The 72,089-nt window shown below is 38.8% G+C and overlaps 3 protein-coding genes across 5 annotated transcripts in view; 1 reads left to right on the top strand and 2 right to left on the bottom strand.

The window, feature by feature from the left end:
- Positions 1-14,724: 14,724 nt before the first annotated feature.
- Positions 14,725-22,811, bottom strand: CCR6 (C-C motif chemokine receptor 6). Its single transcript, XM_014255947.2, has 4 exons — positions 22,684-22,811; positions 19,929-20,037; positions 16,878-16,950; positions 14,725-16,226 (listed from the first exon to the last, which is right to left on the bottom strand). Exons 3-4 carry the CDS (start codon positions 16,884-16,886, stop codon positions 15,141-15,143), a joined length of 1,095 nt encoding a protein of 364 aa, XP_014111422.1. The 5' UTR covers positions 16,887-16,950; positions 19,929-20,037; positions 22,684-22,811; the 3' UTR covers positions 14,725-15,140.
- A 13,324-nt stretch (positions 22,812-36,135) lies between these two features.
- On the bottom strand, positions 36,136-61,290 carry CEP43 (centrosomal protein 43). Of its 3 annotated transcripts, XM_005526945.3 has the most exons (12): positions 60,917-61,284; positions 52,350-52,403; positions 50,547-50,601; positions 49,834-49,922; positions 47,714-47,848; positions 46,083-46,166; positions 44,272-44,489; positions 41,121-41,230; positions 40,471-40,539; positions 39,693-39,732; positions 38,920-39,013; positions 36,136-38,455 (listed from the first exon to the last, which is right to left on the bottom strand). In XM_005526945.3, the coding sequence occupies exons 1-12, from the start codon at positions 61,004-61,006 to the stop codon at positions 38,381-38,383; spliced, it is 1,113 nt and encodes a 370-aa protein (XP_005527002.1). In that variant the 5' UTR covers positions 61,007-61,284; the 3' UTR covers positions 36,136-38,380. The 3 variants fall into 3 exon arrangements, with proteins under 3 accessions (XP_005527002.1, XP_087909652.1, XP_087909653.1); XM_088053526.1 differs by lacking the exon at positions 46,083-46,166 and having other exon boundaries at positions 60,917-61,290; XM_088053527.1 differs by lacking the exon at positions 49,834-49,922 and having other exon boundaries at positions 50,587-50,601; positions 60,917-61,285.
- Positions 61,291-69,230: 7,940 nt separating this feature from the next.
- The window catches only part of RNASET2 (ribonuclease T2), an 18,772-nt gene continuing 15,913 nt past the window's right edge, over positions 69,231-72,089 (top strand). The window contains exon 1 of the mRNA XM_014256005.2: positions 69,231-69,335. Coding sequence (XP_014111480.1) covers positions 69,247-69,335 — 89 coding nt within the window. The 5' untranslated portion in view covers positions 69,231-69,246. The remainder of the gene's footprint in view (positions 69,336-72,089) is intronic.

The raw sequence follows: 72,089 nt of genomic DNA, 5'->3' as shown, positions 1-72,089 counted from the left end.
GTGTCTGCTTGCAGGCCCTCCTTTCCAAAATCCATTCTAGGGAAGCGTGACAAAATCCACCATGAACAAATGTGCCATACTGATTTAGCAAATCATGTGGTTCATTTTCTTTCTTTATCCAAGAGAGGTTTTATTTTAGACCAGACTGAATGCAGAGTATCTTCAGACTCCAGAAACTGTAAAACATGCATATATATTTTTATATGTTATCATATGTGTAAAAGAATATATAAATATATATATATATACATACATATAAAATACTGTTAGGATACATGCAATACAAAACCCCTGTAAAATCCTTTACATTCAGAGAAAGTGCTTCATGATCAAAGATGACTGCAGAAAGCAGATGAGCAGATGAGGATAACAGAAGGAAAAAAGGAGAAAACAGATGTTATATGGGGGAAAAAAAACCCAAACCAAAGCATCACTAGGAAACTACCTGAAATATAGGAAACTATATAACTAATAGAAAACTATGTTTAAGTAGCCCAAAAGAATGTTTATTTCAAAAATTTAGAATAACACTGCTACACTACTAGCTTGCATCCATTCTCCCTGAGACTGGTAAGTCTAAGACAGCTGGGAAAATACAATCTGCTTTCTCTCTTTAGGTACTTGGCTCCAGCCCTTCTGGGGCATGGGTCAGGCTTTTGTTACTTACCTTAAAAAATTGAGGTGAGGGTATTTATTTCAGCAGGTGAAGCTGGTGAGCACCCCCGTCTTTATTCAAAGGTAATTAATTTCCTCTTTGGGAAATGTGGAGTCTCCAAGAACTTAATTCACTTGCAGGAAAATTATTTAATCCCTTCTTCCTACCCTAATGTAACTGGTTTGTGTAAGATGTTTACACAACCTACCAGCTTTTTTACCTGCTCTGACGGGTCCAGGATGTGTAGCTAGGAAACCTCATGTTGTTTGCAAACTTAAAATCCCTTTTAGAGTCATCTACATTTCCACTGGAAACACTTTGGAAACCTACAAATCTAAACCAGCAGAAGTCAACAAGGTCTGAGCAGATGCTTTTACACTAAGATAAGAACCCTACAGATTGGAACTGAAATAAGAATGAAAAATAAAATAGAAGCAGGTGTAGTGAAGACAAAAGAATGGATAAGGACAAGAGAGAAAGAATGGGTTAAGAAAACACATTTAAAGGAGAAGTAAAGCCCATGACTATATATTGCAATTCCCTTCAAAGGTTAAGAAGGAACACCAAATTCCTGAGTCTTCTTGCTTCTCTGTTGTCAAGAGGAGTATTGGTTGTGTCCTAAGACTGCACAGGATGTGACAATTTGCTTCTACAGATTCCCACTTCAGTTCAAATTCAACTGGAGCTAAAAGTTCCAACCAGATGGTGATTTTTTTTCTGAGTGCAATTCTGTATGCAAGTTGGTTGTGATTTTGGGGGGAACTTTGGTGTTTGTTTTGTTTTGGGTATTTTTATTTTTTTTTAAAGTAGAAAACAGCACATGCCCACAAAAAAAACAAACAACCCACTGAACTGTTCACAGGCTCCAAGTTCAAATGGTGAGCAGTTGCCAGCTGCTAGCATAAAGGTGATGGTCTGTAATAAGGTACAAATGCAAAGCCTGTTGGTGGCTTGTCCCACTGACATCACATTTTGTACCAGGTGCATGGAGACTCAATGTCCTTATCATGCCTTCTCCAAAGTATAAATGAAGGAAATAAAATCTCAAGACTAGGAATGGTGGGATCTGGAAAGAGGAAACATTTACAAAGAACCTCTCTCAACAAATACTTCACTTTAGGAACCTCAAGTAAGGCATTCTGAAGAACTGGATTTTGTGAGGCAACTCTCTTGACATCATAGTCAAGGAAAAGGTATTCCAACCTTGGCATTGATAGAGAGGTGTCTGAGTGGCAAATGAGTATAACACTATCAGATTTTATTCCAGCAAAAATAAAAGAAATTCCAGTAACTGTCCATCATTGTTTACCTTCTTCATCCTTTTCACGTGTTTTAAGTTCAGGAAAGCTGGGGATGCATTCTTAACACGTGATGTTTCACACCTAAGAAATTGTTTAGGCTGGTAACTGCTTAGGCTGGTAGCTGACTTTAGCTTGTATAAGAAAGTGAACATGAAAACTGTCTCTATGATGAGCCTTTTCAGTGTTTGCATTCTCATGGTTGCTGGTTGTCAGGGAATTATTCAAGAAACAGAGGTTCTCACCTAAAGCCCTGACCCCTGCAGTTCTTCCTTGTCTGCAACTCTCAGTCAAAACCACGTGAAGCCACTCCTGCTCCTGACAACACAGTAGTTCCTCAGCAAATGTGGCCAAATAAGTCAAAACTGCTCCCTGTGAGGCAGAAGTACCTTTGCACCACTACCTTGGGGCAGCCAGCAGCAGCCAGCAAGAAATAGTGGTACAAGCTGATGGCTGTCTTCTGAAGTGTCTGTGGGGAATCTCTGCTTTAACAGATGTTCTTTTTTTAATTTAAAACTTCATTTATCAGAAAGAGCAACATGTTCTATCTCAGGCAGTGGCCTAATAGATATTAGACAAAGTAAATAAGCAAAATACTTGACACTTTCACAGGCCTTCCACCCTGGTAATTTTAAAACATTTGATGTGTTAACTGGAAGTGTTAACCAAGTCAGTATGTCTATGCATGCCTGATCTTTTAACACTGCTAAAACCTCACAAATTCCCCTGGAAAAAAAACAAAAAAACATCAATCTAATTGAAAGCCCTTACAGTTTTAATCAGGTCCCCAAAAACAGCATTAGGAAGTTAACTGCATGTACCAAGGCCTGCAGACATCAGCAGAACCTTCACAGCCAGACTTGTAGCCCTGAAAAAGAACTGCCAGTGACAGTGGCACTCAGGGGAATCCCCTTCCCATTCCTCCCTCTGAAGGACTTTTGGGAGAAGACTTTTCCTAAACCCTGAAGCAGTTGCACAAGTTTCTCCCTACTGGAGATAGCAATGAGAAGTTGTGATTTATAAATTGCTCATTTGCTTTTTAAAATCATATTATTAACAGTGAAGTAGCAGCCATAAACATAAGGCATATAGATAAACAGAACAAGGAGACATAAATCAGTGGTGACAATTTTCTTTTAAGTAGCACAAAATATAAAATATTCAACAAGCATTGAAGTGCTGGACTTATCCTGCACTCACTGCATTCTCCAAAATCTGATGAATGATTTATCATTCTTCATCTTCACTGCTCTGATACCTAACAATCCAGGCACAGAGCTGGATCCTTCTGTGTTGAAAATCATAGAAACACATAAAAAAATTACACTTTATTTTATCTGCCTGTGCAAATAAGTTTGCAGCTGCTTCATGGGTTATTTTGTCCTTCTGTAAACATGAACATACATGGAGTGTTGCAGCAAGCCCAGAGAAGGGTCACAAAGATGATTACAGGGCTGGAGCACTTCTGCTGTGAAGGCAGACTGACAGGGATGGGGCTGCTCAGCCTGGAGAAGGCTCCCAGGGGAGGGAGACCTTACAGCAGCCTTGCAATACCTTAAAGGAGCCTGTGTGAGAGCTGGAGAAGAACAAGGGCATATAGTGATAGGACAAGGGAATTTGCCTCAAGATAAAACTGTTTAAACGGTTTAGATTAGATATTAGGAAGAAATAATTTACTTTTAAGTTTGGTGAAGCACTGGGAGAGGTTGCCCAGAGAAGCTATGGATGCTTCATCCTTGGAAGTGTTCAGGGCCAGGTTGGATGAAGATTTGAAAATTCTGGTCTAGTGGGTAGCATCCCAGCCCCTGGCAGGAGGTTTAAAACTTTAAGGTCTCTTCCAGCCCAACCTATTCTATGATTCTATACAGTATAAAACCCAGCAATAACATAAAAGGGATGAAGTTTGGCATTAATTTGCATTAACTTATGTAGGCTGTGGGACATGTCTAAACTGACACATTGAAAAATACCATGCAAAAACCCAATAATCCCATTAAATATTTGCTTTTAATTCTACTGAATAATTTCCAAAAATATTTAGTTAACCAACTGTTTTTACAGAGAAAAACAGAGCTATCAGTAATATCAGAACAATATCTAACAATTCACACCTCATAGTGACTTAAGCTAAAAGCAAGACTGGTATCAACTAAACAAAATGGAGATCCTGATGGTTCCTAGAATTCAATTAATTTGGGATTTAATTATAAACATCAATTCTTTTATCATATGAGATGGACTGAAAAATACATTTAGAAAATGTACTGATTGAACATGCTTTTTAAAGTTATTAATGGGTTTGTGATATGTTTATATTTGTGTGTTTTTCATTATACTTTGAGATTCAGTCTTCTTATACAATATGCAATTTTTTTGATGACATAATAGAAAATCACATATTTATTTAAGGTGAGGAACACAGCCATTTATTTGTATAAAGCTGTTTTTTACTCCATGTGACCAGAGTGGCTGGGGCATTTGAAAGCTGATATTTGGTAACTGATAAAATTCACTACTGTGATAATGTGATCACTGACATCAAAGAGTGGCAAGTTATTTCTAATCTATGGCCAGTTCTGTACATGCTATTTTTCTGAATATTTGCTACTGGAATATCCATCATGTCATTGTAGTCAAGAGGAGCAGCACTGGGGCCTTTCCTGTGCAGTGGAGTGACACTGTTCCTCACTCCTGGCTGAGAGCAGCTTGGCTGAACTTGGCCTGCTGCAACAATTTTCTGCAGAGTATGAGCACGTTAACATTGGTGTTCCTAACATTTTTTTATTCTTTCTCCAAGTGGATGGCAGGTCCCCTCCTGGCAGGATGCTGCCAGCTGCTTAACTAGCAAGCTGGAGTCTTTAGAAGCAGCTACAAAGTAGAGCATAGACTCATTTTTCTCTTTATTTTTTTAAATCCCTCCTTTCCACTCAGCTGCTGGCAGCATGGACATCTGTCTGCCCCAAACAGCCCATCCAAGCATGTAACAGCAGTATGACCTCCAAATTCAACTTTATGGTACTGCCTTCTGGCTTTTTGGATAAGCAGTTTCAGGCTGATCTCCTGACCTCCCCTGGCTGCAGCAGCACAGCTTGAGGGCTTGCTCTTCCTGAATTGGTAACTTGTTGCTGTGATTTGTTTACTAGTTTTCAATGTACACGACTAACAACTTAGTAACAGTATCCACAATGCAGTGTAATAATTTAGTTGACATGAGATACTCTCATTTCAACATGGCTCATTTACTGTCTACCATTTAGAATACTCCAGGGTGTTTGAATGACATATAATTTATCTTGGCCTCTATAAAAACTCCCATAGAGAGATTTCTGTTGCCTTGCATGCTGCCCATTCAAGTTTCACCACAGCAGAACTATTGTGACAGTGGCAAACTTCCAAAGCAATTTGGTTTGGAACTTCTTTTTTCCTCATTTCTACACCATGCCTCCACTAATTGTAGGATGGTTTAGCTACCTGTTAAAGTCAAATATGTTCAACATTCTGAAAATATCCCAAATTACATGAAGCTAAAGATCAGTCAGCATGTCCTAGTAAAGGTTTCTCTGGAAATGAAAAAGCACTCTACATTTTTTCCTATGGTCTCCTGTTAGATATATGTGCTACCTTTCACTCGCTGCCCATTTCTTATCCAAGCTAATACCAACTTTTGTCCCAGAATGTAGCAGCGGCTGAGCTGCCATATCCTCAATATCCATGAAACTAACATGGTGAGATGTTAGCAATCCTCTGGTATCCAAATACGGTCATATTCAAGAGGAAAATATAATGAGTGTTAATATAATGGGAGAAAAACTCAGTCACAAACCACATGGAGTCTACCTGCTGTACAGTTAGTCAGGGACTGTCTAGCAGAGGAAGTGATCCTAAAGTGATCTGCAAAGCAAATAAATATGAAACAGCAGGATGCTCACCACAAGATGAGTGCAATTCTTTTCAATAGTTCTTCTTAATCTCTGGCAATAAAGTTTATGTGGAATTTTCTGGGTGGAACGAGGATCAATTTACCTATTGGCCAGTGCTGCAAAAACAATAACTCCCTAAGACAAAACAAGCAGGCATTGTTAACTGATTATAAGCAGGGAGGTTGGACCAGCTGAACCACTGTGGTCCCTTCCATCCTTACCCGTTCTGTGGCTCTGCATTATTTTAACCCCAAATAATAGTAATTAAAAAATAGTAATTAATAGTAATCAAAAGCAGCTTAAGAATTGATTTTAAACTTCCTCCCATTGTTCATTTCTATAAATTAACCCTGAACAGAAGAATTCACCAAACAGCTCCCAGCAAATGAACTGAAATGGACGTTTGATGTTCTGCCTTTTTTATTATATATTGCTGTGTCTCAGAAGAAGAGAAATTTACAGGTAAAGTGAAAAAGTGGCAGAGATTTTATTCTCTAGAGACACTACTATCTGCTATGAAGAAAAAAATTGTTTCTGCTAACTGTACAATACTCTTCCATATGATGGAGAAAGCTGAAGTAACTGGTAATGTGTGACGATATAACTGGGTACAGATCCTCTGTTACACAAAGACAACACCAGCCCACAATGAAAATAGATCTGACTTGGAAAGAAAGTAAAACATGTGACTGCATTGTGCTCTGTTATATGATTCTCTTCATTCAAGCTGTAAAGAAACTTTGATTACATCTACAAATTAATAACATCTATTTAAGTTCTGACGTGCGTGTGCATCCTTTCAATGTAAAATGGCAAAACCCTAAGATGCTACACATACCACATTACACTTTCAGACACTTTGTGTGTGTTGCAACCACTAGAGGGGAATTGTGCACCAGTCTGAATGTGCAAATAGACTAAAATCGAAGCACACAGATTATTTTTAAAAATGAAAAAATGAAAATCATTTTAGGCCTAAAAGAAATGTGTGCTCTCTGAAGAAATCTAAAGGGATTCTTAGGAAAGTAGCAGTGTCTCGCAACAAGTATTGATGTGATATTAGATGTGAAATTTCAAACATTTGTACTCAAGGAACATTGCTACTTTTTTATATCCGACTGGCTGCTAAACTCAAAATGAATACTGAGTTTGGGGCTAAAAAGCCCAAATGGTTTCCAATACAACCAAGCATCCACACTTGCATCAAGAAGACAGCAACAAAGATTTGCAGACAGTTTTTAAATTGGAGCTCTTTTTTCCTTCTGAACCAGGTGATACCACATAATTGGCTCAGTTGTGTTATACCATGGCATCCACGTTTCCATCTTAAGTGAAGCTCACCTTGAGTGAAGTTTCCAAGAAGAATGCTTTGCCTGTGCACCTACACTGGCTGTAGCAGACAACAACAGCAATAATGTGGGTACAGCTCACAGCAACAAAACTGACTCTCTGCCCCTTCCCACTAACCCCTGCTTCCCTTGCAAGATGGATTTCCATGAGCACTATTACTTTGACAGCTGGACCTTTGATTCCTAATTAGATAAAGATATTTTAAGAACTCAACAATTTTTATTATATATATTATATATTATATATTATATATTATATATTATATATTATATATTATATATTATATATCATATATCATATATCATATATCATATATTATATATTATATATTATATATATAAAATATGTATATATATATAATATATATAATAATTTTTACACAATGCTTATGCATTCATTATATATATTATTATTTTAATTATATTTCTATATATATTAAATATAAAATATAAAATATAAAATATAAAATATAAAATATTATATATTATATATTATATATTATATATTATATATTATATATTATATATTATATATATAATACGTATATATATAATACGTATATATATAATATATATAATAATTTTTACACAATGCTTATGCTTATCTGCATGAGCTTAATGAGTTTCTGCAGAGTTATGTCATTACTACAATAAAACAATATTTACCTTTATGAAAATAATAATAAAAAAAATAACAGAAAAAGTGAACAGGAATTAAATCCTCTAGTTCAAGCAATAAAGCCATCTTAAAACCATGATGTTCATGTCTTTCTTCAGTCACATGTTTTAAAGTCGAATTACAAATCAACATGTATTTATAGAAAACTTGAGAGAGATGAAAATTGTTTAGAGAGCACAACAGCAATTAGAAATAATTTTTAATGAATGCTGCCTCATGCAGCCTAAAACAAGAACAAGAGGTTAATGAAAACAAAGAAGAAAATGTTTCCTGTATTGACAAGTTTGTTAAAAACCCTGTTTTTATGAAAATCCCAGAGCACACACTATTTTCAATAACAAACATGCTCATGCCAAATTAACTCCACTGTAAAAAGTACACTGGGTTCTTAGATCTCGGTTTTCACTATTAGTATGTCTGCTGATACTGTTCTTTCTTACAAGCAGTTGTTTTTGAAATGTAAACCAAACATATATATCTACTGGTCTAAAAATACCATAGACTGCAAAAAGCTTCTGAACACTGAGTACTATTTTTACCAGTGTTGTTATGAGCTGAATCTGGTTTGAATCTGAATTAGAAAAATAAATAAAAAGTTATTATAATTTTCTATTATAATCCTGTGAGAAAGATTATTAAAATACAACATGATTCACCTAAAATACATTAATCAGACACTATTAACTTTCATAAATAAGTCTCTCTTAGAAATCAAACTATCAACCATAAATACACATCATTCATGCATTCTACTCAACAGTACATTTTCTATATCTTAGTATTATTTTTTCTCTTCTATTCTCTATTTCTGTAATTGAATATAGTACCTAGAAATTGTTTTTATAAAAACATTCTTGATACTAGCAAAAAAAAAAAAGAAAATTATATGGACTAGAAGTAAAACTTGGTCTGATACCTACAAGAAATTCATAGGTTTAAATCTGAATAGCAAAAAGCTGAGCAAAGAAAATCAAGAACAGCAATTAGAGTTCCAGTAATAACTACTTTAATGACTCCTTATTTCTGTAAAAGTTTTTCAGAAATGGGACCATAAATCACAATAAAAACAGTATCTGGATGATCTAATCCAGGAAAAGAAACAAACAAATGAAAAAATCACCAACTTTCTGGTAATTAGATAACTTTTTACTTTATCATTCCTAACCCCTAGATTGGACTAAGCACAAGTTCTTCAGAAATAATACTGTGTTTTGTCCTGAAGCATCACAGATGTCTGTGGTTGGCATAAATCCAGAACATGTATTTTCTATTTTGAAAAAAACTTTTGTTTCAGTGTTTAGCCACTGCTTCTTGTGGAAGAAGCTGTTGTTCTCTACTTCCCCTAATCCCCAGTGAATCACAAATTTATAAATTAATTCCAGTTGTTACAGAATAAATAAATGAAATACATATTATACCTATTATTACATCAATTTGTATTGTCTAAAATAAATGTCTGGGAATGATAAAGCTACACTAAAATGAAATAAGAGCTTCAAAAACTTGGTAGAAGAATATTAATTTGACTTGTTTAGCTGAGCCTAATATATATATAGGCCAAATTGATAATGCAATAATTCAATACATGTTTCTAACAAAAAGGCAGTAAGTGAAAGATGAAGATTTCATTAGAAATATGAATGGTGCATCAGTATTTCAGTACAGCTGGGTTACATTATACCATCAATTCAAAGAAAACTGGCTACGGATATCAACCAGAAATCTGTACAGGCAATGAGTTTTTCAGTTTGTGGGGAAAGCAGCCATGGTTTGGTGGATAAGAATTGTTACCTTCAAAACAGCTTTTTAATTACTAGGTTTAATTTTCTAGAGTAAATAAAACTTAGATGCTTTTCGACTCAGGTTAGGCAATGGAGTTCATTCAACCAAAAATGAAGAAATTGTTTTAAGGAACTCATCATAAAAGGAACTGAACTATACTCTAAGTGGTCAAGAGAACAACACTCTGATCAGTGGTTATATCACTACCACCAGGTCTTGTGTCATTCATCCACAGTAGAGGAGGGGTCATTTCATTTCCTCTTCAGCCTGAAGGACATGCAGAAGACAACTGAGATCTACTGGTGTAGAAAAATTTGAGGGCAAAATTTTCACCTTTTTTTTTTTTTTCTTTTTAGCTGTACTTTGCATAGATTGTTTCAAAGAAGTTATGAGCCCTTCACTCACAGGGGGTGACAGAGGATTGGTACCCCCTGCCTTAGGAGGCAGCTGGAGGGCATACCCTGGTTACTTGGCAGCAGCAGAAAAAGTAGGTTAGGAACCACTTTCAGTGGTTTTGTGAAATCATTTCCTTGGCATCTGTCATAGTATCTGAAAACAAAACAGAAATGTCAAAATATTTTAGGTGCTTCATGAGACAAAATGTTTTGATGATTTGAAACTGTTATCATTTTCACTTAATCTGAAACTCTTTTTTCAATCATGTCCAAATTTTTAAAGCTTCAACTACCATCTCTTGTGTAGCAAGAAAATTTCCCCAGAATTTCCATGATTATAAATAACAAGATTGCCCTACAAAGATCCAAAGCAGAGTTATATCTGTTATGTACTTAACCATCATTAATAACCTTCCATAGCAAGATATTCTTGTCCTGGGTGCTTTTTCAAATTTCCCTTCAGTTTCCACTCATCATCACCAAGTGCTATCTACCTTGGTGTATAATTTTCATTTTCTTTCCTTTGCCTTTCCTTGCTAGAAGCAAGGCAGAGGTGGTTTTGATCTTATCTGTCCACTTTAACTCTCTTGCAGGCTCATCAGCTTAGAGTGATCACTCTTCTAAGAAATGCAATATATAAATAGAAGAGACATTGCATGAAATTTAAATTTCACCCTGTAAAGAAAGCTGTCATTTATTGTGGGGAGAAGAATAATAAATCAGGTCCATTTTCATGATCACAGATATCAGAAAACAGAATTAGCTTTAGACTGCGTTCACTGAGGTATTATGCCTTTATTTAGCAGCATGCACTGATGACCTACGTCCTTCTGAACTGCTAGAGCAGGAAGCATCAAACAGGGCCAGCATGGACCCACCTAAAGCAGAATGGAACGTGCTGATCAGAGAGACCTTGTACATGCAGCCAATACCACAACCCAGCCCCAGTCTCCAGCTGGAGGCAGATATGAATCGACTTCTCGAAGCTTATCAGCCACATCTTCTCTGTGTAAGATATGATGCAACACTGCATATGTCCTTCTCTCTTTTAATGTGGTGGGAAACAAGAACTTGTAAAACCAAGTTTTACCTTTCCAAAAATCCCAGATTAAATACCTGCAACAAAAAAGAAAATCTTACCATATGTTTGTCATACACAGCTACCACAATAGGGAGAAAATCATAATAAAATGCAGGATGCATTTTAAGTAAGCTTTGAAATGTTGCTCCATAAGCATTAAAGGGAACACCAAGTTCCCAGGCTCCTCTAAATCTGTGCTCTTTTCGTGCTCTGCACTACCAATATTAGCCCCAACTCATGAGTTGGTTCTGCTGGCATGGCCACCAGAGGAATGATGGAATATCTGAGGGCCCATCAGCTACATCCACTGGCCAGCCTGCCACTATGGTCATCTCCTTCTGCACATTGAGCAGAATAATCCTTCTTTTCCACTGCTTTTGCTCTGACCTGGTCTTCCTCTTTTACCTTAAGGTAGATTTCACAAAAAATGTCAAGAAGATATTACATCTAAATTAAATTTCTATCTACCCACCCTTCCATCCTGTAGTTACCCTCAAAGTGTGTGTAAGAAAGCCAGCATCCCACTGGCTGTAGCTGTGGTTCTCCCTGCACGGCAGCCTCTTAGGAGATGTATTGGGTTTGTGTGGTCATGTTTGGGTAGTGGGGGAGATCTAAGGGTGGCTACTCTGAGGAACTGCTAGAAACTTCTTCCACTTCCAACAGAGCCAAGGTCAGCTGGCTCCTCCAAGATGGACCCACTTCTGGCCAAGGCTGAGCCCATCATGATAACAATGCTAAATAGGAAAAAAACAGTTATTGGTACAGAAGTAATTGCAGACAGAGAAGACAGGAGTGAGAATATGTGAGAAAACCAACACTGCAGACACCAAGGCCAGCAAAGAAAGAGGGGGAGAAGGTGCTCCAGGCACCAGAGAAGAGATACACTTGCAGCTCATTATGAAGACAGTGGTGAGGCAGGCTGTCTCCCTGCAGTCTTCAGAGTTCCACAGGGGCTCAGAGATCCACCTGCAGACCTTGGAAGAGTCCCACATGAGAACAGCACGATGCTTGAAAAAAAGTTGTGACTTTGTGGCTCTGTGGGAAGCCCACACTGGAGCAGGCTCCTGTCAGGACCTGTGGCCCTGGGGAGAGAGGAGCCCATGTTACCCAGTTTCTTGGCAGGACTTGTGACCTCAGAGGGAAACCATGCTGGAGCAGCCTTTTATTGAAGAACTGTAAGCCATAGAAAAGGACCCAAGCTGGAGCAGTTTGTGAAGAACTGCAGCCCATGGAAAGAACTCCTGCTGAAGGAATTAGTGGAAGACTGTCTTCTGTGTGAGGGGCTCCAGGCTAGGGCAGGGAAAGGGCTCCTCTTCTTGAGGTGGAAGTGGTGGCAGAAACAGCATGTGATGAATTGACTGTAACCCCCATTCCCATCTCCCTGCTAGCTGTGGGGAAGGAGGTAAAGAATCAGGAACAAAGTTATGTCTGGGTGGGGGGAAGGTAATTTTAAGATTGTATTTTTACAATATTTTTACAATATTTTACAATTTTACAATTTTAAGTTGTATCTCTCATTATCTTGCTCTGATTTTGACTGTTAAATCAAATTAACTTATACAAATACCATGATAGCTATCAGTGAGTGATCTCTCCCTTCTCTTATATTAACTCATGAGCCTTACATTACATTTTCTCTACCCTGTCCAGTTGAGAAGGGGATTAGAGAGAGAGGCTTTGCTGGATGCTTGGCAGCTAGACATGTTAAACCACCACAGGAATCCACCCCCATCTTTCCTAGGGATAGAGCACTCATTCATAGCAATCAATTTTGGCTGCACCTCAAGCAAGACTTTTGGCAAGGCCTTGGCACCAGCGCAATTCGTACACCAGGTGCTGTTTTAGTCTTAACGTGTATACTATATTCCTCTTCCCTCCGCAGGACTTCTCTCCCATATGCATTGGGGAGCAGCTGGGTACATTTTCTACACTCCAATGTCATTTCCAGTGAGCATTTTACCCTCACAAAATCCAGCAGCCGAGAAGCTGTGCTGTTCCTGCCTGAGGCAGCTGTCCCACACCACCACTTCCAGCTTGCCTGGGCCCCTCACGGTTACGAGGCGCTGGCGACCTGCGAGACCCCAGCCTGACCCCTCTCTCTGGGAAGGCCCAGCTCTGCAGGACCCTGCTTTGCTCACTTTCTCTGCCCTCACCCCTGATGGAGAATGCTCTTTCAGCCAGGAACCACTTCAGGAAGGCTATGGCACACTGTCCCTGCCCTCTCCCAGGGTCTGCCAGCAAGTCACCGCTGGTGGGACAGTGCCAGTGCCAGTGCCAGTGCCCAGACAGTGACTGTCCCTCGCCCTGCTGGGGCAGTGTTTAGGCTCTCCAGCGGCTGAAGGCCAATGCAGGCATGGCAGTGGGGTGGCAGGAGGTGGGGGATACACTTTGGAGCCTTGGGAGGTTGTGCCCAAGAGCTGCTGCAGCTGCTTCAGCTCTGAACTCTGAACTTCCCACCCTGGGGCATGCTCCCTCAGGGAGCCCCCAATGGACAGACTGTTCAGACATGACAGATTTTGCACGGTGTAAGAGGATGTTTCATGGCAACACATGTAGAAGGGAACTCTTAGATATGAGGGGATATTTTTCTTACATTTTTTATTTGCTGAATTCTCTTCCAGAAAATCATCATTGCTATGTACAGCAAATGCATGCATCTGTATTTACACATTTTTCTATCATAGTCTCACAAAATTGCTATTCAGTTATGATAAATATATGCAATCTTTATCATATGTGGCATTGATATTTAAAAACCTGACACTGCAGTGGAAACAAGGATGGATTGTACCAACCAAGGCAGCACTAGTTTCATGTGCCATATTAATGCATTCCTCAAGGGATCTACAGATCCTGCTTCTGTCTATCTCATTGTCCCACTGTGACTGCAACAGTGGTAAAGCTCACTCAATGAGCAGAAGATCCACCAAGGATTTGCTGAAGAGTAAAGGCTGGGTAAAACTAATTGCATTTATTATAAATATTCCTATATGTATAGTGAGTCAAATACTGACTCAGTAAAAATTCTGGCTGAATTAAGTCAGATTCTGCTCTGTTTTAGATAATAACTTCTAACTAATTTCTGAAACTACATATATGCATATTTGAGCTGGTAAATACATTCCTAAGAATCTTTGCTAGCAGCAGCTAAATGCAAAGAAATGCTTCATATTTTATCACTAATCACATTCCAACAAATAGTGCTGGAATAATTGCAGTTTCATACAGTTAGTTGCCTTTTAAAAAGTAGAGTGTGAATTTCAGCTAGAAAGAGACAACTTTTCACAAAGATTCATCAGATTATCAGCTTTGTTGGATTCCAGCATCTGAACCCTGTGCCAAACAAAGAGAAGAAACTCTCTAACAAAGCTTCACTCTCTGTTCAGAATAGCACTGGGCAAAGATTTACAAGACCAAGCACTGCAGCCCAGCTATGTCAGCAGTTCTGAGCCTCTTTTGTCATTTCGCAGTCTGTGAAATTCGTTGTTGTGCTTTGCTCAAAATGCCATCTCTTTGGGTTAGTACTGTCACAATATGACCTGTCTGCAATATAAGCACAGTGGAGAGCTACACTTCACTAGGATTCCCAGGTAGAAGAAATTAATAGAGACAACATAAATGTAAGAAAGAGCATAGACATAACCTTTACTTATTATTTTGGGGATATTTCGGTGTTGTAGGACAGATGAGATGTGATTTTTTCCTTGCACAATGACAAGGGTTCCTCTGAAAATTTAAATTTCTTTATTATTCCAAGAGAATGTACTTTAGAAGTGCATTAAGAAAAGTGAATAAGGCTTCAGCTTTACACAGGACAGTATTATTCCTTTATCTTAATTAATTTCCTGAAAGGAGTTGTAGATCATTGGATCCCTTTAGAGACAGAGGAGCTCAGATACTTGCTGTCACATGGCACAGTGACATTAGTTTGGGTGACCTGGTGAGAAGAGCCTTTCAGTACTAATGTTGCTCAAATAGTATTTATATAGTAAAAGATGATCCATTGTCAGTCAGAATTTCACTAGTCTGTCTTGAATGATAAGTATCAGAGTTTGTCCTCAAACTACGTTTATTGTCTTTCTTGTCTCTCTTGCACCATAGGTCCTTCATTAGCTTCACAAAATAACTTCTGAACTTCACTCCAATAAATGCATAGAGCACAGGGTTCACACAACAGTGTAGAAATGCTATGGCTTCAGTGGTGTATTTTGCATAAGCCATTATCTTGTCACTGTCACAAGATTTGTCAATCTTGCCCATGTTGACAGCTGTTATGAGAAGTACAATGTTATAAGGTACCTGGCAAACTAGGAAAACAGCTACAATTAATACAATTACACGGATTGCTTTGTTTCTTTTGGAATTCTGAGCTTGTTGTAAGGATTTGACAATGAAGGTGTAGCAAAAAATCATGAATATGAAAGGTATAAAAAATCCAAATGAAACTTGTAGCCACAGCAGTAGCGATTTCAGCGTTGTGCTTTCAGACATTCCGTCAAATCTGTGATCACAAATCTCTTTGGTTTCATTGATGGAGAAGCTGTAACTTTCACTGTACAGAAAAGAGGAAGTGGAGATTAAAATTGATGATATCCACACAGCCAAACAAATGAGTTTACTATGTGCCAGAGTCCTTGCCCTGAGTTTAAAAGACTTTGTTGCCTGTACGATAGCAATGTACCGGTCCACGCTGATAAAGGCCAAAAGCAGCATGCCACAGCTGAAGTTGATTGCATAGATACCTCTAGTCATTTTGCAAATGAAGTCACCAAAAATCCATTCATCAGCTGCATAATTCACTGCCCACAGTGGAAGAGTAAGAACAAACAGTATGTCTGCTATGGCCATGTTGAAGAGGTACACATCCGTCATGGACTTGGTTCTTTCGTATAAAGCAAAGGTCATCACCACAAAGATGTTACCCAAGAGGCCAATGATACAAATCAATGAATATGCAACTGGCAGAAATGCTCTTGTGAAGTTCCTGACCTCCAGCTTAGAACAAGGTTGCATGATTAGAGAAGCATAGTCTGAATAATAGGGGTAATCTGTGGAACAAGGGTCTGTCTGTAGAAAAGGAGAACACGAGTTAGCACACAGATGTTAATCTTTAATCCTTGTGTAGTAGAAACGTGACAGATAACTGACCGCACATTCCAATTACAAATGCAATTAACACTACAGACCAGGCTTGTGTGAACTATCTAGGAAATTTCACAAATTCATACTTACAATATGAATGTGGAAATAATCCTTTTGCATGTCCCAAAGGCCTTCATATTTAAGTGCATTTTGCGGAAAGTACAAGTCTGCTGTCACAGAAGACTGTGGTGTAAATATCTGAATCTGAATTAGGGGTCTAGTCTTTCTTTACCATCACACAAGGCAAACAGGCCTTTCTAGCATGTTATGCATTTCATACTAATGTAGCTTGACTAAATCAAGCCCAAAAATGATTGCTTCTCTCTACTCAGAAAGACAGACAATCTATGACAGCTAGTCTGAGACACATTTACCTGGACTATAAACACCAAATCTATAGCGAAAGTTCAATAAACAGTGTGTTTTGATTGAACTCTACTGTCAGAAACATCTCTTCAGATTTTCACTCCTGAAATTATGGCGTTTGGATCTGCAGATTCAAGGAACTGGGTCTTATAGAGTCATTGCTTTATTGATATACAAATATATATCAATTTATATCAATTTGATACTTACAAAATTCATTTTGGCAGTACACTTCTCAGAAAAAAATGTTCAGAAAGACCTCAAAATACTTTCCCAAGTATTTCTGTAAAGAAAATAAAGTTGATTGGATCAGGATACCAGCACAATAAGTGTGAGCAAGTAGAAAAACAAAACTGGAAATAAAACCTACTCAGAACAGAAGGTCATCACTGGACCACGTTAACAAATCACACATCTCTACAAAATATGCAGCTGTAGAAACTGAATGGTTTTTATCAGTATTATTAAGAGCACAGTCCTATATTTTGAATGTTTATTCATAGGTTAATAAATGATATATGAGAATATGTGACTACTACTTCACATTGAATTTGCACCACAAAAAATTATAATAAATTAAATTTTACTTTGAGAACTTCTGTATGACAATGGCAATCTGTGTATTGAGGGAAATACAGAAAAAATAAACAGCACTCCCTTAGTATACTTCATAACAGTAATGCAACAATTTACCTTTTTTCCCACTCTGACATTTTATAAGTGTCTCAGCACTTTCAACACGATATTATTTGTCCTTTTTTATTACACTAGTGAGGTAATTGAAGAGCAACAGAATAAGAGCTTCTTATAGTGCAGAGGATAGTACACAATATATGAACAGACTGAGCACAGGTGTTTTGGTCAGTGCACAGATTTACAGTGCAGCATTCAGTGTGCACTTCAGACAGCACTCCACAATAAAAAAAAATTGCTTTCTTTATCATTGTGATACCTAACTGTTTTACAAATTTACAAATCTTACTTAATTTTCACAACACCCTGTGGTGAAGAAGTATTACCACCTTATTTAGAAGGGAAAATCTGAGTCATTAGAGTGAAGTATCCACTTAAGATGCTCAGTTTGAGACAGATAGTTCAACACCACTTCTAAGAGTACTTAAAATGGTGAAGGACTTCAGCTAAGTAAAGGATTAAATCCATTAACTACTTGTATCCATAGGATCCAAGGATCAGACTTCTGCCAATCAGATCATGGGTGCTAGTCACAGAAAAATAAAATGGGGAACATGCCCATGGGTGGCCACATGTGGGAAGCTGGTCTTAAATAACTTGTTCCACCTCACACAGGAGTCCATGGGCAGGAGTTTTAATTCCTCAGCATTCCCATGCATGAGTTCAGTCCCTCAGCATTCCCATGCATGAGTTCAGTCCTTCCCTTCTTCCCATTAGAAAGAGAACTGTATCTATCACCAAGGCAGTAATATCAGGGACAGGATGACACGAGGTCCCATATATGCCAAGGCTGGGAAGGGCAGATTTGTCTAGAGTTTGTCTGCTTTTTGATAGTCATGCTACTAATTGGGAAGAGCACGAGTCAGCTTTAATTCTACAAAACCAAAACTTTTTTGTTTGGGAATTACCTAATGTTGAAAACAAGAGAGAGAGAATTTGTAAAAGTGGGGCAGATGAAGTCCAGATATAATGGGGAAATTGGGGGAGGGAAAGGACAGAACATAATGAGGATGACTCATGTGGGGATGCTGGCTCATGGCAGAGGGCTGCAGCTGGGTAACTGATGATGTTGCTAAGGCATCACAGCTTATCTGGATTTCCTGCACTTTAAACAAACCTTTAACTATCTCTCCAGTTTATTCTGCTGGCTTTTCAAAACTGATTTTTAGAAGCTGCAGGAATATGATAGCCTGAAAGTGCTTGAAGCAAATTTCAAACAATATAAAGGTATCTCTCAGAAGTGCAGAGATGTATAGGGCAAGCAGGTGAGTTATGAAATTAACCTGGGTCTGTGGTCCCCTAGCCCATCTTTGCACAATTTTAGTCACTGTCTGCTGCTTTGCACTTTCTGATCTGATCCAGCCACACACTCACGACCTTGCTTGGTGTTTCTGTTAGCCTTTGCACTTGGCTGCAGCCACAGTAACTCTACAGTTGGGGGTACCTGTCTAGGTTAGTATTTTAGAAACTGTTATTTTATTGTTGAAAGAAAAATACCATTCTAGGTGTTGGCCCTTCAGGTCTTTTTAAGACTTTCATGGTTAAAATATACTGAGAGGGTCTGACAGCCTAGGGAGTCGTGGGTATTTTCTACAGCCTGCAAGGAGGGCTAAGAAGGGAAATCTTGTCAGATAATCACTAAGAAAAGGCTCTTTAGTTTGCAGAAGAGCTCAGCAGAGACCGTATGGGGAACAACAACTACTCATCACAGGAGAGATGCATATTCTCCCTGATCCTACAAGAATTCAAAAAGCCACCACCAGTCACACACTTATTCACAAAATTACTTTGACTGTCCAGCAGAAGCTTCTGTAGCAAAAGACCCAAAAACTGAAATCAGAATTTCAGACATCAGATTTAGACCTGATTTAAATCTCTTGAGCTGACTTCCTTTTCTGAATTCAAAACAGCATTCACAGAAGTTATTAAAAAGATGTGTTGGCTGCTGAGGAAGTTGAATCAGAGCTCATATAAACACAATTTCCTTTTTGATTTAAATCTTTCTAACAGTGTTTCAGTAGGCACATTTATAATTTATATCCTGCACATTTACATCTTTTTTTATGTATTAGGTAAATATAAAAACTAATTTTCATATCTATCTATATCTATATCTATCTATCCATCTCTCTCTATATATAAGGTGGTGCGTCCTAACATTGGTTATGTACTAAATATGGGTAGTACATATCTGTTCATGTGCACTCAAAAACATCTATGTTCTGAATATTAAATATATAAGCCTTGAAGTATTTGAGCTTAGCATTTTCCACTTGATCCATATCATCACATTTCTTTTCACTATGAAAGCAGTGTGTGAGCACTCAAAGGTAAGACTAAACCACAATCTTAAGAAAAAATATACTATTTGAATAATACAAAGAAAAGACAATGAATAAAGACAGACCTGAGGAAAAAGACAGAATTCTATGAAGAAAAAATTCAGTCACTAAGTACATTTAAGAATAGTCTACCCTTGTAAATAGAATCCCATTTACATGTTCAGTTTAATACATTTGCCACACATATACACAGATTACAGATTATCTGTTTTATTTTAGTACTTACCCAATCTGAAAATCGTCTGAAGGCCAAGTGAAAGAGGATGTGTGATTCTTTTAAAGTCTGTTTTGGCTGCCTCAAGCACATTTACTATCAGCCTCAACAAAAGTACACTCTAATTTAGAAAACAAGAAATAACAGCATTAGTTAAAGGTACAGAGTTAAATTGAAATAACCACCACTTCCCTCTCACAAGCAACAGAAATAACCTGGTTTTTATGTAAAGGAAAATGTTGCTGTGCTGAAAACATACAAGCTGGAGGCAAATATTTTATTAATTTACTAATTACTCTACCTATGTAATGATATTATTTTTAAAATAATCAAGCTAGAATCAGAATCATAATAAGCAGGGTGTTAATTGCCACTGTGCTCAGAACATGTCCTGAATGATGACCTGATTTTGCAAAGGGTGCACTTAATGTCATGCAGATAAGTAGTTTCGACATAAATAATTTAAATCAACAAGACTGCTTATAGTAAAACTGTGAAATGAGACAAGTAATAATTACCAAACTAATTAGCAGGTGTTTTAGAAGAAAAAAAATAGTAATCTGTTATATGTCAAGGTGCACACAACCCAAATATTTGTCAAGGTCTGCCAACACAAAATGTGTAAATGCAAGTAAATAAGTGAAATGCGGTTGTATTTGGCTGTTTGGCACAAACATTTGCTGTTCATATTCATGCTGTTCAGGTCTGTTGCTAAAGTTAGTTAGAACTAGACACGGAATAATTTAATTTCAGGATTCCTGAATTTTAAAACTTAGAAAGGTTTCTTTTCCAGACCTTGGTTCTGAACACAACCTAGATGGTTTAATTAACAGGAAAGGGTGAAAAAAAACCAAAACCTGTTAAACCTCCCTCTTTGAACTCCTTATTTATTTTATAAATTGTCTATGGCGTCTTATTAGAGATGCCACATGGCATAAATACTGACAGTCTTGTAAGATTCTGATATGATTAAATTAATAGAACACTGGACCTAAAGAAATGAAGGATGACAGATGTTCTGCTCACTCACCTTTTTTTCTAAACTGAGCATATCACAACAGCAGTGGCTCCCTACCATCTTAAGGTTTTGGGCTTCTTCCCACCGACCACACCCAGTAAATGGAACAAAAACTCTGCCTGGTGTCAAAAAGGAGAACTGGTAGATTTAAAGCACCATGTTGCAATGGATCATAATCATCTAAGCAGACACATGTCATTTTCTCAAAGGCTCATTTTCCCAGTGTCCAATACTGCAACTATAACCAAATACATGTGCAGGGAACAACACAGAGATAGCTGAAAGCCCTGAAATGAGAGTCTTGTTTTACCTAAGTGTGCATGCAGATGTGGTGAAAGCATGTTTTGATTGTTACTGCTGAACAGTAATCTTCACTTTGATGCATACAAAGCAAAAAAGTGTGAAATCTATCTGTGACTTAAATAACTTTAGCAGGGTCACTATAAGATTGATTTTGCCCCTTTATAGCTGTTTGGACTAAACCACTCCCTGTCATCACAGAACTGGAGCATGTTGTGACTAAATCCATAACAAAATTAAGCACTTGAAAATAGTTTTATAAAGTCCAGTAGCATGGAGGAAAGAAGATGTTTAAGTTTCAGTGCAGAGACAAGGAAGACAGAAGTTCTTGTGAATCTTTCAAGACATCCTTAATTAAAACAGTGAAGTACTCTTCACTCTATTATTTATAATTTAATAATTCATAATGATTTCCATAATTAAAACTTCACAGGTTTTCAGGCCATCCTTTGAACCTTTGCTAAAAGGGGCTTTGGCTTTTCTTTTAACTACATTCTTGTGCTGGTTTGCTAACTCATTTGCCTGTCAAATTGTAATAATGTAAATCATCTAATTAAATAGAGATGAGTCCTGGAAGGTAGTTTCTGAGGTTTCTTAGAAAGAAAACACAAGCTTCACTTTGAAATCTCCCATCCCTCAAGTGCTGCAAGGCACAGTGCATTTACTCCTGATAAACTCCTTGTAGTAACATAGCTACTTATAACAGCCTCGATCCTGTTTACAGAGAACTCCCTTTCTGTAAGCACTGTCTGAAGAAAACCACTGGTTCCTGTTCACAGTCTCAGACAGTTTGAAACAAGGGCTCAAACCTCGTTAAAAGCAGCAAATTCAGAGCAGGGACACATTCCATTGGTAATGGAATTTGCTGATATGTCATTGTGGGATATTTCACTGAAGCATTTCTAGTGCTTCTTTCCCATAACTTTGGGAGTGAAGAGATGAATCTGTGGCTTGCAAAGCAAACTTCATTACACAAAAACAAATGTAACACATGCAGTCAAGTAACCAGCAAATGATGAGTAACAGAAGTAGAAAATCCCTCTCCATTACAAAACCATCTGTGACTTCAAATCACCAGTATGATTGTCCATTATGATTGTAATACATAATCAGACAAGCACTTCTAGTAATAGCTTCCAACATCTCAGGCAACAACTTACCTTTGGAATACCAAGATTAGCCTGTGAAGAAGCTGAATATTATCAACATATTTTCATGGAATGAGAGTTATCAAAATACAGATCAGATTTTCAATGGTTAATTAAAAGATAAATCAGAGCTTTAGCTAATCCTTTACAAAAGCTATTGCTCACCTTTTTCCATAATCAGGTGCTTTCTAATTTAAAGGCATCTTGTAATTTTAGTCTGTAATATATTCAGTAGCACAAATAACAATCTTTCAGAAGGTGAAGAATTCACCATTACCACAAGGTACCTAGTCCAACTTACCTTTCCAACACAGTTTCTTTCAATCAGTCATCCTTTACAGGCTCTTTGTGCTTCACCTTCACACTGAGGCAAGTGGAAAGAGTTCGTTCTTTTTAGCACAACTCTTTGCCCATCTGTGTGTTAGCTAGTTTTGGTTCATATGTTAGAGCTCTGAAAGGAAATCTGCTCTTGCTTAGCTAATATGGTAACTGTGGTTTTTCAAATCTCACCACATGTTAGTTTTCTGCCACCATTAATTAAGGAAATAAAATATTTAAAGATAAAGAAAGAAAAGCCATTGCCTGAGTTGTTCCAGAATCCACTTGTTTCTTCTGAAGTGACACAATATGTCCCATTTTTTAATTCTAAAAGAAAGGTACCATGCACTCCTATGTTCTTCCAACCTGATTTCATGTCCCTTCAGTTAAATTTAGACCAGTCTAATCCAATTCAAAAACCTAGCCATCAGCTGAAGTTCTAGTCTCTTCATCATTCTTTTGGACTATGAATTGTAAATTATGTATTTACATTCAAGTTGCTTATGTTACCTATTTAATTTTCTCATCACAATCATCCAACATTTTCAATATGTATTTTTTTCTCATCAATTCCATCAAAATTTCCTTCTTTTGTTTGCATCTAGCTTTTTACTTCTTGTCAAACATTTTTGCTGGTTTTGGTATTTCTGTATTTAGTTTTTTTGTTCTCCCTATTTCTTCCTCTTTCTTTGTTCAGCTTTTCTAGATTTCTCTTATTCCCATCTCTTGTTGTCTTTATAATTTCTCTTCAGCATTACATTTTGCAATACTCCTCTCACTTACTTCCCCTTTGATCATTTTTGTTCCCATTTTACCTCAGTCCTATCTGCTTCCATTATCCCCTTGCCAGATGCAGCCCTCCTCTTACATTATGAGGTGTCAGTGACTGAGATCCACCCCACACTGACCAGCACCCATCAATGTTTTTATCACTTGGTCACCTCTGTCAAACCAGTCAGGGAAGACAGAGCCCTCCTAAAGGCCTTCTCCAGATTTCTTTTCCCCCACAGGAGCAAACAGGGCTCAGAGATTAAGTGGGTAGCAGTTAAAAACAGAGCCCTTGGGAAGGAGCCTGCACAGTCAGTGCTTAGGGCTCACCTCCAGCCCAAGGCATGACTGTGTTTGTAAGGTGTGTCAATCTATCTCTTTTCTTCCACCAATACACTCAATATTTATCTTGAAAATGAAGTGAGGCTGCAAAAAAACCAGCCTGATGGGAAACAGTTTGCTGGTCATGGTAAAGATTCAGATGTGATTTCTTGTCAGACTAAACATGGAATTTCTGAAGGAGGAGCACAGTCATACTCAGAGCACTCCTCTGCTTCACTGCAGCACCACTTCTTAGAACCAGCTGAGCTCATAGCAGGCCTGAGTTCCAGAAAAAAGCATGAAGAGCAGTAAGTGTATCGTCCTGTTGATAATCACTGACTTCAGAGAATCTGGTTAAACAGATTTTATTCTACTGGAGAAAATGGTAAACCAAAGTTATAAATCAAAAATTATCAGGAAATTTTTATGGCAAAAATGCTGATTTATAAAATGCACCAAGATGCACAGCTGAGTCATTCTGTGCTTGTTTATGCTTTTATTCTCTTTTGTAGTCTGAGCTTATAGGTCAGGATGTTTCCTAGCTTTGGACAGAGAAAGTAGGCAGTGAGTAATGTCATTCCATGGTTTAAGATCTCACAGAAGTTTAGACAGAAAAAATAATAGAAATCACAAAGAACAGCAAGTCCCATGAGGTGTAAGATCAGCATTTTCCAATTAACACCCTTCAACTTTTCATCAAAATGTTTCTAGGATATCTAAAGGTATTCTGAAGGAAAGATCTGCTTTATTGAAATTAGGGTTTTTTTTTCTTTAAGAAAAAACCTTTTTCTAGCTTATGCTGTATTTGGTCTATTTCTAACTATCCCCTTTTGACTGCTTATCTTAAAAAGGTTTAAGAATCATTTCTGGTGAAAGTGTCTCCCCAGGTTATGCCAGAAGTAATTAACCCTTACAGTGATGAACAAAATGGTATAATACTTGTACTGCCAAGGGCCAATTGAGTGAAGATGCCAGGCACTCGTGTTCTCACTTACCTTCCTTCTCAATCCACAGGAAACTGTTTTATAGACCAGAAAATAAATGTTTGTTCCTGAAATCCCAAGAAAGGAGTCACAATCACAGTCTCTAATTTAGGGACTTAAGATCATATTCTTGCTAAAGTCAAGCTACATTTTTTTAAATTAAGTATATCACCTCAAAGAAGACAAAATATTGCAAGATATTTCCAAATAACTGCTGCTTTCTGAAGTCAATGGTCTACTGCAAGAATGTTCTGCTGAATTGTCTGCCAGTGTTTGACTAATTTACATTAGGCTGTAGAGAACAAGTGAATTTCCATGTCAGAAATGTTGCACACACAAAAGATACAAGCAGAGGTAAGTATGCTTATATATTAAGAAATATATGCTTATATATTAAGAAATATAATAATTTCTATGTTTTTGATCCTGTAGTCAGACCATACCCATTGTGGTAACATTTTTTTATTGCTTGACTCAGTCACTCACTCTGTTTCATGTCTTGTTGAAATAACTACCAAAGTAGTTTCTCAGAGCCTGTCATCACTCTGTAGTCCCAAAAATTTACATTTTAACCTGAATATGTTGAGTACAGAGACCTGATCTTTTTTTAGGCCTGTCCTTTCCTTATATGACTGGTTTTTTTACAAGACACCCACACCATGGGATGTCCCAATCCTATCTCTTCAGCAGTGGACTTCACAGCCTGTGTAAGAGCTAAAAGATAATTTAAAAGTTGTTTGTATACCCAATGGTGCAATTGGATGGGCAGGACAGAAGTTTAAAGGGGTCTGTAATCCCAGCTCCCACAGAAAACCACAGACAATGAAATGGAAGAATGAAATTTGAACTTGTGTCTGCACAATATGCTGGATACAGATCAGAGATTATTTCTTTCCTCCTGCATGGGCCAAGTTACAGCACATGCTTTTCAGCATGTGAGCTGTGATTTTGCTGATTGTAAAGACAAACTGGAGGTGCTGGCTGGCCACTTCAATGAGATCATGACTCCCTCATTTTACATCTATACCATAGCGCAGGCTGTAACCACTAACCACACCAATGAGCTGAGTCTACCCAGAGAGAAATTGCCACAAGAGATTGCTCTGCAAGGATGAAAATCTCCTTTCAGGTCTTCTGGACAGGATGAATTACTGCTCTCGTACAGTCACCACTGAGATGCCACTTGTGCAGGCTGGTATAGGAAAGAAGTTGTGTCCTAATCACACATCCTCTCTATGGTCAGATATTAATCAGTGGGACAATCAAGCACATTTAAATAATTTTGCTTTTAATAAGTTTTAAATGTTACAGGCACTTGCACAGCAGAAGAGTTGCACCATGATCCCTTTAGAGCACTGAGCATAACCATTTATTTCTGTGGGGATTGGGAGGGAAAGGAAATGCACAGAGCTGCACTGGGCATGCAGAGAGCTGTGTTGTGCCAAGCAGATAACAGGGAAAGTGCTGCTGACACAGGATCCTCTGCTGTGCACAGCTAACACATCTGTCTGGATTCATATTGCAGCAGATAGGAAACCTTTCACTTCCCTTCTAAGAGTGGGCAGCTGTTGTTATCATTAGATCTCTAGGTCTTTAGGCATGCAATCACCGGTAGTTAGGGCTTTGAAAACACTGATTTTTCCACTGTGATTTCAGAGGTGGTAAAAAAAAAAAAAAAAAAGAAAAGTTAAAAAAACCCAAAACAAAACCCAAATAAGTAATGGGAGGCACATTACTGAATGTTTCCTCACAGAAGCAACATATGGGCAATTGCAGTTGATTAATTTTGTGCTACACAGAGAATGCAAGCATGTGCTTACATCCATTGCTGAGGGATGATAGGCTTGTTTCTTTAAATATAATCTGGCCTGCACAAAGACAGGAACTTGCTAATGATGTGGGATGTTAGAGAATCAAGCAGGACAGCTATTATCTACTGAAATAATACTATAGGATTATATACTCTCCAACAGCCTGGAGAGTGAAGAACAGTTAGCCCAGTTACCCAGGTATCACTGTCCTGGTGACACCAGGAGCACAAAGGGACAAGTCAGTTATGTAGGTATTCTGGCACAGATTTGAACTTCAGTGAATGGGTTGACCCTGGCTGGATGCCAGGTGCCCACCAAAGCATTTCTATCACTCCCCTCCTCAAACAGACAGGGGAGTGGAAATATAATGAAAGGCTCATGAGATAAGGGCAGGGAGAGATTGCTTCACCTGGGCATCTCTAGAGCTGTTATATTCTCTCACATATTCTTATTCTTCTCTTCTTTATGTCATTGCTCTTGTGAAGTTTTCCCCCCACCTTCTTAAATATATTATCCCAGAGGCTCTGCCACCCTCGCTTATGGACTTGGCCTTGACCAGCAATGCATCTGTCTTGGAGTGTCTGGCATTGGGTGTGTCGGACATGGGAAGCTGGAGCATCCCCCACCCACCTCCGCCAAAACATTGCCACACAAACCCAATGTAACCTGGAAAACCAAAAACTTGTTTATGGCTCTTAGCCTTGTCAAGGAAATTTCTTCATCTGCAGCAAAACTTTTCAACAGGTCTCTCAGTGTATCTTCCTTACCCGGTGCAAAGCTGTGGCAGATAGTTCAGGAGCAGATGCAATACAGCCCCCAAAGGACCTATTTATTAATCTTTCTCCAAGTTAGATTATTTTTGATGCCTACCCAGGCACCTTGCTCATCTCTTCATGGCATCATCCCTGCTTGTTGCAGGGGGATTGTACTAGATGACCTTTGAAGACCCCTTTCAAACCAAACTATTCCATGATTTTAGAATTATATTTTAGAATTATATGATTGTGCTGTATGACACAAACATTTTCTTTACTGAGGGGGGAAAGATATATGTGTTTGTGAGGACACACTTGAGAAAGCTGGCAAGCCACGGTCCTTTCTCCCCAGGATGTTTTGGTTGCCTCCACTGCTGAGATTTTGAAAAGTGAACTAGTATTAACCACGTCCTGCTTTACTGCATCTTCCTCCCACTTTGTTGGCTAGGCTTGACAGGCATCTAATTTTGCATTGGTCTATCACTCATCCCCAGTGGGCTCTCACTACTCTGAAGATTTAGTCCCTGTTCCAGGAATCAGCACCGAAATGCTAACTGGGACACCCTCACCAGGATCTGCTGCTGCTGCTCCCCATTGTTGCTCTCTGTGGTCCTACACAAACTCTTAGCTCTATCTGCTTCCTCCTACAAAGATGAACATCTGACAGATATGTTTCTTTCTCTTGCCCCCAAAATATTCTTTTTGTCCGTGTTCAGCTGACCTCACCAGGTATGGCATTGTAGCAGTAACTTGTAATTTCCTCATCATCCAAACCAGCTGTTTCAGTACTCAGGTAGACATTTCTTAGCGCCAAGAGTGCAAGTAATAGTGCAAGAGGGTGAGAGGCCATGCCAGCAGCTGGAGAGAAGCCTTTGAGCACAAAATGAAGCTCTCAAATGTAGCCACTCCGCCTGGTTAAGTGAAATGGAAGGTGAATGTGAGTTTGGTCCAGTGTGACACAACAGGTGTGTGGCAAGAGTCAGTATTTTTCAGTTCCCCCTGAAGGCTCTTTTATGATTTAGAAATAACTTTTCTTTACACTAATTTTCCTTTTCATCACTGCTGAGTGCAAGACTGTGAAAGGCAAAACAGAATGTTAGACTGAAAGATTTTTACAAGCAACAGATTTGTGGTTAAAAGTTATTTCAACCTTCTGCTGAGGAAGACGCCTCCTCACACAAGGTAGCACAAGGTGTTTTTTTTTAAAGCTCCCCTCTGATTATAAGTTAATTAAAAAGCTGCTGTTTGTAAAGAAGAAAGAAACTTCTGGAGTTCAATTTTCTATAACCCATGAGCTAAGGGTGCTTTTTTTGGAGAGGGCCTATGAGAATTTTTAATTAAGTTAAAAGCTTATTATTCTAATAATTAGAAAATACCAGAATCATTGGAAAATACTAGATTTGTATCTTCTAACAGTCATATATAGAGATTTCTGATTGCTTACAATTTTATCTTGGTATATCTGAAGTGACGACATCCTACTCTAAAAGTATTTCATCTTCTCTCTTTCTGCACTACTGCAAGGCCCAGGGTGGTTTTCAGTCTGTGTTAGAATACAGTAGCACCCAATTCACATTGAGCCTTTGAAGCTGATGTCAACAGCAGCTTTTTCAGGGGCTTGTTGCCAGCCTGCTCTCCTAAGAAGGAACTCTTCTGTCCCTGTAACTCCAGTGCTCTGAACCTCAGGCTGGAGTTTGAAGCACAGCCCCTACACAAGGACACTTAAGTACATCTCTGGTGTGCCCAATTCTGCCTCACAGCCCCTCCTGAGACTTTAACCTCTCAGTCTGCCTGGTTCCAGCACCTCTTCTCACTACACAATAGCTTTAATGTACCACCAAAAGTTCAGCTTCCATTGCTGAACTCCTCAGGAGCTATACAGTGCTCCTAAGGGGAAAACCAAATCTGCTTGATTTGAAGGCAATCCAAGGGTTTTCTTCCAGGTCCCTGGAAGACTTGAAAGTATATTAGTGAGGCCTCCACCCACATGCAGAACTACACTGAACTGTCTTTATTGGAGGGCCTGTTGTGTCTTTCTCCCCTCCGACTTGTTCTAATGGCTCAGATCAGCACCAGAGTAGGCTTTTTTCCTCCTGAGCAGTAGCATTACCATCTCCCCAGACCCCAATCAGTCACAGGATTTTTTAAGTAACCATCTTGTGGTTACCTGTGCTGTTCTTAGAGTGGCACAGTTCCCAGTTTGACAGGCTTCACAACTAATGAAAGCAGAGGGCTTTTCTGAGATCAGAGGTTTCTACCTTTTCACAAACCATCAAACTACTGGGAAGGAAGAATAGCTCAACTTGCTAACACCACAGTGAAAATCTGGGAGTGAGGAATATTCTGCACCACACAGCTGGAGTGTGCCTCACCATGCTCCACCAGGACTTCAGTACTGGTCCCATGTTGCCTCACCACTGCCTGTTCCAACCCCAAATAAACAACAGAGGATCCTCAAGTGTCCTTCATCCCCCCTCCTTTCTGTGCCTGGGACTAGATCTAATTTGTGCTTGTGTAGTTTTATCTCTATGTGCAGTTTCCTGCAGATAGAGGTTAAAACTAGTCCATAAGACACACCAGTGTCCCTGCATTTATTCACTCCAGTAGGTTTAACATGACAGTATTAAATTCCATTCTCCAGTGCAACCTTGTGCACAGAGAAGACACTGTCCCTTCCCAGACAAATGGTCAGTGAGGGCCATCCTCTTAGCACCTTGTACTGGTGAGCAATACCTATGGCAAAGTGTCAAAATTTCTGTTTTCCTCGAAGTGTTGGAAAATTCTACACCCTATGAGACTTTTCTGCACTGCCACATCTTCAGGTGGAGGCTTAAATTCTATTAAATATCATATTTACTAAAAAATTAAGCACATAGTTCACTAACAATCATTCCAAGTAACTGTGTGCCTCAGTCTGGTAGCTACCAACAGACTGCTGTGGTTTTAGATTAAACCCTCAGGTTAAGAATAAAAACCAGGAGAGGAAAGAGGCAGCCATTCTCAAGGAAGAAAATCTGTCTTTAGCTATGTGATTAGCTTGTCACAGCTCAACTTCTGCTCTCCTATACTGTTGCAACCTAGGAGGGAGAAACTAAGTTTCAAGCAATTAGGTTTGCTTGATTTGAATGAACTCTTTTATGTTCCTGCCTGTTGAAAGTTTGTTTCAATTCCCTTCCCTAACCCCTCAAGCACGAGAGACCCAAGTAAATCATAAAATGATTCATTAGCAGAATTTGACTCTACCATAGCGAAAAAAATTAGCAGGTAATCTGTGTAAAAAAACCAGTAGTGACAAGAAAATGTATGAATGCTATTTATTGTCAAAGACCACACAGCTGGACAGTGTTCAGTTTGCTTCCTGTGACTAACAGATCCTTTCAGTATACAACAGCACAAGTCAGGATACATTCATTTTTAAAAAATTCTAACTACACTGAGAGATGAGTAAATGAAAAAGGCTGTTCTGCAAGATTTCCTGTTCCATGATGCATGGGCAATTGGCCTACATTTGTGACCCCATTTTTCTCTCAGGTCTGTAGCCGTGCTGCACAGACGGTATTCTTTGATTCAAAGTCTGAAGGAGTGGGAATGGCCAGTGCTGGGTCCACACTGAGTCTTGAATGAGCTGCACTGCTCTCTAACCCACACTCTTTCTAGCTTCCTCACGGCTCTAAGCCTGAACCAGACCTTTAATGCTGCTCTTCAGCAAAGGCAGAAGTAGAAAGAGACAAGCAGCCTCCCCTCCGGCACCTCGGTGAATCGCAGCGGGGCCGAAGCGGCTCGGCAGAGCCCGAGCCCCAGGCGGGTGGGGCTGCGGTGGAGAAGGCAGGTGGAAGAGAACCCCTGCGGCTCTGCTCCCACCAGCAGCACGGGAGACACCCTGCCCCTAAACATCGTGCGTTTCACAGGCTCTTGACATAGCTTGTACTGCTAGAGCTGTGGCTTTACGAGGTATTCCAGTGGGTATAACAGTGGTATAACAGTGGGGCAGAGCTGTCAGGTCATGCAGTCTATATGAGCTGCTACGGCCACGCATCTCCTAATCTTTTCCCGACAAATGGATTTTCTTGCTCATTCCCTACAACACGAGACCGCAGCCAAAACTAAGGTTCACCGTCTGAATTTTTCTTTATAAATGCGGTTATGATGTCCTGATTCAGAACCAGAGTGATCCCCACCGTTAATCTCTAACATGACACAGTTATTTCTTCAGATTTTTAAATGTTTAAACTCTATCCTTGCACCTGCTTCTCCCTGCTCTAAACTGCCCAGCTTGGTACTTCATCCGGAACACACCCACATGCCCCAGGGAAGGGAGCACAGCCCCAGTCATCCCTTGTCCGTCAATGCAAAGGGAGTTTCCTGCACCAAGCCGCAGCTCCTGTGAGGCTGCCAGCACTCTTACTGTGTCAATTACACAAAACTTGCTCTCTGCTACCTCCCACTGCCTTCTCAGCTTCACTATTCTTTGGGCTAGTCTCAATTCATGTGTATGTGCTTGATTTAATTTCCTTTGTACAAACTGGATTGACTTGGGTTCTTTCAAAGTGGTACTTGGCACTGATTTCTGCATATATTTTTGTGCCTCCCTGGGTTCCTTTGCATATTTCCCTAGTTTATCTTAATACATTTTGATATTTAGTGCAAAAGCATGCATGCAAGGAATCGGTGCAGGAGAGCTCCTGTGCATTAACATCACACTTGTGTATCCTAATCTCACTTCCCAGGCTGGATGAGACAGCCCCAATGCATTTGTTTGACTGGCACGTCCAACTCCTTCAAATTAAGTATCATCATATATCATATTATCAGTATAATTAGCATGCATTTATTGAAACCAGGAACTTGTGAAAGTATTCATTAATTATAATTTCTCTTTTACAGAAGAAGACCATGAGAATTTGTCCTCTTTCTCAGCACTTCCCCCCTTCTTTAAGACCACAGCTTAAAGAGACCCGCACTGCCAAAACCTACACAAAACTCAAACCTTCTTGTATAGTTGACAGTTTCTGTTTAGGTGTCTAATTTCAAATTTCTCTAGGGCTCAATTAACTTTAGTCTACTGGGTGAATGCAACTGACAAACAACAGGCTTGCAGTGCTGCAGTCAACTATAGCTGGTGTATGTGTGTGTTGCCTTTTAATGGCAGAGCCTATTACTTAAATCTACAATTTATTCCATAAGTTATTTTAAATTTCATATTTCTCCCATGAATATGTGTTAAATTATGAAGTTTAAGTGTACATAATTCTCACCTCCAGGATTGCTTTAGTCTCTGAAGCCCAGAATTTACATTTTGTAATTTCATCCTGGCTTGCTTTGAAATATTCATCTTTCAGTTCTATCAGTTTTCTTTAAATGGACAGAGCACAGACCTCTTACTTTGCAGTTCAAAGGAGATGAAGAAAACATCACTCAAGATGTCAGCCACTTAACACAATAAAGGTGCTTTTCTTATAAAGGTTGCCAGAATTTTGTAAAACCCAATCTCTTTCAAACGTTTCTAGGCAGCCAAGTATCACATTGATTTCAAGGAAATGTATGCTTCTAGATTTTGCCTAAATTCTTCCCTAATTTATCCCCAAGCCAGTATTAGTTCGACAGTTTTAAGAATTTTAATTGTGTTTAGAATGAACTGGAAGGAATTTTCAGGGAGACCAGACAGCACCATGAGGGGTAGGCACAGCCAGACATGCTCCTGAGCAGCAGCCTCTTTGCCCAGAATTTCCCCCTTCCCTCTCTGCCCATGCTTGCTCCTCCAAACCACCACGATCCCTCCCTTTCTCCCCACTTGGTTCTGCCTCTAAATATCCCAGAACAGGATTTATACACACCCCAATCTTCTCCAACATCCCATGCCTCTGTAGATCACTGAGCCTGTGAGATGAGCTCTCCTGAGATGGCCCAGGAAAGACAGAGCAAGAGGTTTCGGCTTCAGGAGCTCCAGTTTAGTATTGGGCTTCCCCTTGCTCCTCTGTGCTTAAAAGAGCTGAGCTGTAATCCCAAACCCAACATTCACCAATGCAAAAAGCAGGTGGGCTGCACCACCACCTCTCCTCACATGGCCTTTCCCAGACATGTGTCAGTTCCTGGGTGGGCAGCGCTCCCTGCACAACCAGCCCGTGGCCACTGCAGATTCTGAGGAAGTGCTGATGTGGGTGGCTCCAGTGTGCTGAGCCTCACAGCCCCACACCTCAGGACAGGAGCTGCTGGATCACAGCAGCCCCCAGCAGTGGCACCTGCACAAGTTACCTCTTGCCTCTGGCCTGCTTTGCATTTGTAGAACTGAGCTTTTTATCACATAACCTAACACAGACCACCAGAACTACCTGTCTGAAACATGATGGAGTTTAAAAGCAAATCTGCAACAACCACCTAAGCAAAAAATGCATCTGGAAGCACTGCTCTGCCACGTGCCAGCCTTTTCCCAACAGCTCCCCTTGCAGCACAGCCTGAAGGACACCTGTCAGCCAAAACAGACCACGTTGTGAGTGCAACGTGGAAACTTTTCCAATTCTCACAAAAAAAGAGGTGAAGCAGTTTCTTGCTACAAAAGTGCATGCGATACTTTTACAGAGGGAGTGGCGCAAACGACCTGATTTTACTACTTTGTACCTATTGCGGTTTCCCCATAGCACAGAGCAATTGAAACAAAACACTTAAAGCTGTCAAGAAACTGAAAAACAACTTAGGCTTATTTTTAAACTTAGATCCAAGTCTAGAGATCAGCTGCAGTTATTCAAGCAGCACACTGTTCAATTACGTTCCAAGTCCCCGTTTCCTAAAAGATTTCTTCAAGGACATAAGATTTAAATCCTTACAGTAGAGTCAATGTTAAATTACTGTATTTGCAAACGTTGGCCTTTCTCCGTGGGACAGTTAGCATGGACATAAACACCTGCATTGATAAACTGTAGCAAAACTATTTCTACCTGCAAACAGGGTGGTTTGCATGCACAGAGGCAGCCAGAGGGTCTGTCTGTCCCCATAACTAGCTTTCCATACAGTGGTCTGTTTCCACAGAATCATGGAATAATGAACATTGAAAGGGCTTGGTGCAGATCCAGTCTGCTACTCAAAGCAGACCTAACTTCAAAGCTAGATCAGGTGGCTCTGAGTCTGTCCATTAGAGTTCTGAAAATTTCCGGTGATGAAGACTTCACAATCTCTCTGGGTATCTGCTCAAAGTCCTGGACCATTTTCAAGGTGATTCTTTAGGTTTTATCTCATGTATGCAACTGGAATTTCTCTCACTGCAGATTACTGTCCTTCTACTAGGCACCTGTAGGAAGAGTACAGGTCTTTTTTCCATATGGTAAGCATGGATCTGTTTAGCCCCACATCTTTACCTTCTCTTCTACAGGCAGAACAGTCCAAGCGCTTCATAGACCACATATCCCAGCCCCACCACCATCCTAAGCTGCTCTACCAGGCTCTATTTTGCTGGCAACTCTTGGGGGAGCCAAGCTGAGCACAACACTCCAAGTACTGCTCTCACAAGGAAGGGAAAGTAACCACTTCCCTCAGCCTGCACACTGAGCCACACTTCTAGGCTTTCACAGCTGCCCCCAGGCCCTTTTCTGCAAAGCTGTTCTTTATCCAGCCTATCTGCTCACAATTTGGCAACAGATACTTTGGGAGATTTTGACATCTAGCCTGGAAAGGATTTAGCTTCAGCAAGAATGAGATCAATTACAAATCTACCAAAACTGTGCCTCTTGTAATTCAGTTCAATTTGTCTTGGCTCTGCCTTACAAGGAAATCATCAAACCAAAGGACATGGATCTGGCACCACAAAGTTCTACCCATGGATGAATTTTTTTCCTGAAGGCTGGTCTTCGTTGATAGCATTTCATCAGTGAAAATGACTATACTAAAATGAAAACAAAGCAGTAAACGCCATCTTTACCAGCATCACCTAATCAGGTGTTTCAGTTGTCTCAAGAGCTAGGTGTAGTTGTAACCATATGCAGTTGAAACAGTGTAGAGCTGATAGTGATTTTACTGTATCTGGGGAAAGCATCACTTAAAAGGAAATATTCTGAGATGTCCTGTGGTTTCCCACTTAACTTAAAAAGAGGTGGAATGTGGTAATTTCATAAAAAAAAAAGATAGGTATCAATTTTATAATCCATCCTTATTACAAGAGCTATGTTAATGCTATGAAACTGTCAGCCATAGTCTAGTTTTTACTTCTGAAAAAACACAGAATTTGTTAAAAACAGAGAGCATTTAAAAAAATAGAGTATTTCTAAGCAGACCTAGCTGATACAGAACTGCACAGAGCAGTCATCAGTGTCCCTCTCCAGCATTTCTCTGTTCACACAAGTGTTCCCATCTTTTATGACAGGGCTCTGGTTGTCAATTCTATCACCTGAGGTGGGGTACTCAACTACATTGGTCCTTCTGAGAGAAGCCTATGCAAAATACTTAACAATATGGTTTGAAATATACAGTGAAACAAACATTCAAGAGGGTTTAACTTGTCACTTATGTTTAAATACCTCAAACAATAGTAAACAAGATAAAATTTTGCCAATCAAGATCGTTGGGTTTCTTTCCTTTGTTGAATCATAAACCATCTGACAACTTGGACTGATATCACTAATGTAATTCTGTAAAGTCTTAACCAGATTCATAATCAGGAAATGCAAGATCCTTTGGGCTTAAAAGGATTCTCAGCTGCAGACTGGACTATATAAAAAGTATTTTTCATATAAAACTCCTCAAATCCCACAGAGCTTCCTTAATTTATCTAAATGTTAAGGTTTCTGGTTCAACAAGTCTCAAAACACAATTTAGCCAGCACAACAGCTTTATTTGACAATTTGAATTACACACAATTCAGTAAAAGCTCACAGGAGGAACAGCACGGAGACTTACCACTTTTTGGTATTTCCTTCAATTAGAGGCAAAGCCCAAGGTCTCCAGTTAACTCCCAAAGTAAGAGAACAATACTTGGTTGTTAACACAAGTCATGTTAACATGTAAAATATCTAATTAGTTAATGAAAAGGCCACATCTTCAACTGCAATTAGAAAATTTTTAATAAACTTTTGGTTTCTTTTGGTATGATAAATTGCCACATATCCTACAGCTAACAGGTAATTGAACATCATGTTTTCCCAAGGCATGTAAGAAAGCAAACAACACTGCCTCTGCATTATTCCACACACCTTAAAAATGAATGCCAGAAACGACTGTTCATGTGGAATTTTATTTCCTTCAGACATGCTGATGCTCTTAGGGAAAAAAAAAAGGAAAAAAGAAAGGAAAAAAGAAAGGAAAAAAAAGAAAGGGGAAAAAAAGTCCAATCCAAACTTTTCCATACACAGTATCTTGAGGCACAGGTTCCCCTACCCTTAAACGAACTTTTTACACAGGCTGTATCGTATATTACAACATTGTTCCTATTTGAAGTTATGGCACATTGACTTTTTGGGGTGAAAATAGTCTCCTCTGTGTTCAGCTGCTACAATATGGCACCAAGTTAAAAGTTAACACCATGACTACTCTGATACTTTTTTGCTGGCTATTTTTGGGGTGCACATAAATAAAAGGCACACTTTTGCTGTCTCCTCTCAAATCCTTTATGTAATGTACAAGCCTAACTTCCCAGCACTGCTCCAGGCCTGCTGGCCCAGTGCAAAAAAAAATATTTAAGTCAGCTTCCAGTGCTAGTAGCAGCTTTATATGTTTAACCAATGGCTTTAGTTTAGCATGCTACTTCCACTGTGGTGATTACTGATGACAGGTCAACAGTGTTCCTGAAAAAGAAAATTACAAATCCTAAAAAAAGAAAAAAAGTTAAAATAAAATTATTTATATTCACTTACATGTCTGTTTTCCAGATGTGTTCACAATGTTCAGAAAGTGCACATTTTGAAGTCCTTTCAGTACAAATGTCCATGACCTACACATTATAGCAGCGCCACTTGCAACAGTATCAGTGAAGAAGTGTCAACCCTGCCACCACTGATCCTGTTCTGCAAGAGCATCATGAAATTACAATAATTTGCTCTTAGCTAGAACTTAGTGTCCATAATGTCTTCAGTATGATATTTTAAATATTTACATTAAACTTTGTACAGCAGTCAGAATCTGGAAAGCAGAAGTTTAGTAGTTTCACTTTTTGGCGCTCATTTTTACTTTAAATATTTTCAAGAATGAAAGTGATCTCACAGCACATGAAGAACCCTTAAAAATAAAAGCTCCACTAAGCATTACACACTGTTAAAAACTTACCCCATAAGATTTAGTTACTGATTTGTGAATCCTTACAAAATTACTTTTCGTGATTTAACAACAGATAACATTGATGAAATTATCATATATAAAAACAGCTTGGGTCTTAACATCAATGGTCTGACAAACATATTTTAACAAGAATATTCTGAGTTAAGACTAGTGCTAAACTTAGCTCCTAAATATAGCTAAATTCAGGTTTAAGAGTTTAGATACTCTCAATTTAATATGCCTTTAAAAAAGGTAAAGTCCAACTTTCAGAAGAGTCTGTAAAAGAGCAGTTTCAAGTAAGTCTGGAGTAACTAGGTACTGTGGCTAGAGTTACCATAAATACGTACTACATGCTGACTTGAAAAGATTGCGTTAAAAGAAGTGTGAGTTGAACCACCACCTTTGAAGGTTCTTGCTTTGGTTATTTTTAAAAAAATCTGACTGCTAAAATAACAGTGCAAGTTCACTATAAAGCCACATGCCTCCTTCTCGATGTTCTCTTACCAACTGGTTTTCATTATGTCCACTGCCAGCAATGGACATTCTGCTTGGAAAATCCACCTCCTGCTGTGAAAGGTCTGGCTGAACCAAAACAAGAAAGTAATTCTGATACCAGACTCAAAAGGGAACACAGTATTTCATTTAGTTCTTGTTAAGAATATTTAAAAACCTTCTTCACCTACAGTCTTTTTGAAACACAAGGCACAAATAGGGAGTGGACATTCCAGCAAAAGGTGATTGTCTGAAATTAATAGTCCACCGCAGTCTTCTAGTCCAGCACAATGAAAGATTTCTGCTGTCCAATTCTATGCCACATCTTCTAGATAATCTGCAACATCACTTAACTGAGAAATGGTAAGGTCTTGTGTGATGCTTTCAAGCTAGAAAATAAATGAAATTTATGAAATTTAATGAAACTCAGAAATCACAAAAACAGTATTACGTCATTTATTCCTTCATAAACCTTTCATATACCTTTTGACCTCAAGCTGTTTCAGTGAGATTACAGTCCTTTAGGAGGCACTCAGATCTTGAGATACTGGGGTAAATCTTTGTATGTTGGGCACTGAACCAGCTTCAAATACATTTTACACAACTAGAAAGGCACAGTGAGTTGTGCTACTCAACAACTGTTGCAGGGTTTTTGTTTTGTTGGGATTTTGTTAATCAATATAGCATCTAACTTAGCAAGGATACTAGGTATAAAAACCAGAATGTAACAAATAATAGAACCTTAACACACAACCTAAGAGCTAAGGATAACTGCATGTTACTTCACAGAAGGTTGGAAAGCCAAGACAAAATCAGAAGAATACGAAGAACAGTAATTTAAAAATAATCATACTTTATCACTGGCATTTGACTCTTCTGTTCCCACAGAAATTTCATCTATTTCTTCACCAATACTGATGTCACTTTTTTCTGAGCGATGACTCGTACTAAAGAGAAAGAAAACCACAAGGACAGAAATAAGACTTCCTTATCAAACATCCAGGTATGACATTTACTTTATACCTGACATTTGATTGGAATTTCACTTCCTAGGAAGTTAGATGTGAAGTTACATAAAACTCCATAACAACTAAAGGCTTTTCTACCTAAATGAAGCCATAATAAATACTGTGAATACTTAGGCCTTGATCATGCAATTTACAACACCAATACCTCCATATCATAAGCATAAGGTTGTTAAATATTTATGACTACTCATGACGCTTTATTTTCCAGTTGAATACCTCAGCATTCAGCATGATTATTGACTAATTGCGTTAATTGCTAAAACATTATTAAGTGCATGGTTCAGGAAAAAAAACAAACCTCAAACCCCTTCCACAAAAAGCTCAGCATAGTATCATGCTGAAGTTAGCAGTATGTTTTAAAGGAACTCATTATCTCTATACAAAAAGAGATATGGTTTGGTTGTTTTTTTTAACTTGTAATTAAATCTATTAAAATAGCAAACTGAAGTTTAAAGGATTTCAGAAGTACTGACAGATCCCAGTGATAGTGACTGTCTGCCATATTATGAAATAATTCAAGTATGCTAGTGGATACGTTTATACTACATAAGCAGTTATAAGCACTTTTACACCTATTGAGGTGTGATCCTTCTCTTACCTGTTGAAGTCATCAGCATATTCATCATCATCTCCGTTTCCTAAATAAGATTTAAAAGCTATTAATCAAACAAGTTTTCTCTTCAGGAAACACAAAAACCCCCAATCTATTCTTGCACCAAAATACATGGTTTGATGACCAGGCAAAGTGGGAGTAGATTAAATTATTTACAACGATTAGAAAGATGAGTTGTGTTTGTCATCATTTAATGTCAGTATTATTAACATAAACTGTTTCAAAACTGAACATACATTTTCAGGAAGGTAGCTGCATTGCTGAATACAAACTTTAAATACTCGATCGCTCTGTTTTGAGAGAATTCTTCCACTACACCTTCTTCATATTGCAACAAAAGAAAGGCAACTTTCAGAGGTGTGGAGGACAACCAAATATGTCACTGAAAAGCAGTAATACTTACCAGGCTATCTTTTACCAAAACACATAAACCTGCTCTTTTCATAGAAACCTCAACAAAATTCATCACTTGGTATTAGTAAATGCTTGCACAGAATGCATCGAATTTTTGCTCCATGCGTAAAGTATTAACCCACAAGACACCAGTTTTCACTTTTCTGGATTTCTTTAGATCACATCTTGCTTTTAATTACATCAAGCTTCATAATCTATGTTAAATAGAATAATGTAAGTAAAAGCTGAAGATTTTTAGTTCAATATGTGTATTTGAGTTTCTCAGATTCCTTTAAGAAGCTGGGGCAGAATTTATCAGTTATGGGCAACCAAAAATGCCAGAGCTTCCTCATGTTTAGCAGTTACTTGCCTAATTCCAGGGATCCCAGCTTTGCATTCACCAACCGCAGGTCTTTTAAAACAGAGTTTCTATCCAAATCTGTAAACAAAAGCACTTATATCAGAAATTGGACTTGTCACTCATCAGTAAGATCCCACTTACACAAACAAACCAACCATTTATAACAACTGTATATCAACCTTATGTACTTTTATAGTATACTACACCAATATCATATTTTATTTTCACAGTTGAATTCTGATAACATTTAAAACCTTGAGTAGTAAACACGAATAATCTCCCACTACTCAGGGATTTACAACATGAAAGCAAATACCTCTAAAGAACCAGTACAAATAATTTAAGATAATACAAAGGAATAAGCCAATTTCAGTTTAAAACTGAGCAGTAGAATTATATACTCCTTTATACACACTGCTTCAGATGCACACAAAAAACGGGATGTGGTAAGTATTTCATGCACCAAAGCATAAAATGCCCCAGTGATAGCACAATATATCCAAACCAGCATGCCATCACTTGCTAAGAAAACGCAACGGTAAAACACATTACAACCAGCCACATACTCTATCATTCTTCCATCTGAATGTGTAGCTCATTCATTTCATTACAGAAATAACTTCTACAATCATCAAACACAAAAATATACGAAAACTTACTATCAGACTCCTTTAGCAAAGGTGCACCAGTCAGGGAGCTTAAACCACTTTTTAGAGCTGGTGCATCAGAAAGGGATGCTAGACCTCCTGTTTTATTAGTCTCTGTTTTCCTGTAAAAAAACAAACAAATAAGTACTCCACAGAGCTGTCAAATATGCATCATTACCTTCTTTTCTGTTATTAAATTGTCAAAAAACTAGAACAGCAATACTACAGCAAAAAAAGAGCAAGGAAAAAGGACTATTCATTCTGCAACCCTAAAAGCAGTAGGCAGCTCACTAGCACAAGTGTCAACCACAGCACTGACCAAGAAAGCCACTTTCTCACCCATGCAAAGACTTCCACCTGCCATCTCTCACAGACAGAGCACCTTCATCAGCATCACTATTTATGTCTAAGGACCTTTCATCATCCCCATATGTAAATGCAGCCAAAAGAGAAGAGATTCAGATATAAATCAGTACTTCAGTTTGTTTTACATCTTAGAGAGATTACGTCTGATGAAGCTATTAATTCTAAGAGCAGTCAGTTCATAGAATAAAAACCTCTTGGTTACACAAGATAGACCTCACACGTCAAAGTTCATTTGGCTACTACCTAGTTGAAATCCTACTTGCAAGTAAAGGATGAAGAAACAAAAATTAAAAGAGACCAAGATTTTCACATTCAGTATTTCCAGAACTGTTTGCTATTTTGATTCCAATCCTATTAATAATGGGCATCATTTGAATCATTCATTATATCTAGCTCTAAGTACCACAAAGGGGATTATACCTGAAGAATATGGGGAATTTTTTGCCCTCTGGAAGAGTTGCCAGGAAGGTAAAAATGGGCAATTCAGCACACACAGCTCAACTACAAATAGCTTCTTGATCATTTGTCAGCAACACATTCAAGCAAACCTTATATGGAATGTTACAAGAATAGCTGCATCACAGTAACATTATGTGCTACAAAATACTACTTGTGGACTGTGACTCTACTACAGACACACATAATCTGGAAGCAATTTGTCCTGGGGTGACTTTATAATACTGGTATCCCCAGTCGTCTGGTTTATGTTATATATTAAGTTCTGCACCTTTAAGACTGGCTTTGAGAGCAAGAGAAAGAGAAGAAGAAGCGCGCAGTTTGTGTTAAGGAAAAACATCACTCCCACACATCTCGCTGGCGGGACTGTGGTGTCTGCAGCACGGACAGACAGCGGGACAGAGCTTCTCTCTGGCTTTTAGTTAGTTCTAGCTAGCTGAGGCAGAGGAGTTCCCTGGACCTTTGTTTGTTTTTTTTTTCCCAATTTTCTTGGATCTGTGCAAGCCTGCTCTGGACTGAACACCCAGCCAAACCCCGGGAGCTCACGCCTGTGGCCCACCGGGGCCTGGGCCTCGGCACTTTCCAGCGCCGGAGGGACTGATAAGGAACTGAGCGAGCCGAGCTACACCACATGAAAAAGACTTTTTTTCTTCCTAGATTTGCCATCCCATCAAACAGCAAGAGGTTTTATTATTTAATATTACTCAATTTCTGTTAAATAAACAGCTTTTTCCACTTCTCTCCAAGGAATTTTTTTTTTTTTCTTTTCCCGGACCAGTTGGTGGGGAGGGGCATTTCCCTGGAGAAATCCCCATTTAGAGTTTTCCTTCCTAATTTGCCCTAAACTAAGACACAATTTCTTCTGCAGGGAGCTTCCCTACTAGGAAAGACATCCTTACTTTACTAATTAATTAGTCTGTTTCTTGGATTGTCTTTTAGAAAAAATCTAGTTTATCCAGTTCCAAGGAAAATTTATATTGCTGTCATATGAAAATGCTCAAAAATAAGGACTTAGTAAATATTATTATGCAAAAGTTTTCAGACTTTTCTAATTTACCCAATTTAACATTTAGACTATCTGCTACAATGGTTTCTTGGATCAAAGGCTAGTTGAATGAGCTCTCGAGTAAGGAGGAGTAAATGCACTCAGAATCAGTTTTAATCCTGACATTAACAATTATAAAAGGAGAAAAGAAATACTATAGTAGGGTTAGTTGCAACATACAATATTTTCCAGAGTACAGCCAATGCTCTTTGAGGAAGAAAAAGTCTACTCCAACAAAAAACATCCAACAAAAGCTGTATTATAAAAAATCTTTCACAAAGAGTCCATTCATTTACTAGCGAGAGACCTGGTTTACCTGTCATCATTACTTTGTGCTCTACCAGAAGATTCCTAATCTTAGACTAAGCATCTACTCTAACAGTAACACAAAAAAGCTTATGCTGCTCTGCCCACTATCAGCATAGCTGGGTGGAAAAGCCAACTGTCAAACCGACTTACAAATGATTCTGCAACCTCATCGTAATGTCTGCTAAGCTGGAGCAATTCTCTGATTACTTGAGCACAGCAAAAGAACATCATGACATAATCCTGAAGCATTGCTCAATACAGTGGTATCTAAGCTAAGCTTCAAGATAACTCAACATGATAACACAAAGATAGATTTTTCAGTTTTATAACAAAGCTGCTGTATAGCTCAGTCACTAGTTCTTGTTTCAAATGGCATTTTTCAGTCATCAGGCTCCACAGATAAACAATAAAAATGTGCTCCAGATCCATCTGCAAAATTGGCACATACAGAAGTAACAACACTTCACTGAAAACACAAAAGGTGTTGCAATGTTAAGAGAAAATCCTCAGCTGTAAGAAAACTTTCTTTGTTATTACAGTCTATGGAGTCAGTTTAGAATGTTTTTTGTATTCCTAACAAAACCATACCAATATTCAATGCACTGTCCCTGTCACTGTCTACTTCCTTTAGTACCACTGCAGCTCTTTTTCAAGAGGAAACACTGATGTCTGTGCCTCATACATGTTCATTCCACCAAAGAAACAGGCTGGGAACATTAGATACCCTAACTGAGGCAGTTATGAAGTGATATAGGTTTTACCACTCATAGTACATCCAAGAGATCTCAGAGGGCACTGCATAGAATAGAATAGAATCATGGAATAGAACAAAATCAGAGACGTGAATATTTTGGAAACAAAATGTTACAGATCTGAACACTTACAAAAGCAAATAATAATAGCTCTCAACTTATAGCTCTCAAAGGTCTGCAAGCATATAGAGGACTAAAGAAACTATGTATTAAGAAAAACATCCATGTTACCTACCAGCTGTAAGTTCTTTCTGGTTTGGGTACAGGGTCATCAAAGAAAGAATCTTCCTCTACATCATCTTCATCCACAACTGGATCACTTTTTTCTTTGGTATTCAAGTCTTTGTTTTCTAGTTGAGGATCTAGTTTTGTTTCATTAGGCAGAAAATGAATACTTCTTTTGCTTGCTTCCCCTGATGAGACACTTGTATCACTCTGAGTGTTCTCAGTAGCCTTAAAAGATAAAGACTGGAGTAAGTATTCATGTCACGTAATACTCTAAGTGTATATAAAAATGCACAACACATAACATACACCTAGCATCACTTTTTAAAGCATTACCTCGAATTCCTAAAAAGTACTAGTAAGTTCATTAGTATCATCAAGAATCACACCAGAAAAAAAGTTGTTTTATCACTTTAGAAAGTGTTCTTTATTGTTGCTGCCATTAAAAACTTTTGTTCCATCCTGTGCATTGCTATGCTATCTACATCACTTCTATTATAAAAGCAAACCATTTTAAAGTATCTTAGTTATCAAATAAAGAAATCTAGACAGATTCTTAAGCGTTTTTCATGTTATTTATATCTCTACAAAGGTTCTTAGTTATAGCTAGTCTTCAAAATAAATCAATTTAAACCCATGAAAATTACTCTAAGTTCCATATTAAGTGGTAATCTCTGCAATACAGTATTAGGTTTTAAAATAATAAGCATAAGAAAACTGGAGTTACTGGCACATTCTCTCAAGTACTAACCAAAAATGACAAAAGCGAGACTTTAAAAGTACATAACTTTCAGTCTTCTTCTCATGCTTATGGCTCAGACCTACAGTCTAGAATGTAAGGACAATTCCATGTGCAACCTTTAACATTAAGTCATACAACTCAGGGTGTGGTGAAGTGGGGAGTCCCTCCTACCGTGCCTGCAGTGAGAGGTCTAGAGGAAATGGCCTTAAGATCAGATAGGGGGATTTAGATTACATACTAGAAAAAAATGTTTCACTGTTACGTTGGTCAGACATTGGAACAGGAACATTGGAACTCAAGCTGCAACTTAGCATGGCTTTGTGGACCAAAGAAATATATTCCAATTTACCTAGATAATCATGGTGCTGGGAAAGAAAAATGTTTTTATCCTATTACCTAGCAAGTAATACTGCTATTTTCACTTTCCCCTAGACTTATTAAAATTAAGCTAATAAAAGATTTATTACAGTAGCTTCCTTTCTACAAATTAACAGCAGCAGTTTTGAAACAAAACAAAAAGTATTATTTAATTCAGATATGTATGTAGGTTGTACTATCTGAAGTGGTTTTTTATCAGTCATTAACTTTCACTCAGATGGCTGAAGCCAAATTTTCAAACTAAAGGCCATGCAAGTGAAAATTACCTTGGTAGGTCTTTTTCATACCAAGGCTATTTTACCTCAGTCAGAGAATCACATGCAATTGCTGTCAGTAGCTCAGTTTTTCTAGGGCAGGAAAAAGTACTTAAACCTACAAGTAGTAGTAATAAAAATTTTGATTTCCTATTCTAGATGAATAGAATTGTTTTTGAAAATTAAGAGCTTAACGATAGCCTGACTACAATAAAACGGAAGCTACAGCTACTTTTCTGTTCTGGGCCCTGTACTATGCCATGACAGGAAAGTGTAAGCACAACAGTTCATCTTTGGAACCATATATGGAAGTTTTGCTGAGTGGAATAAATATTTTCAAGTTGCAGATCATTTAAGTGAATACTGCCATATCTACAGTTTCATAGGAGTTCTCTCTTTTACTCATCTCACATATGTTACGAAGCTTTTCATTATATATCATCTTACCTTATTTGGTATAGAGTGTGCACTTGACCGTCCCTCAGATGATTTTGATGTGGGGCACTGGCTGTCACTTAGAACAGGAGGCACCTAATAATCAAATAAGCACTTACTGAAACTCGTATTTCATTTTGTAATAACTAGCACTGGGGAGGTCGCATCTCAACTACTGCATTCAGTTTTGGGCCCCTCACATTAGAAAAGATATGCTGGAGCACGTCCAGAGAAGGGCAATGAGACTTATGAAGGATGTAGAAAACATGTCCCAAGAGGAATGGTTGAGGCAGCTGGTCTAGACAAGAGGAGGCTCAGGGAGGGGGTGTGGTGAAGTGGGGACAGTCTCTCCTACTGTGCCTGCAGTGAGAGGTCTAGAGGAAATGGCCTTAAGATCAGATAGGGGGATTTAGATTACATACTAGAAAAAAACGTTTCACTGTTACATTGGTCAGACATTGGAACAGGTTGCCCAGAGGGGTGGGGAGTCACCATCCTTGGAGGTGCTCGAGAGGCATCTGGTGCTGGTTGGTGGGGGTGAGGGGTTACAGTGATGGTGCTTTGCTGACGCTTGAACTGGATGATCTTAAAGGTCTCTTTGAATCTCAATGATTCTCTGATCCTATGATAATTGCATCCAAGAAGAAACAAGACTACCGTTCTCACTTGGACAGTATGCAAACCTTGGCACCGGGAAGACAACTGAGGTTTGCACTAGAGAAAACTGGGAAGTTATGTCACACACATTATGGAAATCACAGAGTGAGGAGAACCAGGAGGGCCTCTCCCTTCTAAATTGCACTACAGGATTTGACTCCAATACACTGCCGGTATGTGTCCCTCAGCAAGTCAGTTAAACACCCTCCAATACAGAGGACTGCTCAGTGGAGTCCCCATAACAGGACAGGGACAGAATGGCCATGCACAAGGATCTTGGCTTTCCAGGGGCACTCCCAGACTGATCAAATACAAGGAAATACAAGGGCTCAAGGAAACTCCCGTTTCATCTGACAGAAAATTGCTATGTTAAGTCTATTATAACTACTCCTGAATTTTAGCTTTATTTGGGACACTGAATGCATCCTGGGTGTAGAGAACTTTCTTCAAAGTCACAGTCAAATACTATTGGATTTAACTCAGTCAACATATTAATTATCTATTCCATTCAAATACTACTGTCATTGCCTTCAAGTAATTCAATCCTTTGATATATTTTATTTTAAGTACATATGTTTTCAGAAGAGCTTTAAAGCTTTTGACAAAACTCATTTGAGGCTTTTCAGGTCATATTAAAACTATAAGTATGCCAGGGAAAACAGGTACAGATAGAAGTGATATCAAAACTACACCAGAAATTAGAAAACAAGTGGCACAGTGTTTTGTGCCATTTATCTAGAATCATTCTGTGCTACTAGGTTGCAGTAGAATATTAATAAAGACCTCTAGGGTGGTATTAAAAGTAATTGTCATAAAGTTCATTTTTTATCTCTCAAAAAAGTTGAAGGCAAAATATAATAAAGACCTGAAACAGTCTAATAGTACAACAATAGCCAAGTGTTCAAAATTTCAGTTTATTTTTCATCACTGAAAAAAAAATTAATAAAGAATTATAAAGAAAGAAATTTCAAGTTAGTATTACTTACTTCCCTACCGCCTGAAGTCTTTTTCTGCTGACACTTCCTAACAACCTCCAACAACAGGGGACCACCCACAGTACCTTCTGCTTCTGTAATTCCCAAATCTCGAGCTAAGTTTTCTCGACCATCAAGGCCATTTAGCTGGGGGTGACAACAGAAAAAAGAAGATTCACAACATTGAAATAATCACCAGAAAATTAAAGACAAATTTTGTAATATAAGAAAGTCTTATTTAACACAGCTCTACCTGGACTAAAGAGTGATTACTTACGATATCTTGTTACTTGTGGACTGAAGTAATAAAACCATAGAATCATTCAGCTTGGAAAAGACCCTTAAGAGCATCAAGTCCACCACTACACCATGTCCCTAAGTGCCACATTGTCCTGGTTTAGGGCAAATTTAGGGAGAAAACCTCTGAAAATCAACACCTCTTTTAAATACCATCTATTGCATAATTTACTTCTGATCTGTACCTGAATTTATCACAGATCATGCAAAGTTATTTTAAATATGCACGAAGCACACATTAGCATGCTTTGGGATTTAAGAATTTATATGGCCAAATTACTTTATCCTATCACATTTAAAAGTGGATCCAAGGACACCCAGAGAGTGGTCCCAGCAAATTCATGGATGATGGGGAGCTGCCATTGCTGTGCATACTGAACTATGCTTGCATAGGTCTACACTTCCTTTCAGTCTGTTTCACATTAAAAAAAATGTATGGGTTTGGACAGGAAAGGTGATGAAAGCAATTCGGTATCATCCAAAAAACCCCACTAAAAAATCCCAACAACACTTTTTCAAACTCAGCTTCACACTGTAGGAGAAGCAGAATGCTACAGCAAACCCAGGTTGGCTAGCACAACCCCAGATGGCAATGCTACAAAGGGCACCAGTTCATCTTGATCTCTTATAAACATTTAGTTACATTTCCTACCAGAACACAGGTCAAGCAAATACTGAAGTAAGCCACCAGTAGTCCAGCACACGGGATAGAGACAGTACAAGAAACTGCTCAGAGGCTAGTAGAGACAAAGTCAAATCTCTCAGCACCATACACAGCAGTCTTGGCCAGCTCATTTAACTTTGACCAAATTTCCTTTATGCTCTGCAATAGGTGAAATGGACACATTTACTGGAAAACAGAAGGGGTGTTTCAGAGAACATAAGATGCCTTTACAATGCAAAGGAAGCACTGCTCCCAAGAGTGAGTGGCAACACAACACAAAGTGTGGCTGTTTTCATTTGTTTCTATTTGGTAGTGTGAACATGAATCTTTGTACAGGTGTGTTCCAGTAATACATTAGCAATTCATTTGGCTAAAGATATTTGGCAAAGAACAGAGTTGCATAGGATTTTCTTTGCATAAGCCCCTAAAAAGAAATACGAGGTTCTGAGAAACAGCAGTCAACTAATTGACTAATTTGAAAAAATTGGATTTTTAATATATTAACTATTTAAACTGACTTCAAGAAAAAAAAGGTACTTGAGATATAATGAGAAATTCTGCAGTGAAATGAAACTCCTTCAAACCCAAAATTATTATTAAAACCTTTATATCACAAAAAGAGACAAAGGCACAAAGATGATGAAAACCCTCTAATTTAGTACCTAAAGGCTTAAAGCAATCAGTTGGGACACATAATCACTGTAGATCCCTCCTAAATGAACTATTTTATTAAATCACTTCTTGTGATATCTCCACAAAGTCCTTTTTGTCACTGAAATGTCTCTCAGAGTAGATGACTGACATTATTTTAATTTTCATGCAACAATGCTAACTTAATATTATGACATAGTAAAGTTAGTGGCAAAAAATGTTGCAAGATTATGCAGGATTCATATACTATTATATGATTCCACAAAAATTATCAGCTTGTTAATTCGGAATTAAATTATTATCTAGCATTGATTTTGATAAAGAGAAATATTAATATTAGCCTACTATCCTGAAAAATGTATTTTCATGACACTAAATACCTATTACAGACAAAACATAAAAAAAATACTTTTAATAAAAACAAGTAAGTGGTTTAAACAAATCAGCCATAGCTTCTGCATTCATTGCCATGCACTTCAAGCATTGAGCACTGCAAACAAACTAAACCAGTATATCTTACGGTGCTTGATTCAGGCTGAAAAACAGCTAAAGTAAAATCAAGATTGAAAAACCGTAGAAATTCTGCAACAAGACCTGCTACCAAGCGACCTAGAAAGAAAATGAGAAGAGTTAAAATAGATCAGACAGAAACAAATCTTATTTCAAAGATTTAACAGTAACACCAGCACACATGGCTTCAGTATAAACATCGTTTAGACATTCAGCAAACTGCTACCTCATAGCAAGTTTGTACACCAACAGCCTAATTTTGAACTTTGCCGTCATATGAAAATCATTACAGCCAGTAATACTGCAAAAGCATTACAGACTGCGTACTAAATTCATGTGTAGCATTTTTATAACTATTCAGCTGTTTCAAAAACATCATTTTGACATCTGTTGTCCATGATGCATTCACTCCAGTACCTATGCCCTTAGTTTTCACTGGTTACTCTTTCTATTGGTGTAGAATGTCTCAGCATGACTGTAAGACATCGTGAAATATTAACTTCAATGCCTTAATCACCTTTATTAAAAACAGAACTTCAGCAATATTAACTTTAAAAATTATAGATTTCATTATATTCTGAATGAGTAGTAATTAGGACATCTGAAAGGAACAAAAGCATATTTAATGTAATAGAGACTGCACTGTTAATAAGATTCAAAGATTTAATCCTTTGTGACCTATTTTAATTATCTTGAGAAGTATATACTAAACAAAGAACTTACCATCCTTTGTACCTAAAAAACTTTTCAAGCTTTCATTTACCAGAGGTGCTTTGTTCTGTCAAAAAGCAAAAACCAAACAACAATTAATGTCATCTATATGCTAGCAAGAAATTGAAAACCACAGCAAGCTAGTGTGCAATACTCTGCTGCACAATGATGCCCTGCCCATGCAATTCACTTCTTAAAAATCTACCTTTGTATGAATTCTACAACTATAAGTAAAAGCTATGTAGCAATAAATTTATTAAGGCAAATTAAATTTGTCTCGGAGCTAAAGCAATTTCACCAAAATTCTTAATAGCATACTGATTTTTATTTATCTAATGACTGAAGAGGTAAACTAAGCAGGTAACTTCCCAAGTTGCTCCTCTAATAAAGTGCAAAGTTTAAGGTAATTCAGTCCAACCTTTTAAAAAATGGAAATTTACGAATCTTCCAGACGAAGTGTAGACCATGCTAGCTACTAGAACACAAATCAATACTAATCTTCTATTGGTTAAAAATATCAAAGATATTATAAAAAAGGTTTTTTCTCCCTTGTTAGATTTGCCCTCTTCAATTTTTAAACAGAAATAAATCAATGTGTTATGTCTGGGGTTGTCAAAATTGTTCTGTGGTTTTTCAAAAGCAATTCTAAATGCCACTCCTAAGAGGGAATGGATATCCTGGGTAACAAAAGGATCAGTTATACATATTTATCACTACAGTTGCAAATTTAAAATATCACGATACATGTAACCTTTTTGAGAAATGGTGAGCTGAAATGTAGTGTAGGAAATCTGTCTTCACACTACTTGAACTATTGCTATAACTCTCCAGGTCATGTGAAAGGCTGCTCTCTGGATGCTCCATAATACCTTCCCATAAAGAGATGGCACTGTTCTTTTGTATCAGTCTTCCACCACATCATCTTCAGCTATCTTATGTTAAAGTTCTGGAATACAGAATCTCAGATCATAGAATAACTACTTCCCATCCTTACTAACATCCCAATATTGTCTGCTTCAGTTAAGCATTTTTCCAGAAAGAGCACAACCACCTAACCAGTAGAGGAATAGAAGTTTTCCATTCCTCTCCTTTTGAAGCAGAGAGGCTGGACATACATCACTCTCTACCCTCCAATTCTAGAAAATGGAAAGACAGAGGAAATGAAGCAAAGCTAGCAGAAGAGGTCACAAAACCGGTATCTCTATACCACAGCAGCACTGTTATGCAACCATGAATCAGTATCTCATTCCCCTTATATTAATATAATGCCGAAGTATCAGTACATAGTCCATCTCTTTACTAAGAATTCATCCCTAAGTGTTAAAGCAAATTATCCAGAAGCAAGCCTACAACAATCCTTATGGGAAATACCATAAGCATTAGCATACTTGGCATCTTACTGGACTAAACTGCCTTTGAAATATACTTGTCAAAACACCCCAGTATAAAATTTCCAATTTCAAAAGACATTATTCCGTTTTGATAAGATCTTGATCAGTCAAGTAGATATCTTTTTTAAAAGATGTATTTGTTGGAGAAAATACTTAGCTATTCTGGTCAACTGGACAGAAGCCATATAAATCCAGCAGAGACAGACACTTAAAATTGTAATTTCAAAAGACTATTTAACAATTCCCGTATTTTAACATCAGGAAACACCCTGATAGTCTTGTTTTGTGTTCTTTATGAATCTTATGCAGAAATACATCTTTTTATCTTGTTACATTTCACAAACAGAAAGTACTAAAGCTATGATATTTAGTTCCACACAAAGGATGTTTTTCCTTTTTGATTTATTTTTTAAGGTTCTCTTACCTCTACTTTCTCTTGTTCTTCTAATGCCAAAAACACAGCTGCACGTAACTCTGCCTGCCAAATAAAAAACAAAATGAACAGCATTACTAAAAGCACCTTTTTCCTAAGCAAATAGGATGCAAAGAGCTAGCAAGCAGCTTTACAGCTATTTGTTTCTCCTCAAGCAACTTGGCAGGGACTGTAATCTACATCAGTGCAATTAAAACACTTAAGATTTACAGGCAATGTTACTTGAGGCAGAGAAATAATAGTTTCCAGTCTGAGAACAAGACAGGGGGCAACATAATTTGATACAAGACTTCCTAAATTATTTCTTTGTACATAAAAAGATTCCAAAGTACCTAAATTATCTCCTATTAGTTTCTTCTGAGAGAAACATCCATCTCTTTCAGGCAGCTCCAAAACACCTACTCTTCATTTACAATTAACTCAGGAAATATGAACAAATAGGCCATAATAACCCATTAAAAACTAAACATTACGATATACAAATTGCTGATTTCTTGTCAGAATACACTCAAACCCCCAGAATTTCTCAAGGAAAAGAGTATGATATCGCAGTCATTCAAATACTCCTGGTAGTAATGGTTTACCTACTGATTTTAAATATATTATTATAAAGAATCAGAATTCTTCTAAGGACTACTTTGAATATTGAAGTTTAAGCCTTGCCTACTTTTAAAAAAATTTTGTAAGCATTACAGTTTTTCTGCTTTCAGTGAACATGTCAAATGGATAACATACATTTGATGAATTAGTTTGCCACTTTAGTCAACTCTTAATCTGACATTTTGAAGTCAGTAGATAACACTGCAGTAATAAACTAGAACAGACAGCATATTAAAGTTTTCTCAACAGCAAAAAAAGAGCAGAATTTAAAAGAAAAATGTATTTCCATAACTAAGACTAAGACCAATATGAAGAATGTCTGGACTTTCTCATATATATTCCCAAAGGTAACTATTTAGAGGTAACTAAACATGAAGTACCTGGTCACTCCCACTAAAAATATAAAACCAAAAGCAAATGCCCACCGATAAAAAAAACCCAACAAAGCAAAAAACTCCCAACAATCCAACAAAAAACCCCAAACATCAAAACCAAACCAACCAACCAAAAAACAACTAAACAAAAAAACTCAAATAACCCTAACCCATACCAAACCTTTCATGGGAAAAACAAGCACTTCTATTTTAAGGAAACTCCTCTTTGGACACATTATTGAAGAACAAAAAATATGCAAAATATTAAAAGGATTTCTCACCAAAAGAAGAGTGAAATGCTTACAACATTATAATTACATATAAACATATAATTATAATTTTTAAACATACAATTACAATTATATGCAATGATCATACTGACACTGCAATCACATTTTTTCAGTTGCTGGGATACAGCACTCAATCAGAAAATCCTCTTATGAGCAATTAATTTATTTATTATTCTTACCTTTTCTTCATGTGTTGGGGTACAGCTGTCAATCGGCAAGATCTTTTACACACCCCATTAACTTAAATATTATTCTTACAAAATCAGTTTTCATTTAACTTTGCAACCAACGACTAATAACTTGTTTATTTAGTTTTACCTCACTATGATAAACCTGAAACAGTTGCAAGGCTTTCTTTGTCACTTAGGCCACAGAAACCAAACATATTTACATAAGAGGATAATAAAAATAACAAAGCATTCCTGACTGGCTGTTACAACTTTTCAAAATAAAACACACACAGTCAATGCATGTGGGTAGGGGCAAACCCCCCTTAATGGTCTGGATCCTGGGACTGGAGAATAAAGTTGTCTGAAAGCAGTTGCCAGTACATCAGCTAATCCAGAGTCTGACCTGCTTTGAGATTCTGGTACAATATTAAACTGTCACTTTTTTTTTCACTTAAATGGGATTGTTTGCATGCTCCCCTCCTCTAGGTCCAATCCAATGGCTTTTAATTATTAACAGAGGTGCTTTTCTTCCTCTTCTTGTTTATTTAATGACACATGGTCAATTTCTCTCAGATGTTGCCATTCCCCGTGAATAGCTGGTTCACCTTTATTTACTTTAGTTCCCAATTAATAAATTTAAGGTCGGGAGCTGACCACCAGAAGACAATGCCACTGGTACTTACACCTCCCTTTAGCTTACCTGCATCATCTAGATCTAGATCATCTAGACCACCCTAAAGCTCTTCCACATATAGGCACCCCTGCAATCGACTCTCCAATCCTGTAAGCATCACAATGTTTGAAGTTACACATTCCTGTACTATCCCCACAAGAAAAGTTTACACTACTACAACACACTGAACTTCATCCTTTGACATGGGTACTACTCAGATCATACACAACATTCTCAAAATATCACCTCAATAAATTTGGACAAGGAACCATACACTAGAATTTGTGTGAGGTCAAAGCAGTAATTCTCATCTTCATGGAGAAGTAAAAAGCAACAGTAACAAAGCTGAGGCCAAAGGAATAATCACCCCAGTACAAGATGAATCATACTTCACCAGTAGGATGGACAATGTCATATAGGCTTTTCAAGACCTGAGGCCAGTCAGAGAATTTGAACACCAGAGATAGAGATCACCATCATCAGGTAAGGCCACAGAAATTTACTCTCACCAGCAGATACAAAGGTTTAGATAACTATACAGATTAATTCACTTACAGTGCTCTTCTCACACTTCTTTTGTTTTTACTGGGTATGAACGGATTGCATTTCTCTTTGCCCTAGTACCCTTTGGCACCAGCCCAATATGTGTTTCATACATAGTTACAATCTGCTCTTGTCATTTTCCACACTTCCGTATTCCATACTGTCTTATTCTGCTAGCAGTATTCAGCACAATCCAAATACATTGTGAAGAATTTTATTCACTGTCTCGTAGTAAAGCTTGATACTCTAATTACCCACTCATATTCTTTCTAAGTCTTCAGTAAAACACGGTTATATCAACAGATGTTGATGAGTAAGTGTCTATCACTTGTACTTCCATCAAGCCTACAGACTTCTTGCTCATACTGTGAAAGATACGCATTCTCTTATATCTCTAAGTAGTTGTATCAGGCAAGAGCTCATGCCAATGAAAGAGTAACTTTGTTTTACTGAACTTGGCTAAAACAAGTAAGGCAATCATTGTATATGACAAATACTGTCTGTGTTACAGAAATGTATGGGTCAGTGTTTTGAAATAAAATTAAATTTCTCCTTTTCCTCCCAGGCATTTACAGCTCATCAGACAATACCGGTTTTTACTGATTATTGTTGTACTAGAAATCCAAAATCTAAGTCCATTAAAAAAAGCATGTTTTCTGTATTGAACTACAGTATCCCTCTTTAGAACCTGGGCAAGTTTACCCTATTCCAAACAGAGACCCTTTCGCATATACCCTAAATACTGTCCATGAAAACAGCTCCCTCAATCTGCAGTTCCCTGGAAAAGAGGACAACATTTCTTACTATCTCAAGAGCTCCCCCAAACACACTTTTAGGTGGCATCTCAAAAAATGCCTATCTAATTTGGAAATATGCTTTTAATAGGAAGACAACAAGTACCTACATTAACAGGTTATTGGTCTGATTTAGCAGTGTGTTTGTAAAGCCATCCACAGAACCTTACATAGCAGATACTGGATGAAAAGTGAAAGGATAAGACTTTATCTTATATAGAGACCTTCAGGACCCTCAGGACTGAAGGATGACCTGTAACCAGTATCTACCTCCCACTTGCAAACTCCAAAATGTATAATATTTAGCATAACCAAAGAATTTCTGGGCAGTTTTTTGGTAGTATTTGTCTTTGATTGTGCTAAAATGGATTTGTCCAGGACTTAAACAAGAGATCTGATTTTCCTAAGACAAAACTTGAGACAGTGTTTTCCAACAGGAAAATACTTGTAAACTTCAAACACATTTCTACCCTCAAAGCATCAAAGCAGGCACATCAGTGGCCAAGATGATTTCTTAGAATAAGTACAAACTCTGGATATGGCTTGCTTCTTGCATTCTGTCTCCTTTGTACAGCTACACAATTCACCTGCAATCCCAATATCCCAACACCTTCCAAAGAGATCTCATCAAAATAATTTTTTCCTATCAGATTTTATTCATACTTTTTACTCCTGGGGCAATATTTCATATGAATGAGCAATGGTTTTCCAACACTGATCTCCAAATACTGTGGAATACAAAGTAAAAAAGTGGGAACTTCAACTTCATAAATAGCATTGTACCTATAGCACAGCTGAGTATGACATTGTCTGCTAGTTAACAGAGCCTTTTTGTTGCTTCGTACATCTCTCAGTATTTCTACAAACCTTTTGAGTTCTGCAGCTTCTATAGAGGAAGTCCTGGGCTTCTTTTTTCATCCAAGACCCATTAGCAGAAACCATAATATAAATTTCAGCCTGCCAAACACATATGCCGCCACTCTTCGCAACCCACTTCAGCAGCTGAACACACAGTTTTTTGAAGCCATACAGGCAACATTGTGTATTCCTTAAGAGACAAGGGGGAGGCAAGTTCAGCAAGTGCCAATATGGGAGACACTTCAGAGATCTGCAATGGGCCAGCTGGAGGTGCAAAATCTCCTGCAAGCTAGCACTCACAAGATGTTCATCAGATGATAGCGTGGTTAAATGTGTGTGTTTAGGATTGTGGATTAAAGCAATGCATAAGATTTCACAGGGTAATGCTCAGAGACCTTCCAGCTAAAGCACAGGAATGTGTAAATGCCATCTGCTCCAGCATTGTGGAACAGCCCAGTGCATGCCCAAGCATAAACACTCTCTTGCACCTGTAAAATTTAGTGGCACACAGGCACCTTTCTGCACAACTCTCAGCATCTGTATTTCCTAACTCCTAAAGAACTGTCATACACCTTGGTAGATACAGAGCAGATGCATTGCTCTGGAAAGAGACGTGGCAGAACATCAAGCTGTTTAACTGCTGGTGATCAACCCAGGCTAAACTTCCGTGTGCACCGGGATAAAAACTTCTACCAGTCTATATGCATCACAAATCCAAGGCTGTTGCTATAACCAGCAACATCTCTACCAACTTTACTCAGTAGTAGTCTCCCTGTCATCTCCATCTGCAAAACCTGTAAAGGTTCTCATCCTTCAGCACGTGGTGGGTATGCTCTCCCCTTTGCCTGCTAAACTTTGGAATCTTGGCTAAGTGACATAAAGGAGTGATTGTGCACACATAATCCTTTAGATATAAACAAACAAAATCCTGGACTAAGAGTGGAACCAGTCGTACTTAGATTCCTCTCAGAAAATATGATGAGGACCATATTGACATTTAAATGTTGAATTTCAGTTAGATTATTAGAAAGAATTAAAAATTGTTATATTTTACTTGACTTATAAAACTAAAAAGAAACAGATGCTATATAAAAAAAAAAATATTCTCCTTGAATCCAAGAGTTAAGTTGATTTTCTGGTATGAGCCACTTCAAAACAAAGAAAGCATCACAACATGCAGAAAACAGTAGGTTACAGGGCAGTGCACAGCATGCTCATCATGACAGTTAGTAATTCTAAGACATTTAAAAGCACTGTTCATTATCGTACATGGATCGAAGATGAAAAAGCAAACAGGACAATTTTAACTGACTTGTGCACCTGCTCATATTAAAAAATAGTACTTTTATCCTCTCCAACATCACACCCCTTGTCTGTACCTCAGCTGTCCAGGTTTTGAAGCAAATTAGTAAGAAATTAGCAGTACCACCTGGTCAAAAGCTTTACAAGGCATATGACATTAGTGATGCTAATCCCACCACGTAACTGTAACAACAGCAAGTTCCAGAGAAGATGCAAAATTCAGGTAATATAAACTTAAATTATTCCAAAGCAAGAGATTAAGATATAAACCAAAACAAAATAACAAAGAAATACACAACAAGCATAATGGCTCCTCTTCCTCAGATGACGACAGTTTCCCTAAGAGAAAGGTCACATTCTCTTCAAGACAGAACACCTCTATTTGTACGCTATCACACAGAAACAGTGATAATTTTCACTGAAATACAAATATCTGCAGTTATATTATGTGTTTACAGAATTCATTAGAAACTGTTTTATTCATCAGACTAATTCCAACGATTAACAAACTATACATAGTAAACATCTGTTCCATATACATATATTTAAGTGTGTATATATACACACACACACATTGCAGTTTAGAGAATACAGGAAATTCTCAACTACAGGCAGCAAATACATTTATACAAATTCCAGTTTTCACAATATTAATTTATTAATTACTCCAACACTCAAATTTTAAGACAAATACAAAATTCATGAACAAATTTTTAAAATATCATATAAGTAACCTTTTTTTCAGTTAAATAATTTATATCAACACCAATGCACCCAAGAAATTAATCTCAAGAATAAATTAACAAATTGCAATCCATTATAAAATCATGTTTTAGTAGAGAACTAAGTTAGAAAAATAAATTTCTTTCTAAAAATTACTCGTTGCTACAAAACGTGTGACATTGATACATTCCATCCACTGAAATAATTCTAATCCTTCCAGTGCTTCATACCAATGCAGCTATACATTGACCACATACTTTTCTCCTGAATGTAGCTACTTCAATAAATCACAAATACTTTATTGTAGCTTTCTAGCCTCTAGCCTCATCCATCTTGAAAAATGGTTACTTCTCATTCTAAAGTAGGAAATAAACATCAGTTTTGATAACATGTAAATGCTCAGTTCTACCACATAATAAAAAATATTGACACATAATAAATAAACACTACTGAACAAAATTAAGTTTAATTAATTTTAATAAAAGGATGACTGTAACATTTTTAATGGATGGTATAATCTAATTTCAATTAAAAGATGACAGCTTGTTCAAGCTTAATTCTTCCAGCAACAGGCTTTTTGTCAGGTAATAGAACAAAGTCTGTAAGTCATTAACACTGCCAATCAGCACTCATCAAACTCACATGCCAATTAAGGTTTACAGCTAAGAAAAAATGCACCTTGAGTTCCTCCAGTCAAGAGCCTTAGCCATAAGCATACCAGTTATTAAACAGTAACACCTTGTGTTAAAGGAAGACAGTATCTGGCAAGGATGCTGCATTTTGTATTTTCTAAGTCATTTGCTAATTTGCCATAATGGTACCTTACACAATATTGGAAACCACACACTTTAAGCATTATAGAATAGTGAACTACAATAAACTTATTCACATAAAACTCAATGGGCGAGCAACCATAGTATGAAAATTTATATACTACACAAAGGTGGGAATTAAGAGACAACAGTTCATGATCTCAATGTGACCCAAATGCCTTGCCATGCTCTTTTTAATTACAATTTTACTATCACCATACTTGCATTATTTAACAGTATGTGAGTGGTTAACAGGTGGCCCAAAAGGCCTGTCTGACATCTATTAGAAAAGCCTCACTATTCAGAACACAGTTACTTGAGCTAGAATCTTCATTCACTTACAGAACTTAAATAAGGATCATCCATCTGAAAGGGATGAACAATATGGTTTTGAATATTATTTTGCTGAAAAGTATGACTACTTCAAAATACAGTAAGCTTAAAAATACATACACAAAGATGCTCTCACTTCCATAAACCACTTCAGTTGTTGAACTGTTCTTGAAATATCAGCAAAGACCATCCACCTCTGGAGACTTAAATCAGCACTGTGGATAAACTCCACCATCCCTGATGTGAAAGGTTCACTTCATTTCTCCTCCAGCCTTGAAGGAAACCCATTTATTTTGAGGTTTCCATGTCTGTGTTACTCTCTATTATACAAAATAATTATTGCTGGAAGCTTTTAATTTGAACAAGAATCCACGGAACCAATTTTCCTACCCTTTCTGACACAAGCTCAGGCTGCACCACAGGCTCAGTAGTCGTGTGCATGCCATTATCTTCCCTATGTTTTCTTTAAGTAGCGCTATTTGTTCCCTGCAAGTAGGCAGCATCCCCTGAGAGTTTCTAGACTCAGAAAGCCTTCAAGGCACAACTGAAGCAACCCACACTCAAGAAGAACAAGTGCTTATAATAGCGACCCACAACAACCCCCGCTTGAAATTTTCAGTAAGGGCTTTCCATATGGAAGCAGGGATTAATTCCACCCACCCCGTCCCGCACCACGCTGCTGCCCATTGCTTCCAGCCAGTTTGGCGGCAGCAAGGGAGCTCTTGCGGCCACACGGCACCGAGAGCGAAGGCACACAGCCGGGGCCGGGCTCCCCACGCTCCCCTGGCTCTGCCCGCCCGGGGGATCCCGAATTCCCGCAGCCGCGGGGCAGCGCCGGGCGATGGTCAGGCCCCGGGCCCTCGCACCAGCTCCACCACGAGCGGCCGGGGAACACCACGGGGAAAGCAGGCGCCACCGCCAGGCCGCGACGCCGAGGGAGCGCTCCAGCCGGGAACACCGGCTGCAAGCGGGAGTGAGTGGGGACGAAGCCCGGGAAGCCTCGGTCCTCCCACACTCCGCAGGGCCGCGAAGCCCCGCCAGCGCCAGCCAACGCTCCCCGCCGGCGGGAGGCTCTCCTTCGCCCACCTTAATCTTATTGAGCACCCCGCTGCTCTCCAGCGTCTGCACCAGCAGGTCCCGCAGCTCCGTGTCCTCCTCCGTCGCCGCAGCCGCCATCTTGCTTCTCCCTGACAACCGCCCAAACCGCGCTAGCGGCGGGACCAGCCCGGCAGATTCGCCGCCGCCGGAGGCACCAGCCTAGGGCGGACCCAAGGGAACGGAGCGGACCGGGCCGGTGGCCACCTTCAGCACCGGCCCGAGAGGGGACGCAGAAAGGCCGCGGCCACCCGGGGCTTTTGCCGTCCGCTGAGCCTGGAAACTGCGGCGGCGAACGGGCAGCGCGGGCGGGAAGTTCAAAGCGGGGGCGGCCGTAACGGCTGAACTGCGCGCCCACAAGCGGCCCCTCAGACCCGCCCCGGCTCCCTCCCTTTCTCCCGCCACGCTCCAACCCAAGCAACCGTACGAGGAGCGGCTGAGCTCATTTGGTCTGTTCAGCCTGGAGAAGAGGAGACTGAGGGGAGACGTCATTGCACAACTTCCTCGTGAGGGGAAGCAGAGGGGCACGCAGCGATCTCTCTGTGGTGATCAGTGACAGAACCCAAAGGAATGGCATGAAGCTGAGTCGCGGGAGGTTTAGGTTAGATATTAGGAAAATGTTTTCATCCAGGGAGTGGTTGGAGCAGGCGGCCCAGGGCTCCCCAGGGAAGTGGTCAGAGGACAGAGCCGGTGAAAGTTGAAGAAGCGCTTGGAGAACGCCAGCTCCCTCAGCTGCAGCTGTAGGTGCTCTGTGGTCGGCCTGAAGGGGTGAACAGCCCCCACCGCAGGGCCGCGCTCGCTCCAGCAGCTTCTGAGGGCAAGGTCTCACCCGCCTGCTCTGCTGCCCACCTGGGAGTGCTGAACAGCACCAAAAGCGGCTTCTGCAGCCCTCGTTTTGTCACAAGCATATTCGCTGTTGCTCCTTAAAACAGAAAGTATAAAGCTTTGTAAACTGTAATGCTTTCTCTGCAGCACTACATGCGCCATTTTTTTTCCACGCTGAATTGCTTATGATTTTTCTTGAAGAGAAGTCCAATATATGATAAATAACTTCCTAAGTTAGGAATGATCCAAGGGAGCACGTACAGCTCCCGGGCAAAGCAGGGCGCTGCGGGAGGCTGGTTTTAAAACACGTGCACCGACTCTCCAGGGATGCTCTATAGACTTGGCCAAGCCTGTGAGGACAGGTATCCATCACTCCACTTCTGCTGGAGCTCTAAGCCCATTCCCACAGCTGCCTAAAGAATATAGTGTTGCATTTTGAAACCCTCAAATTCAGAAACATTAGCAGCCTTCCACTTCGGTTAAAGTAAACCCACAACACCGTACTTATGCATTTGAGACAACAATTCTTTCCACTTAATTTTCAAAACCATGTCAGAAACAAACAGTAAATGGACAAACATAATGCCTGGTACTATAGTTATTGTATAGTTACTTGTTCACTAGATCTCTAAACTTAATGGAAGGACAAGATCCACTTGACAAAATAATTGATAAAGCAAAGAGAGCAGAGGAAGACAAATCAGTAGACTTAGAAGATAGTTCATAATTTGTAAGATTCATTTAGCATTTCATAAACAGTGCCAGCTTTCAAATACACGTAGAATATTTTTAATCCATTATACAGATAACGTTTTTTGAGCTCTGCAAAACATCAGACTATTTAATAGCTATATATCCGTCAGTTTGAGGGCAGCAAAGCACAGTCCAGGGTCCTATTGCAATGCACCGCCTCAAACTGCCTCACGTTTGAAGAAAATGTTTCCATTTTGAATGTATATAATTCCCAAGTCAACTCTGTGAAAATCATAGAAACACATAGCTACAGGCTATTTACACAATTTAAATAAAATTTAAGGTTTCAAAATAATCCATGGATCAGCCTATTGACTTAAAATTAGGACATGAGAATATACATATATTCCAAAATGTGTACATCTGCTCAGAGTATTGTAAATGTTTCCTTACCACACTTTTAGGAATAAAGTCTAGCTGGATTTGTTTGTTCTATTTGTGCAATGGGAATAATCAAAGCAAAACAACACACTGTGTTGGGGAGAAAAAAAAATTTGAAATCTTACCTTGATTCTTAAATCCTAATGCAAACTGCTGAAAGCTAAAAAATGTATTCTTTTGAAGCATTTCAACTCATTTTGGGTTGGGCTTTTTTCAGGCCACAAATTTCAGCATACAAACATAGAAATCTAGGGTACTGCCACATTTGTTCTGAGTTTTTTTGAGGAGAATATAATTTTCATGAAATTTAAACAAAACTTCAAATATTCTGACATTTCCTCATTTATTCATAGCATCACGAGTCTTCATAGGCAACGATCAGGAGATAAAAGACAATAGATAAATCAACTATCACAGTAGACAGATAAATATTAAATAGAAAATCTTAAGGACATAGTTATCCAATGTAGCTTTTGTATTTCACAAAAACATTCTTCTTAATAACAGCCTCCATTAACATGCAGCTTCTTTGTCCTAATATATTAAAGACCTACACTATTTCTGAGTAGCTCTGGATCTCTCTTTGTAAACACCCTAATGGGAAACTTGTTGTTTGGCTTAGTTTTCACAAAGTGCAAAGCGCTAACTTGGCACCCTCAGAAAGCAAATCCCTGTTGCACCTCAAACAAGATTAGCACTGGAGCACATGACCCTGCAGGCTGGAGAGTATCTGCAGTACAGCCCAGTGTTTCCACCCCTAGTCTGCAAAGATAAAATCAGTCTGAGAGAACAACTCGCTGTGCTTATCTACTGATTTAATGGGCAGTGAAAAAAGACTTCAGTGCCACATGGAGCCCTGATGTCCTCAGCAGCAGGAGGAGCCACACTGCTTACAAGGATTTGGAGAGCTTCACTCTATTTTTAACTCTTAGAGGAAATTTCTGAAACTTTTGATACCTCTTAGACAACAACAGATGGATCATTCATTCCATCCAGCACATTTTCATGTTTCCACAGAAAGGTAGGCAAGGAGATTAGTTTTGCCTTATCCTCCTTCCTACCATGTAAATGCCTAAACATAATTAAAATTTTTTCTACCAGTTAATAAAACTGAGACGTTGAACAAAGACCTTATTACAAAGACTGTAATTAATCTGTTTAAAACAAATGTTGTTTTGCTTGTAGAAGCGGATCTACCCACATATTTCTTAAATGCATTAATGTAGGATGGTTGTAACATACCCCCTGTAGTTCAAAAGTATATAATAGTAATTAATAATCACACTTTGTATTTATGACTCATACATCGGCAGAGAAAGAGGGGTCAGAATATGTTTCATATGAATGTGTCTCAGATACCACTGAGAAAATACTGAACCAAGTCCTGACTCATCCCTTGGGGCTCCTTCCTCAGAAACTTCCTACTGCTTCCGAACAGGAGTTGTTACCATTTCAAACTTCTCTGTTTGGAGAAGCACGCCACGGACGCCTATGACAGCTCAGTAGTGTCCTATTTAGAGTCCCCATCGCACTCTGGAAGACCTCTATGCCGCGCAAATGCTCAGTACGAAACCAACATAGCTAAGTCCTTGAATATGCTAAAAATAACTAAAACATCAGGACGAGCCAAACCATCCACATAAATTACTTCCTCCGCAGCGCGCCGCAACAAGGCGCTCCTTTCTTGCCCGCGCTCACAAGGGCCTGCTCCCGCGGTGCCCGGCTGGCCGCGGGGATACTCCAGGGATGCCTCAGGGATGCTCCAGGGATGCTCCAGGGAGGCAGCGGGGCCGCAGCCCGCCGGGTCTGCGCGTCCCCAGCAGCCGGCAGTGGCCGGGCAGGCCTCCGACAGCCCCCGTGGTGAGCGGCGGTGCCGGCCCGGCCGCCCGCCCTCCGAGGCGGGGCCGCGCTGGGGCCCGGGAGCGGGGCGGGCACGGGGCAGCTCCTGCGGGCAGCGCCGGGGCGGCGGGCGGAAGGTAACGCGGGCCGGGGGGTGCGCGCAGCTTGCCGAGGTGTGGTGAGGTCTGAACCCGAGGCCGCGGAGGTCGGATTTGAGAGTGTCCCTGCTCCGGCCTCCCTCGGCTCTCTCTTCCCGACCCCTGTCCGCCCCGGGGCTGCGCTCCCGCGGTGGCAGCTGGGTGGGAGGGAGCTGCGGTGCGGTCCGGCCCGCCCGAGATGTTTCTGAGTAGGCTTTTCTGCCTGGGAGAGTGGCTCTGTGCCAGAGATCCTCAGCTGCGAGAACTGCAAAGGTGGGACTTGCAGGCCTGGGACGGACTCTGTGTTAGCTTTCCCTTCTTACGCTTTAAATTCCATACGTAGCAAATCGAAAGACAGCCGAGTAAATGGCAGCGTTTCCCAGAGGCGGAAACACTCTTAATAGTTTTTCGGGTTTTTTTACACTTTACATCAGCTTTGGCATCCTCCTGTCGCCTGGAGGCCTCCCGCTTCCGGATGCTTGGGTGAATTGCGTTCTCTAGTTTGTGCAAACGCCTCTGTAATGATTGTTTATCTGGAGAAAAGGCTTTCTGCTGCCGGAGTTCCGTCCGTGCTAGAGCAGAGCCGCGTGTTGGTTGCCGTGCGAGGAGAGCGAGCTGCCGCCGTGCTCGGCGCTTCCCAGGGAGCCGGCGGGGCTGAGCGCAGCCCCTGCTCCCGCCGGGCTCACCCCGGCACCGCTCAGCCTCGGCGGAGAGAGGGGTGCTGCTGAAATCCTGCCGTGGCGGCGGGGGTGAGTAGTGCCTCTGAAAAGGCTTCAGAGAGCTTTTTGCGGTTACTCGGGCCAGCACTCGGGCTCGGCATGCATGGCTAGCTGGGAATGGACAGTGGAGGTAAAAGCTGCCGGATCTAAGAGCGTTGTCATAAATTAAATTAATGCTTCTGGCATAGTGTTGTGACTTGGCTTGTCTAACTCGTTGTGACAGCTACAGTGCATGCTGACTTGTTTGGGATGCTACCAAAGCCTTGGGTGTTTATTTTTCTGCTTTAGATGCCAGGCTAACTGTCCTAAATCTTATCTTTGGACACTGTTGCAAACATTTAGCTGCGTGCATGCTATGTCATAACCATGGGTATCTCTTGCTGATCCTTGAGTGCTGTTCTGCAGCATCTTCTCTTCTGATTTTACATGCTGAACTAAAGTGTAGAACAGGAAATTTTATATTAATGAGGGGTTTGCTAGTCAAGCTAATTGTTAAAAGCAAAACAAAAAGAAAATAAGGGAGTAAAGTAAGAGGTGACTAACTGCTAGTGTCCAAAAGAAGCATGTGCTACATCAGCAGTCCCTTCCAGATGGTATATTAGAATTCAAACTATAATGAATGTATTAAGAGAAGATTTTCTCTTCCTCATTTATTACAGGTTTATTACAAGCTATCCCTAGTCTTTGATAAGCCTGGGCAGATAATTTTGAAAGCAGCATGGAACAATGCTAACATAACTGAAAGTGACCTTGCCCTGACCAGATTACTAACACACACACACACACACACACACACACACACACACAAAAACACACACGTGTTTAACATTCCTTTTCTATATATAATAAACCAAGAGTCATTCCAAAGCTGTTTATGCCCTTTGAAATTTTATCCATAATGAAAATGAGTGGATAGCCTAGTTTCAAGTAATAATTTTATGTATGTGTGCAGGTTTCATTATTTTGAAGTCTTAAGTTTTCTGTTATGAAATCTTTTGGAACATCATGACTTTTTTTTTTTTGTAACTAGCTTTCATAGAGGGAAATCCTTGTTTCTTATTAGAGAAGAGTTGCTGTAATATTTACTAAATCTGTTCTTTCTTGTATTTGTGAAATTAGTAATCTAGTGTAATTTTTAGTAAGCAGAAGCAATTGTTATTAAAAATTGATGTGCTTTATACATCTTAGTTGTTAATACCGTTTTCATTTGGATGCATGTATTTCCTCAAATGTGCATCAAAGGTTCCTTTAAGGTGAGATTGATGCACTTTTCACCCACCACCATCAATGTCACAGACAAATAAAAGGTCAGCTTGATAAATCACTCAGTCTGTCATGATAGGGGTGTGGTAGCTGCAAGGTTGTCTTCTGAGCTAAATCCTTAGAGTTTATTTTTTGTTTGTCAGTGGGAAAAAGTGAAAGTTACAGATTGAGGGCTTTCAAACCTGCTCACTGTCTTTGTTGCCTTATGTTCTTGTTCCAGGGTTCAGAACAAGATGTAGAATAAATCAGCACCTTCTGCTGCTCTGATAGCAGCATTTTTTGAAGCCCTCTCTGTCCCTGGTCATTACTTGATCAAAGATAAGAGTCCAGTGAGAAAGGAGATAATTGCTTTTATGCTTTTTTTTTCAACTTAGTCACTGGAAAAAAAAAATCTTCTTTCTGCCTACCAGCTTACATCAAAAGAAATTCTATAATGCTTGCTGAGTTATTTTCCTTTCATAATCGACTTCTTTAAGGTGTTTCTTCCACACCTTTGTAAAATGAAGCTTTTCTTTGGTGAGGTGTGATGTTACTATGTTTTAAATAGTACTTCCTGCTTTTTATAGGTAGGGCAGAATTTTCCATGAATCTTACACTCCTTACATCTCTCAGTGTTTTATCTTGGGTAGATAGGTTTTCATGCAGAAAAGTTGTCTTGCTTGGTTGGTTTTCAGCTGAAAAGAAGATGAAGTCATTAAGCAAGTCTGTAAGGCAGAATCTCACATCACTAATTCCTGTTGTTCAAATGATGAGACTAGAGATCACTTAAGGTGCAGAGCTCTTGGGGAAATTGGCTATCCAGTAGCTCATTACTTATTTGTGACTCTTAATACTCTGTATTACTATATAAATTTCTTTAATACAGCACATATGTCTTGCTTTAGCTAGCTTTTGCTAAAGATCCTACATTAGTTTTAGTTCTACAGTTCTACATTATTGTTTGCTTTTTATACAAGTAGCACTCTCCAAATGATTTTTTAAAATTACTATTTTTTTCTTCTTTTACCTGGTGAGTGAAATTCCTTCTGATGTTTTTTTAAGAAACTAGATCAGGTAATCAACAGTTGGCAACTAATATTTATCTTTTTATATCTTCTGTTAGGCCACGTACCTTGATAATGTGTGTGTTACAAATTAGAGAGGCATTAATGTTTGAAATAGAAGAATGTCTTAGAAGTGTTAGCTTCCTCACAATTTAGCAAGACCTTATGATAAATTTAGCTGGTTACTGTTGTTGCCTAAGCCCCTCCAAAGTTTGGAAATCCCCACACATTTTGCAAGCAGGGAGGCTCCCCAAATTGTACTTCAGCTCTGGCACAGCGTTTGCAGAACTGCGGGGTCCAGAGCCATGTAACAACTGTGGGAAAATGGGTTCTTCTTTGTAATGAGCTGTGAATATGAATTACACTGAGTTTTCTCAGTGTAATGGCTGAATCAGTCTTCAGTGGTGTCAAAACAGGCTTTACTTGACTGTTGTAAGGATGAATTATGAAAAACCTTCACAGAATAAAAGAATACGACTTGTATAGTGAGCGATCTTAGAAAGGTTACCTAGGTTACATGCAGTGTCTTGTGGTGTTGGGTTGTCATTTTGAGAAAGTTGGGAAGTAGGTTTGGTGAGGCTTTAATAACTTGAATGTAAATATGTTCATGTACATCCCTTTCTAGAAGGTAGCATTTGAAATGCTGTGAAATGGCTGGTAGATTGGGGAGATAGTTGAGATTTTTGACCTGTGCCAAGTGAAAGTCCTGTTTGAGAAGGTTGATTTATTTTATCCCCTGACTTTTAAGGTCCATGAAGTATTAGGCAAATTGTGTGTGATTTCATAGAGGCTATCTCAGGTTTATCACAGGAACAGAAACTCATGTGGTTTTAGCAGCATTTTTTTAAAGTATTAGTTTAGTAGTCAACTGGCATTTAGACAGAATTTCATCTTTGGACATCATATTTGGCTTCCTGTGAGTTTCTAATATCAGCCTTGGCCAATCCAACATGAATATTTAATATTAAGTTCAAAGTTTCTTTAATGAATCCCTTTTGCATTTGAGCTGACTACAAGTAGAGTCTTCAATTACATAAAATATAGTTGGATAGAAGATTTATGGATTTCTGTTAATTGGAAGGTGGCTCTGTTGCAACCATGTACAAGTAAAGAAAAAATAGGAAATGGTGTTCTCATCCTTGATGGCATTAGTCTATGAAAATTACCATGCAAGCTGGGGAATTAGGCACAGCCCTGAAAGAGATCCTCATTTTACCCATGGTTGTAAAACTAATCTAGAGTTACCATTAGCTGTTATTTCTGACATAGTAGTGGGTTTTTTTTCATTTTAACTTTAAGTGTGTTGGATAGGTAACAGATTTCTTCTTTCAACACCTTTTTACAGCTATTTGGATAACAAAATGAAACCTGCAGAGCTGCACTATTGGATTCTGGTTTGGTTTTCCATGGCACTATGTTGTTGGTGTACTTCAGATGCACTTACTCAAAGGTAAGATGTGCTTTAAAATGAAACATCTGACAACCCATTCGTAACTGCAGATCAGAATGGTTTAACTTCTAATGTAAATTTGTTATTATGTACGATTTTTGATGTGTTATTCTTCCCTTAGGTGATTTATAATAAGGCATCTACATTAACTACAGGAGCAAGGATCATGCCTGAGGAAACCTTTACATGTGTCAGCATGAAGAAAGAGAGGAAACTTAAATTCAGTTTGTTACACTTAAATCTTTTCTAATTTTGCTGTAGATTAATCATTTAGAGTTGTGATATAGCAATGACAAAATCTGAAAATTAGTTTGAAACTTATAGCAAAAAATCTGGAGTCATCCCTGTGGCATGAGCTGCACTAATGGTTGCATTATTTACTTTTTTATTTATCTTTTCTTCTTCCTTGCTATTTTCTCAGTTCTGACAATATAAAATTCTTTTTCATATGACAACTGAGGCTGTATCAGATTTCTTCACCATCTTTTGGTGGTTGTTGCACCTTGGCAAAATCTGAGCTTCAGTACCAATGGGCCATGGAAGAAACCACTCTCCAAATCACACCCTTCTGTGGTCAAAGATGAAATTCCTCTTGCATTATATGAGGAAATAAACTTTACTGCTTCCTTTCAGTGCTTTGGCAAGAGAATGGTTAGGAGTGCTCAGTTCACTGCTGAACTTCTTTCAATGTTTACATTGCAGCTGGTGGGTAGCTTAGACCCTGTGCTGATGTTTCTTCAATCCCCAGGATTTAGGCTCTGCCTTGGTGTCGTGGTTTTAAAGCAGTAACTAAAAAAATTACTTATTTCTTGCTGTGAGATATGGATTAGAACAAGAGCAAAACAGGCTTAAAACTTAAAAGGAATAAAGAAAGTTTATTAACAAAACTACAAGAATAAAAACACCAGAATAAACTTCCAGAATACTCTTTTATCCCCCACTACCTGACCATTCCTTTGTACACGTGACAACATAGAGACAAAAAAACTTTAGAACTTTGGTGGTTAAAACAGTCTCAATTTCTGCTGCAGTCTTTTTATCAGTCTTTGTAGAGAAACAGAAGTCTCTTTCTGTTAATCTATGGAGTTTCTCACAAGAAAACTATTTCTGTTATAGTTTTCTATTTCCCTGATGCCAGCTGCCCAGAAATCCTGTCATCAGAGCTCACTCCTCCCATTTCACATCACTCTGAGGTGTGTATGGGCCACGAGTCTAGGGATGTCATTTTAAGGATGAGTTATTCAAAGCCAAAAGTCCTCTTCGTCTGTCTCTGTGAGCTTCTCTGGAAACAGTTTTCTCATTGCCCTCAAGGCTTCAAATCTTTGCTTCACTCTGTTCCAGCACTTCACTGTATCACAATTACTCTCTCTTTTGCTCAAAATCTACACTTTGAACACTCCATTCCTCCCAATACACTCTGTCATGAATTAAAGGAGTCTTTTCCAACTATTATTGTCCATCTCCATAGCTTTAACAGAAAGATATTTCAGCTTAAAAAGCATCTCCTTATTTTCTCTTCCCCATCTAAAACTTAACTCTTTTCTCACTGTTTTTGGTGGCTTTATGATGTCTTCTTTATGCTGATTGTCTCTTTCTTTCTCTGTCTCTCTGGGAAAAAAGGAGTAATCTGTACGTTTTATCCAGGTAGTAAAAGAATTAAAGCTTTAGAAAAGCTGCAAGAGTTCATGATGTCAGGTTTCAGTCCAGCAGCAGAAACTACAAACTAAGCTAAGCTGGCCGGCTCTGTTTCCTTTCCTCCTTCACCCCTCTTCGTCTTCTGCAGCCTTGTCCGTCCTGGAAGGGGGGGAGGAGGCCAAGACAGAGCCCTGTTACCTTCTCAGAAGCCGGAAACCAAAGAGGACAAGAGAGCTTTGACTGTACATCTTAAGGGGGTGTTCACAAGTTGACTCCACTTTTTAATGGTCAAAACTGCTGTCAATTCTTAGAAATGACTGATAATTGGTCAGGAGGAAAGACTCCCATCAGCCACCAGCACTTTCAACTTCCTTAGCTCCCAAAACCACCTTAAAGGTAAAGCCACCCCATGACACTTGGCTGTCTTGGCAAAGAGTCAGCTCTAGAGGCACATTCCTGAGCTGCACAGAGCAGGATAACTCAGGTCCAGAGAAGGGGCGGTATCTCTGAAGTTGCATAGGTATTGAAAATGGTTTTCCTTGGATTCCAGTTCTGAGCTTAACTCACTCTGTGTGATAAGTACAGTTTTCTGACCTATCCTTAGCCAAAAAGTGTGTTCTAGGAGAACTCTATTTGGCATGACTGACATTGCAGAAGTTTAGCTGCTATTTCAAATATAGATGAAAGATTTAATGGAAACTCTAAAGAAAGATAATTTCTAAGCAAGGACTTTTTAAAACCAAGGAAATTAACTGCTCTGTAATATAGGGTAATTCCTCTATTCAGATTTCCACAGCAACAGTAAAGACCCCTATAAAAGTGTTTATAGTTTTTATTGTGGCTATGCCTGGTCAGGTCCAGAGCTATTCTCCTAAATTACATAGAAAACCATGAATACATCTAAATGCTTAAGAGAAAATGCAGCCATTGCAAACTAGAAAACCTAGAGGAAATAACTGATGTGTGAGATAACACAGAAGCATCCCTAGGCTGTCTTGAGGTTGAGAAGAATTAGCTTTGTCTTTTATTCCTTTTTTTCCTCCCTTTTTCTTTTGGTAATATGTCCTCTAGAAAGAACTAATGACTGACAAGTGGCTATTAGCTTCCAGAGAATCACAA

The sequence above is a fragment of the Pseudopodoces humilis genome, chromosome 3 (assembly GCF_049639895.1).
Source record: "Pseudopodoces humilis isolate 2021_Gansu_Grassland_sample_001 chromosome 3, ASM4963989v1, whole genome shotgun sequence".
NCBI classification, from domain to species: Eukaryota; Metazoa; Chordata; class Aves; order Passeriformes; family Paridae; genus Pseudopodoces; species Pseudopodoces humilis.
This window is presented reverse-complemented; position numbering and strand designations above follow the sequence as displayed.

Coding starts and splice junctions, on each gene's coding strand:
- CEP43 (XM_005526945.3), bottom strand. CDS start 61,006: ATGGCGGCTGCGGCGACGGAGGAGGACACGGAGCTGCGGGACCTGCTG. Junction 50,602..52,349: donor AAGAACAAGAGAAAGTAGAG/GTAAGAGAACCT, acceptor GCTTTTTGACAG/AACAAAGCACCTCTGGTAAA. Junction 39,733..40,470: donor GCTGGGATCCCTGGAATTAG/GCAAGTAACTGC, acceptor AATCTTATTTAG/GAAACGGAGATGATGATGAA.